This window comes from Capra hircus, chromosome 1 (genome assembly GCF_001704415.2).
Source record: "Capra hircus breed San Clemente chromosome 1, ASM170441v1, whole genome shotgun sequence".
NCBI classification, from domain to species: Eukaryota; Metazoa; Chordata; class Mammalia; order Artiodactyla; family Bovidae; genus Capra; species Capra hircus.
The window spans coordinates 151,341,221-151,411,774 of record NC_030808.1 but is presented as its reverse complement, the minus strand read 5'-3'; the positions used below and the strand labels follow the sequence as shown (position 1 = coordinate 151,411,774).

Here is a 70,554-nt window from a genome sequence, read left to right as displayed (position 1 = left end):
TGGCTCAAGTTCTAAAAATATACTCAATATTATTTAACTCAGTAATTAAAATTTCTGTCCTCCAACCTGAGAATAGTAATCAGCGAGAGAAAATATTCATGTAAATCGGTTAGATTGTATAATTGAAGGCGGGAGGAGAAGGGGACGAAACAGAGGAATGAGACGGTTGATAGACGTCACCGACTCAACCGGACTACGAGTTTTGATGAACTCTCGGATTTGGGTGATGGACAGGGAAGCCTGGTGTGCCTGCCATCCATGGGGGTTGGTAAGAAGTTGGACAAGACGAGGCAACTAAAACTTGAACAGATGCTGGGTATAATATATGTTGCACCAAAGAAAAAACAAATCTAAATAATTTCAGAGAACAGTTCCATTGAATTTTGGTAAAACTATTAATAAAATATTTTCTACTTATTATTGGTTTTAAAGAATTTTTAATAACATAGATGCTGTTCAAAATATACACATTACTAGATAAAGGTTAAAAAAACAACAAGACTGAGAAGTACATAATACATTCACAGCACTTAGTGCTAGGGCATTATTACATATGTTAATTCATTTTATCTTCAAAACAACTAGTGGGTTAGTGAATAAAAAGTATCCTCATTTTACAGACATAGGGAAACAGAGGCACACAGAAGATTAGCTGATTTCCCCTAGAAACCACATCAGTAGGTGACAAAGTCCAGAGCCTTGAACCTAGCAATCTGCGCGTGTCCAGAGTGGCTGTTTCTTAAACACCTTTGACGCAAGTATTCAAGAAGCCAACCAAATTCTTAAACAAGATCCCTTCTATGACCCAACGCTCTAGAGTAATGGAAACAAAAAACAAAACAAACATGCGCGCGACCTTAAATAAACTGAAAAGCCGTTTTTGCACCAGCCCAAAAGGAAGCTATTAAGGCAAGGCTGAAAAGGACCAATGCTCATACATGGGAAGAAAATAACAGGCAGATGAAAAACAACTGACAAAGATTAACTTCCAAACCATATATAAGGAGCTCCTACAAAGTCAATACCAGAAAAACAAACATACGCCAATCAAAAAGTGGAAAAGATCTAAAAGGCAGTTCATGCAAAGAAGCCATACGGATGGCCCAGCAAACCCACGAGCAGCGCTCAGCATCCAACTGCATTATCACGCCCTTGGTAGGCTCAGAACGGTGAGGAGTCTGGCCTACCAAGGCCGGGAGACGCAGGTGTGGATCGCCTGGCACTGGAAAATCCCCTGGAGGAGGGACTGGCAACCGCCACTCCAGTATTCTTGGGCGCTAGCAGAATTCCACAGACTTAGGGGCTGGCGGCGCTACAGTCCCATAGAGTCATCAAAGAGTCAGACACAACTACAGTGATTATTTAAAGAAATTCAAATAAAACTACAATGAGCTATCACCCAACACTGGTCAGAATGGCCATCACAAGAAGTCTACAAACAATAAATGCTGCCAGAGGGTATGCGAGGAAAAGGCGGAACGCTCTTGCACTGTCCGGTGGAAATGTAAACGGATACAGCCACCCATGAAAGACAGAATGGAGATTTCTTTTAAAAAACTACGGAATGAATCACCATATGAATGCAGTGAATCTCACTCCTGGGCATATACCCTGAGGCAAGCACAACTGGAAAACAGACGACCTGCCTGGCCCCAGTCGTTCACTGTGAAGCACTATTTAAACAAACAGCTAGAACCACCATAGATGTCCATCAACAGATGAAAGGATAAAGCAGCTGTGGGTGGGTGGTGATGTGTGGTGGGTGTGTGGTGGGTGGAGTGTGTGTTGGTGGGGGTGTGTATGATGGTGTGTGTGTGGGGGGGTGTGGTGGGTGAAGGTAGGTGTGTGAGGTGGCGTGGGTGTGGTGCGGGCGCTGTTGTGCGGGTGTGGGGGGGGATTGGGGTGTGGCGTGCTGTAGTGGTGGGGGGGTGTGTGTGGGTGTTGTGGGGCGTGATGTGTGTGGGTGAATGTGGTGTGGCGTAGCGTGTGTCTGTTGAGTGAGATAATGGAATATTACTCAGCCAATAAAAAGGAATGGCAACTGAAGTCAGTTCTAAGAGGTGCGATGAACCTAGAGCCTATTAACAGAGTTGAAAGTCAGTCAGAAAGAGAAAGATAAATGTAATTTACTAATGCATGCATACGGAATCTAGAAAGATTTGTACCATATTGAGTATTATTGTAGTGGCAGTGATGGCAGAATACCAGCATTCATAGAGAACAGATTTCTGATAAGTACCGGGGGTGGGGGGAGAGCGTGAGATGGCATGGAGAGAATAACCATGGAAACTTTCATGTACATATGTAAATAGGGAGCAATCGGCGAATTCGCTGTATGATGGCAGGGTAACTCAAACAGGGGCTTCTGTATGTCAACCTAGAGGGTGGTGGTGGGAGGGAGACGCAAGTGAGTTTCAAAAGAGGAGGGGACATAGTAATATCCTATGGCTGATTCATGTTGATGTTCAACAGAAAACAATGCAAAATTCTGTAAAGCGATTACCTTCAATTAAAAAAATAAAACAACCACTGCGCCGTTAGCCCAAGTACATAACAGTGCCCTTCCACACATATATGGCAAAACGGGCATGATGGGTTAGAAAGAGGAGCTAAGGATGCAGCCCAGAGGAAGGGAAAAAACAAAACGATTAACACGAGGCTGTACATGGGCTAGAGAACCGGAAGAAAGTGCGTTTTCTCTTAAGGTTTTTGCGATCTTCCAATTTTACTACATCTGGTGCTGAAGTCATGTCAATACATCTTTGCAAACCTGTGCGAATTGTAGCCGCACGGCTCTTCTGTACGCATGGCGATTCTCGCGCATGATAATCTAGAGTTGGGTTGGCCAGGCCCTCCTCCAGGCGGATCGTGACTCAGGATCAAACCCACATCTCATTAGCGTCTCCTGGCATTGGGCATGCAAGGCTTCTTATCAACTATGCTACGCATCTGGGAAGTCGCAATTTTTGCTATTTAGGGCAAGTATGTAAATTAATCTTTTATACACGCAAAAAATTAATAGAAAATTATTTAAAAGGTGCAAAAAAAGAACATAAAGGCCCGTGTTTGCAATAATACACATCGGGGGTTTCCCTGGTGGTCCAGATGGCTTTAAAACTCCACCTATGCCAGTAAGGTACAAGGGACACATCGTTCCACCCCTGGTAGGGAAGATCGCCGATGCTCTGCCAGGAAACAAGCCTGTGCCGCACACAACTACTGAGCTCATGCCCTAAACTGCAGTCGCAACTCCTGAGCCTGCACATTCAACTGCTGAAGCCATGTGCCCGGAGCTATGCATTCCACGACAGAACAGCCACATGCAATGAGAGACCATACAGCGAGAGATAGTCCTCGCTCGCTGGCAACTAGAGAAGCCCAAGTGCAATAACAAAGACCGTGCAAAAAGAAGAAAGCAAAAAATCAATCAAGTCAATCTGTCTCTAAAAAAATCCACCGTGAACTGACAAGTAGATGAAGTTCATGAACTATCTTTCCAAAGCAAAAAGAAATAAAACAAGATTACTTAAAAGGAAGAAAGCAAGACAAGACAGAGGAGGTGAGAAGCAAAGATACGTGTGTCTAGCAGGCTGAGTTAGCTGCGCAATCCAAGACAGAATGCGCTGCAGATGACTCAATAAATCTAATGCCAGAAGTTAAAAAGCAAACCTAGAAAGGCTCTAAACATGAGGAGGTACAGCAATCTCCAGTATAATGAAGCAAGAACAGTAATTTCAAGAACTTTCTCAAAAGCAGAGTATCCTTTTCTAATATCATATACAGTACAATATTTGCAGAACACAGGAATACTATTGCCTAGATGAGTTTCTCCTTCCTATTTTATTTTTTTAGGAAAAATATTCCAACAGCAAAACCTTTCTATCAAGGTTACTGTCCTAGCAGATTACTGAAAATCAAAAATCTATAAAATCCCCAGCTTTCTGCATACTATGAGAAAGTCTGGATAACCTGGTAAAGCTGAACCAGTTGTGGCAGAACAGTTTTTAAGCTTTTTGAGTTAAATAGAGCAAGTTTTTTACAATCATGGTAAAATGATATATAAGAGGCGTTAAGCGGGTCAAATTTTCAATAAGTAGCTTTTAGCACCATAAATATTTTCATAAATAACCAAATCTAATTGAAAAGGGTCAGTTATAAGTAGTTGGGAAATGATCGGTCTATTATCTCCAAAATGAAAAAATATTAAACTCTTAGATGCTAAAACATGACTTAAGTCTTCACGCAAAATATAAGTTTCATTTCTTCTAAGTTTCCTGATCTAAACACAAACAGGACTCATACGTAGATAAAATACAGGATTAATTTCTCGTTCTTAAAATAAATCTGAAAATTAAAGAATTTCAGGGGGCAAAAACAGGTCCCTCTTTCCTTGGGATTCAAACTCTTATGTTTTCAGTCAGGGCCTTGACGATGGGGACACGTCCTCACTCACGAGACTGACTTAAAAACCACAGGACAGAGACTCGAGTCCAGCAGCACACGGCAGACTGTGACCCCATGTCATCCACCTGACGGAGTCCAGGGACGCACAGCCACCACACAGGGCAAGGAACGGCGAAGGCGTTTCTCCTCCAAGTCGCGGCTTGGATGAAGGGAATGATCTCACCTGACTGACACTCATTTACAGGCAAAGATCTGATCGTATCAAAATTGAATACTCATGAATTCATTCACAAGGCAATATGAATTGAGACTGAAAGGCAGAAAACATATGCTGCCACTGTTAAAGAGTTAAGATGGAAGATTAAACCACAAAATTAAGTGAATATCTTTTCACATCTTTTAACTATTTTCGGTACGACACTTAACGTCAATGATTTCAACTAACTGAAGATTTAGGATAAAATTCACACAGCTAAACTAACTGGATTTAGAATAAATTCAAACTTCTAAAAGCAAAACAACAACAAAACAAAAAACCTATTAGTTCTGAGCATATGAAGACATCATCATTTAAAAAACACTGACGTCATAGAGGTTCAGGCTAACAGGGAACTAAGACTTCTGCCACCACAGTGCCGATCTACGGGTGGAGTGAGATGCTCCCTTTGTCTTTCCCCTTTACAATCAGCACAAACACCGAAAACTCAACAAAGGTGCCTCTGCCCAACACAACGAGGTGCAGAATTCAACTTACCTAGACGCCTAGAGGTGGGGGACCGGAGCAAACAGGAAAGGTGGGCCCAGGGAATACACAGTGGAGACTGCAGTCTGCCCTCCGCCCACGGCAGCTGAGCTGCGGCCCCAGAGGCTCTGGCCCCCTGCAGCAGCACCGACAGCCTCCGGTGACCGGGCGGCAGCGGCACTGGGCCAGGACCCCGTCGCCCCAGTCACAGAGGCGCCCACAACTCCAGCCCCACACACCTCCCGCCACCGCAGCAAAGCCCTCACACCTTGCAACACAAGGCCCAACAGAGACAGGCCTGCGCCCCCAGCTCTAGTCCACCCTCCCTCATCCTGTGAGAGCAGTGCCAGGGACTCGGGAAACCCTGCACGTGACCAAGGGCCCACTACCCTGATGCCCGGGCAACGATGCTAGCAACAGTGGCAGCGCAAGGCACACCACCACCAGGCAGCAGAGGGTGGGAGCTTCAGGCTCCTCAAGACAACCAGAGGCAGCACGCACAAAGGAACTTTAAAAGTTAGGCTATAGTGCCACCTAACGGACAACAGAGAAAGACTACTAACTTCCAGCCTGCTGAACCAGAATCAAGAAGCCTTCACTATTTCCAAGGCACAGGAAGAGAAACACCCTCATCAAGCACCTGGAAGAACAACAGGAAGATTGTGTCACAAAAAGGAAAGGAAAATTCTCCAGAAACTAAAGCCACTGAGTACAGGGATCTGACAGAGGATTCCAGACAGCTGTCATGAGGACACTCAAAGAGCCACAGGAAAACTCAGAGGCAGTCCAGTGAGCTCAGGAATGAAATTAACGAACAGAAGGGACACTTAACTAAAGAGACTAAAATGCAAGAAAGAAAGTTTGCGCTCATGACTCTGTCAGCGAGCAAGGACGCTTCTGAGAAAGCAGAATGGCACCAGCACCTGAGAAGGACCACCCCCTTCAGTGACCATCCCACCCGAAGGGTCAGAAGGCATCTTCTGAGGTCTTCCGGAGCCCCGCGTGGGGCTCAGCTTCTGTGACTGCGAGGAGCCCGCCGAGGTGCGCGAGGTGTGGGCAGGTTTCCCCGCAGGAAAACAGGGAGTCGTTCTCCCGATTCACCAGAAAAACACTGACCTCCGTCATCGCTGCAAGGAGGTCCCAGTGTCTCCGAAACGGAAACCTTTAAAGCCCATGCCTCTAGAATGAGAACACAAGGAGCCCCTTGTGCTGGGACTGGCGAGATACAGCCCTGAGCCTCTGCAGTGGGAGCACTGACTCTAAGCCTAGACGAGCAGAGAACTCGCCCTAGGGAGTATCAAGTAGTGAGAACCCCCACGAAGGAAAACCACCTCAATACAAGACCCCGCCATCACCCAACCGCCCAGCAGCACCCGGTGCAGGGATGCCTCATCTGAACAACACACAAAGCAAAACCACAAACCCAGTCAGCAGCAGACAGGATCACCACCCTCACTCAGCCTTGCCCCTCAGAGGAAAAACAAAGACACAAACAAACAGCACAAATCTCACCCTACATGAAGCTCACACCAACCACTGGACCAACCTTAGGCAGGCAGAAACCAAAAGAAAGAATTCACCCTCGAAGCCTGGGAAAAGGAAACCTCAAACACAGTAAGTTTAAGAAATAATCATGAAAAGGCAGACAAGTATCACACAAATGAAGGAACAAATTTAGAAACACAGAAGTCTAAACAAACGAAGTTCACTCCAGTCCCTCAGTTGTGTCCGACTCTTTGCGACCCCATGGACTGCAGCACACCAGGGCCTCCCTGTCCGTCACCAACTCCCGGACTTTACCCAAATCCATGTCATGGAGTCAGTGATGCCATCCAACCATCTCATCCTCTGTCATCCCCCTCTCCTTCTGCCTTCCATCTTTCCCAGGCATCAGGGTCTTTTCAAATGAGTCAGCTCTTCGCATCACATGGCCAAAGTACTGGAGTTTCAGCTTCAACATTAGTCCTTCCAATGATATATATGTCATATATATACATATATAAATAGATGAAGCGGAAACTACAAATCCAAAACTACAGTAAGATATCACCTCTCGCTGGTCAGAATGGCCATCGCCAAAAAGTCTACAAACAATAAATACAGCAGAGGGTGTGGAGAAAAGGGAACCCTCTTGTACTCTTGGCAGGAATGTAAATTGATATAGCCACTATGGAAGACAGTATGGAGATTCCTTTAAAAAAAAATCAGGAATAAAACCACCATTTAATCCAGCAATCCCACTCCTAGGCATATACCCTGAAGAAATCAGAATTGAAAAAGACACATGTACCTATGAGATGTTTTATATAAACCTCACAGTAAACACATGGACTGTAGCCTGTCAGGCTCCTCCGTCCATGGGATTCTCCAGGAATACTGGAGTGGGTGGCCATTCCCTTCTCCAGTGGATCTTCCCCACCCAGGGATCAAAGCAAGGTCTCCCGCATTGCAGGCAGATTCTTTACCATAGGGGACACCAAGGAAGCCCATGACATCCGTTATACGTGGAACCTAAAAACAAATGTTTCAAATTAACTGATCTGCAGAGCTGCAAGAGACGCACAGACTTAGACAATGAAGCTGTGGTTGCCACGGGGGAAGGACGGTGGAAGGCACAGGAGCCCGGGGTGGATCTGTGCACACTGCTATATCAGAAGCAGATGACCAACCACCGCACAGCACATGCAACTCTGCAATGTCATGCGGCAGCCTGGGCGGGAGGGGAGCTTAGGGGAGAATGGATGCGTGTATATGGACAGCTCAGGCCTTTGCTGTTCAGCTGAAGCGATCACAACATTGTTAATCGGCTACAACCCGATACAAGATAACAGGTTAAAAGAAAAAATAAGAGCCAACTATATATGCTGCCGCCGGGACACCTAACTCGGCTCTAAGGACAAACATAGGCTCAAAGAGAAGGGACAGAAGGCTCCAAATGACAGCCTAATCAGAGGAACGGCAGCCATACTCACATCAAGTAAAACAGCCTTCAAGCCAAAAAAGGCAACAAAAGACAAAGATGAACAGCATGTAACGACAAACCGGACGATTCATCAGGAAGACATAACAGTGATTTATACACACACACACACACACACACACACACACACACACACACCCCAACTCAGGAGCACCACAACAAAGCAAGAGCGGACCGCAAGAGAGGAGCCAGGGGACTTTAACACCCCACTTACACCAGTGGATAGATCATCACCCAGAGACAAATAAACCCACACTTGTGAACAAGAGCACACGATATACAGTGGAGAAAGGCTGTCCCTTAAATAGCGCTGGAAAAACGGAACAACAAACGAAAACATAAACAGCATGCTCTCTGACAAAAGCCTTGGCAAAATCTTCAGATATGTCTCCTCAGACGAGAGAAACAAAAATAAACAAATGGGGCGACACCAAACTAAAAAGCTTCTGCACAAAACAAGATAGCTTGGGAGAAGCTATCTGCAAGTCATGGAGCTGATAAGGGGTTAATGTCAATATATATAAAGAACTCAGATAACTCAACAGCCAAAAAACAACAACCTGCAGCATAAATGGGCAGAGGAGCTGAATTTCTCCAAAGACATACAGTTGGCTGGCAGACACATGTCAAGATTTTCACCATCATTGATTATAAGGGAAATGAAATCAAAATCACAATGAGCTATCACCTCACACTGCCAAAAGACGAGAAACAGCAAGTGCTGGAAAGCACGTGTAGAAAAGGAAACCTTTTTCATACTGTAGAAGTGGAAATTGGAGGAGTCACTATGGAAAGCACTGTGGAGATTCCTCAACAAGTTAATAACAGAACTACCATAAGATCCAGCTATTTCTGGCTATTTGGTGTGCCACACATAAGTGATTTATCCAAACAATAAAACACTAATTCAAAAAGATATACGCACCCCTCTGCTCATTTGGGGATTCCCTGGTAGCTCAGAGGTTAAAGCGTCTGCCTCCAATGCGGGAGACCTGGGTTCAATTCCTGGGTCGGGAAGATCCCCTGGAGAAGGAAATGGTAACCCACTCCAGTATTCTTGCCTGGAGAATCCCATGGATGGAGAAGCCTGGTAGGCTACAGTCCATGGGGTCGCAAAGAGTCGGACATGACTGAGCGACTTCATTTACTTACTTTCTATGCTCATTATAGCTTTATTGACAAAATTTAGCTTTATTTCCTATGCAACCTGGAACTCTGATGCTGGGAGGGATTGGGGGCAGGAGGACAAGGGGACGGCAGAGGATGAGATGGCTGGATGGCATTACCGACTCGATGGACGTGAGTCTGAGTGAACTGCGGGAGTTGGTGATGGACAGGGAGGCCTGGCGTGCTGCGATTCATGGGGTTGCAAAGAGTCGGACACGACTGAGCGACTGAACTGAACTGAACACTGCAGTGTGCACAGAAGCAGAAATACAATGCTGTACACATGAAACCTGGATGATGTTACAAACCAGGGCCAGTTCCATAAAAAATAAATTTAAGAAATGATTAAAAAAAAAGAATACTATTTTGTGCCAATATTACTTAAATAGGGCAAGAGAAAAAAATTGTTCAAGGTATCTGTCTCCAGAGTTCTCCCATTTCCAATTCTTCTACACATGGAGGTGATTTTGGTTATTCCATTAACACCCTGCAGCTTCTGAGACAGCCAACAATGGAAGAGCTGAAGTTTCCCTCTGACAACAGAGAAAATGAGGGCTGCCAAAACACCGAAAAACCTCCAAAAAGGAACTCAAAAGACGACCTGGCAGAAGTCAGGCAGAAGACGAGGCGGGATCAGTGGCCCCGGTCCTCTGTGTCACCTGTGCTGCACGGGCACACCATTACCTGGCGCTCACCTGCACAAAGGGGCCCTCTCTGCCCGCCCCTCATCTCAGTCACAGCACCTGCTCTGGCCAATGGGGCGTCTGCAGGCGTCACAGACAGAGGCTCGAAATGCGCAGCACGACTGGGCTTCTGCCTCCGCCCAGGACGCCACCCGGGGAGGAGCTGCCCTCCGACGTGGGCCCAGGGGAGACAGATGCATCCCAGTCCCCACACACCGGCCGGGAGACGCAAGGCCTGAAGCAGAGCCGCCCACAGAGCTCACACCTAGATGCGTGAAGAGAACCTGACTGAAGCACTTCCTGAGATCTTATGGTTGATTTTCACACAGCATTACTGTGTCGGTAAGCAGCTAATGGATACAGAGAACCTCAAACATGCCAAATACAAGAAAACAGAATCAAGAGGATTTTCCGTAAAACATCCAATACACTCCCAGTTTTCTGGGGACAGGTGGAAGCAAAGGGAGGCTTCCCAGGTGGCTCAGCAGTGAAGAACCCGCCTGCCAGGGAAGGAGACACGGGTTTGATCCCTGGGTCGGGAAGATCCCTGGAGAAGCAAAGGCCAACCGGCTCCAATATTCTTGCCTGGGAAGTCTCACGGACAGGGGAGCCTGGTGGGCCACAGTCCATGGGGTCGCAAAGACTAGGACATGACTTGGCCACTGAACAACGACAACAAGAGGGAAAGGTCAGTTTTCATAAATTCAGAGTGGGAAGACTGATTAATATCAATTATGGTCATCACCACCACCAACCCAATTCCCATTAAGAATCACTAGAACAGACTAACCACACATAAAGACAGAACAACAGAGAGAGGCACACAGTTTATCATCTGGTTTTTAAGTAAGTAGGTGTTTCTAAGTTATTAAACACATTTTTCTTTTCAACAGTTCAAAATGCCAACAAATGACTGTTTGCTTGATTTTTCTCAGCAAGGCTCGTCTTCATCCCCATAGGTAGTATCACATTCAGTTCTAGTTCCAAGGGAGTTCCACATCCAAAATGCTCCAAATTTATTCTATACCTCAAGATAATTACTTTTATGTTAAACTTAAGATACTTGAAGACCCCGACGAGAAACAGCAGAACTCAGAAAAATCTCTGTAGATTTTGGCAAGAGAGGTAAAAAACTATTTTTTATGATAATTTTTGCTTAAAAATGGACAGACATCCATTTTGCAGATAAACAAAATGCTACTTATATTAAATATCAAACATAATTTCCAAATAAGCAACAGAATACATTATGTAAAGCTATAATATACAAATATATATATATACAGAGGATTTTCATCAGAATAAAGAATATCAAAGTCAAAAGCAAGGAAACTTTGACCCTTTTTAAAAGGCAATGCCACTTTCACAGGAGGAAAAAGAACAACACTGATGTGAGAAATGAGCAGGAAAATATTCCAGGCAGCAAGATATTTGTTAGGATGATACATTTTCTCTTTAATATTCTTATGTGAAAAGGGGTGCTTTCTACATCTGCCTTATACTACACAGGACAAGAAACTCAAAGACGTTCTACATCTTTTATTATATTAGTAATTTTTGCTTCCCAAGCTATTAGCTCTTTAAAAACTGAGGAAAAAAGAGGATTCCCTCAAGGTTTAGTACTTTGTAGATTACACACACAAAAAAGCATTTCAGTGTAGCACAGATTTTTATCAGAATTACATTGCCAACACTCAAAATTTCACTATTAAATTCTTTTTAACATAATCATCAACAAATTCAAATTAGGATTACAATCTAAAAGAATGATTATAGATATTATTAGAGTGCACAATAAGAAATCTACATATACTCAAATTTCCACAATTTTCTTCTTTTAAAAATCTATATTCATGCATAAAAACTTCTGGAGATTTTATATCTCTACTATCTAACCATCTAATTTATATAATCAAAATAATAATTTCTTTGTCTTTTTTTCTCCAAGGATTACCTCAAGAAAAACTTATCAATCAAATCTAACTAATTTTGAGTTTTTATAAATTCTATTGGCAAAGCATTAAGCAGTAATAAAATATTTTATCTAAAAAGGTAATTGTCTAAGATTTCATGTCTTCTCGGTACAAAGCCAACTTGCAATCTCACATTGGTTACTTCCTTAAAATGAAGTGATACAAAAACTAAAAGCTTCTAATATTTTTACTTTTACAAAGGGTCACATATACCTGTTTGTTCTTATTCTGAATTTTAAATTGATAAGCATAGGTTAACTATTATAAAGGTCAAGGAATTAATCCTTTCATTGGTTAATAAAATTACTAACAGTAGTAATGGCGATACTACAAGCGTTTAACCGGCGATCCGTGTAATGACAGAAGTCATAAACAGTCTCTCACATACAGTCTCTAATAATCAAATGTCCAAAAACATAAGCTACCTCTTCAGAGCAGTTAAAGCCTTTATCTACATTGTGTTAAAAGAAAAAATCTCTGTCTTTCAAGGATCACCAAGACTTAACTACAGATTAAAACAAAGATGTACTTCCCAGCCTGGGCTGGGGAACCGACGCTCCTGTGAGTGGCCTGCGTGTCACTCACACACAACACGCATGCCAGCATAAGCACGCACGAGGGTGCGCACGCTTGTGCACACACACAAGAGAGACGAAAGAGCTGAAAATCCGACTCTAGATGGTCTAGAAATTTCACAATGCTATCAATCAGCTGCAGTCATTCCCTTTCCCAGGGGATCTTCCCAACCCAGTGATGGGGCTCAGGCCTCCTGCACTGCAGGCAGACTCTTTACCACGTGAGCTCCCAGGGAAGCCCATGTTTCTCTTACCACTCCCTCAGTTTCCCATCCTAATTTTAAGAAACAAAAACTTACCAATATCACTGGCAAACTTGTAGACATGGGTTTTTTGCAGCAGCCCTAATTGACACATACAGGTAAGGGCGTTAAGAGCTTTCACAATGACAAATTCCTCAGCATCACTAAGACCTTGTTGCAGCAGGGGTTTGAGAATTCAGGAGATCTGCCAGCCAACATAGGCAGCGACACCTGAAAAAGAGAAGCAACCATACATGATTTTTTTATACCTGAAAGTACAAATGTTATCAGTGAAAAGTGTTAGTTGCCCAGTCGTGTCCTCAACTCTTTGTGACCCCATGGACTGTAGCCTGTCAGGCTCCCCTATCCATGGAATTCTCCAGGCAAGAATACTGGAGTGGGTTACCATTCCCTTCTCCAGGGGATCTTCCCGACCAGGGATCGAACCTGGGTCTCCTGCACTGCAGGCAGATTCTTTACCACTGAGCCACCAGGGTATAAAACGAATCAAAAGCCAAATACATTAAGCAATAACCCATGGAGAGACACTGCACTTCCTACTCAGCACAATAAATAAAAAAGACCCACACCAATGCCCATCATCAAGAAATTCTGTGACACCAAGGGGAAAAAGATCCTGTAAGCTTACAGAAGGGAAAACACAGATCCCCTAAGAAGGAAGTAGAATCAGACGGGCATCTGATGATCATCTCAGCACCCATGCAGGCCAGAACACAACAGGGCAAGATCGTCGAGATTATGGAAGGAACTGTAAACCCAGACTGTTGATAAAATGAGGGTACAAAAGTGAGTCAGCGTGAGACATGCAAGAACTACACGTGGTTACCTCCCATGCAAACATTCTAAGAGAGTTTCTTGAGGATGTTTGCCAACAAAATGAGGAAAATGTAGAAACACAAAATGGTAAATACAAAGCAAGAATTCAAGGGGGGAAAAGGATAAAACCTAGTAAAGACCTAGAAATCAATCAGCCCAAATTAAAACTAAAAGTCAATCAACTTCAAAAATGTTATTAAGAAGAAAAGTGGAAGCGATTACAAGCAATAGATAAAACTAGTAAGAAAGAAGCTAGATATTATAGACAGAGTGAAGGAGGTATATTTTCTCTCTAAAAGTAAAACAAAAAACTCAAACTCCAGGATGAAAAAAAAAAAATTGTTCAAGAAAGTCTGTGTAAAAGTGAAATAAATTACAATGTACTATGTATTTAGTTGTTTGCAGAGGATAGAAAAAAGAATCCATTGACCTTGACGCTACAGACATTCTCATCAAGTGATAACAGTCATGGCATCAGAACTGTGGTGAAGCAATTTAAGCACAGCCCACTACTTGGTGCTAAAGTCAATAAAATTGACACACTCATGTAAATTATTTTGAATTTTCAGAATTAGTCTATACAAGCAGAAGAGACTTCATTATGATTACAGAACAGAATTTCAATATTACCAACCATAAAAATGCAATTGTTAGTTGAATTATCAACCAACAGAAGAAGCAGAAAGAAAGAAAAAGGTAAAAAAGGAATGAAGGAAGTGAAGGGGGAAGGAGGGAAACACAAAATCCTTTGCAGTCCAATCAGAAGGCCCATTAAGAAACAACTGAATTAAAGTTACAAAAACAACAATCTAAAAACAACCACTGCAAACACAGTGATCAACACCTCAAAACAGAGATGACAAGGGGAATCAGATTATGACATGAGTGAGGTAACTCTTCATCTGGTGCAGGAAAAAGTCAAGAGATAAAGTATAAAACTGATACTCCTGAAAAGAACAATATGAAAATTCTATATAAGGTAGCAATAGTCTCCTGAAGACACCAAACCAAAACCACACACCAGAGTGTGTGCCTCTGCAAAGTGCAACTACTGCCTTTCATACATCACTTCTTATAGTTTGAGTAGTTTGCAAAAGCATATTTCCCTTATAATTGAGAAAGAATTTTAGAATTTTTCTCTGTAGTAAAAGAAAACACACTGTCTAAAGTTCCAGTGAATTATATTCAGAAACTTTACAAACTAAAACGTGTAACAAACTAAAATATCTCAAAATATTTTGGAAAAGACTGACATTTGGAGAGCTTATTCTACCAGATACTAACGTTGCTTATAAATATATAATAATTAAAATATAATATATAAATAAATTATACTTTAATATATAAAGAGTATAATATTGAGAAGAGAAGTGAAAAAAATAATCAGTGGAATAGGATAGCTAGAAAAGGGACCCTAAACAATATATGCATGCAACAGACGATAATAGAAGCTTCACAAATAAATGGAAAATAAAGGAAATGTTTAGTAAGTAGTGTTGGGAAAACTGAAAAATGTAGTGAAAAATGTAGTGTTACATTCCTGAAAAAAATTTAGATTTCACCTCATACCACAGCCCCAAATAAAGATTAATTAAGCAGTTCATGCTATGCTGTGCTTAGTCACTCAGTCGTATCCGACTCTCTGTAACCCCTTGGACTGCAGCCCGCCAGACTCCTCTGTCCATGGGATTCTCCAGCTAAGAATACTAGAATGGGTCGCCATGCCCTCCTCCAGGGGATCTTCCCAACTCAGAGATCGAATCCAGGCCTCCTGCACTGCAGGCCGGATTCTTACGTCTATGTAAAAAAAATAAAGCTTTAATACAAAAAAAAAAAGGACATGCACCCAACATATAATTAACCTAATTCTGGAATGGAAAAAGATTTAAGTGCAAAAGTTAAAAAAAAAATCAAGAATGAAAAGATCAAATAAGTTGACAACACTAAAATTATTTTAAACGACATAAAAAATAATAGTCAAGTTACTTGAGAAATGGTTATTTGCCATAGAAGTGATAAAATGTTGTTTTTAATGTAGATATAAAAGGCTCAAAAGATTATAAGAAAAGCATAACACCATCAAAAAATGGGGGCCAAAATAATACATTAAAAATTCATAGTAAGAAACATGAACGAGTAATCAACATGAGGAATTTTTTTCACCTTCAATGATAAGGAAATAAACATACATCAAAACAAGTCATCACTTTAAGCTACCAACGAAGACTGACTGAAGCCTACTCCACACTGGAAGGCTGTGCAGTACTACTCAACAATGCCCACCAGCGTAGACAGTGATACTATCTCTCTGAAAAGCTTACAAAATGTGTCAAGTTCTAAAAATATACTCATATTACTTAACTCAGTAATTAAAATTTCTGACTCCCAACCTGAGAAAATAATCAGAAGAAAACATTCATGTAAATGGTTAGATGTATAATTGAAGGCAGGAGGAGAAGGGGACAACAGAGGATGAGATGGTTGGATGACATCACTGACTCAACGGACATGAGTTTGAGTGAACTCCGGGAGTTGGTGATGGACAGGGAGGCCTGGCGTGCTGCCATCCATGGGGTTGAAAAGAGTCGGACAAGACTGAGCAACTAAACCGAACACGTGTATAATGTATGTTGACCAAAGTAAAAACAATCTAAATATTCAAAAGAACAGTTCATTAAATTTTGGTAAAACTATAATAAAATATTTCTACTTATCAAATTATGGTTTTTAAGAATTTTTAATAACATGAGAAAATGTTCGGAATACACACATTACTAGATAAAGGTTTAAAAAGTAACAAGACTGAGAAGTAATATAATACATACAGAGCACTTAGGTGCTAGGCATTATTACATATGTTAATTCATTTTATCTTCGAAACAACTAGTGGGTTAGTATATTAGTATCCTCATTTTACAGACAGGGAAACAGAGGCACACAGAAGATTAGCTGATTTCCCCTAGAACCACAATCAGTAGGTGACAAAGCCAGAGCTTGAACCTAGCAATCTGGTGTCCAGAGTGGCTGCTCTTAAACACTTGATGCAAGTGTTCAAGAGCAACCAAATCAAAGCAAGATCCTTCTATGACCCACCTCCTAGAGTAATGGAAACAAAAACAAAAACAAACATGCGGGACTTAAATAAACTTGAAAGCTTTTGCACAGCAAAGGAAGCTATAAGCAAGGTGAAAAGACAATGCTCAGAATGGGAGAAAATAACAGCAGATGAAACAACTGACAAAGGATTAACTTCCAAACCATATAAGGAGCTCATACAAGTCAATACCAGGAAAACAAACAATCCAATCAAAAAGTGGGAAAAGATCTAAACAGACAGTTCTGCAAAGAAGCCATACAGATGGCCAGCAAACACACGAGCAGACGCTCAGCATCACTGATTATCACCCCTGGAGGCTCAGACGGTAAGGAATCTGCCTGCAAGGCGGGAGACCCAGGTTTGATCCCTGGACTGGAAAATCCCCTGGAGGAGGGACTGGCAACCCACTCCAGTATTCTTGCCTAGAGAATTCCACAGACTTAGGGGTCTGGCGGGCTACAGTCCATAGAGTCACAAAGAGCCAGACACAACGAAGTGATTATTAAAGAAATTCAAATCAAAACTACAATGAGCTATCACCCCACACTGGTCAGAATGGCCATCACCAAGAAGTCTACAAACAATAAATGCTGGAGAGGGTGTGGAGAAAAGGGAACGCTCTTGCACTGTCGGTGGGAATGTAAACGGATACAGCCACCACGGAAGACACAATGGAGATTTCTTTAAAAAACTAGAATAAAACCACCACAGGATGTAAGAATCTCACTCCTGGGCGTATACCCTGAGGAAACACAACTGAAAAAAGACACGTGTACCCCAGTGTTCACTGAAGCACTATTTACAACAGCTAGAACAATGTAGATGTCCATCGACAGATGAATGGATAAAGCAGCTGTGGGGTGTGTATGTGTGTTTGTGTGTGTGTGTGAGAGAGAGATAATGGAATATTACTCAGCCATAAAAAGGAATGCAATTGAGTCAGTTCTAATAAGGTGGATGAACCTAGAGCCTATTGTACAGAGTGAAGTGTCAGAAAGAGAAAGATAAATGTAATTTACTAATGCATGCATAAGGAATCTAGAAAGATGGTACCAATGAGTTTATTTGTAGGGCAGTGACGGAGAAACAGACATAGAGAACAGATTTATGGCGGGGGGGAGAGGATGAGATGCATGTAGAGAATAACATGGAAACTTTCATTACCATATGTAAATAGGGAGCCAATGGGAATTCGCTGTATGATGCAGGGAACTCAAACAGGGGCTCTGTGTCAACCTAGAGGGGTGGGTGGGGAGGGAGACGGGAGTGAGGTTCAAGAGGGAGGGGACATATGTATACCTATGGCTGATTCATGTTGATGTTCAACAGAAAACAACAAAATTCTGTTAAGCAATTACCCTTCAATTAAAAAAATAAAACAACAGTGCCGCTCTTAGCGAGTACATAACAGTGCCTCACAGCATATATGGCAGAATGGGATGATGGGTGGAAAGAGGAGGCAAGGATAACCCAGAGGAAGGGAAAAAACAAAACATTAACGGAGGCTGTACATGGGCTGGAGAACTGGAAGGAAGCTGTTTTCTTTAAGGTGTTTAGATCTTCCAATTTTTCCACATCTGTGCTAAGTCATGTCAGACTCTTTGCAACCCTGTGGATTGTAGGCCGCCAGGCTCTTCTGTCCATGGGGATTCTCCAGGCACGAATACTGGAGTGGGTTGCCAGGCCCTCCTCCAGGGGATCGTGACTCAGGGATCAAACCCACATCTCTTACGTCTCCTGCATGGCAGGCAGCTTCTTTGCAACTAGTACCATCTGGGAAGTCCAATTTTTCTATAGCAAGTATGTATTAACTTTTATACACAAAAAATAAATGAAAATTACTTTAAAAGTGAAAAAAGAACATAAAGGCCGTGTTTCAAAATACACATGGGGGTTTCCCCGGTGGTCCAGAGGTTAAAACTCCACCTTGCAGTAAGTACAAGGGACACAGCTTCCACCCCTGGTAGCGGAAGATCCCGCATGCTCTGCAGCAACCAAGCCCGTGCGCCACAACTACTGAGCTCATGCCCTAAAGCCTGCAAGTCACAACTCCTGAGCCTGCACACTGCAACTGCTGAAGCCATGCGCCTGGAGCTTGCATTCCATGACAGAAGCAGCCACGGCAATGAGAGGCCCACAATCCAAGACAAGAGTAGTCCTCGCTCGCTGCAACTAGAGAAGCTCAAGTGCAACAATAAAGACCGTGCAAAAAATAAGAAGCCAAAAAAATCAATCAATCAATCAATCAATCTTGTTTTTAAAAAAATCCACATAAATTGACCAGTAGATGAAGTTTCATCTTTGGAAAAGAACTATCTTTTCCAAAGAAAAGAAATAAAAACAAGATTACTTAAAAGGAGGGAGCAACACAGACAGACGGAGGTGAGAAGCAAAGGATACTGTGTCTAGGAGCTGAGTTAGCTGGAGTCCAAGACGGAAGGCTGAAATGAATCCATAAACTAATGCAGAAGTTAAAAACAAACTAGAAAGGTCTGAAAAGAGGAGGTACAGTAATCTCCAGTTATAACGAAGCAAGAACAGTAATTTCAAGACTTTTCAAAAGCAGGAAGTATCCTTTTCTCACATCATTATACAGTAATATTTGCAGAAACAGGAATACTATTGCTAGATGAGTTTCTTTCCTATTTTAATTCTTTAGGAAAAATATCCAACAGCAAACCTGTTATCAGTTACTTTCCCAGATTACTGAAAACCAAAATCTATAAACTCCACAGCTTCTGCTACATGAGAAAGTCTGGATACCTGTAAAGCTGACCAGTGTGCAGAACAGTTTTTAAGCTTTTTGAGTTAATAGACAAGTTTTACAACAATGTGTAAAATGATATATAAAGGGTTCGTGGGTAATTGTAACAATATAGCTTTAGCACATAATATTTCATAAATAACCAAATCTAAAATTGAAAAGGTCAGTATAAGCAGGTGGAAAACAATCAGTTATTACTCCAAAATGAAAAATATTAAATCTTAGTGTAAAACATGACTTTATCTATGCAAAATAAGTTCATTTCTTTCTAATTCTGAATCTAAATACAATGGGAATCATACATAGATAAAATACAAATTATTTCTCTTCTTTAAATAAATCTGAAAATTAAGAATTGCAACATTCTGAAAAAATAGTGGGAAAAGAGTCGACTAATTTTTCACAAATTTTTGGTTTTACAAGAAGCGAAGTCTGTAAGCTTCCTTTTTAATTAGACTGATTTTCAATCATAATTATACTGTTATTTCCTGATTGTAAAAGTGATGCATGTTTACTATAGAAAATTTGACAAATACGGAAAAATGAAAAGAACCCAATTACCTGTAATTCCAGCCCCAGAAATCATCACTGTTCACATCTTAGTATCTTCAGCCTTTTTAATAAGATATCATTTGTTATTATTACCTATACTCAACTGAGTTCAGTCACTTTAGTAATACTTCATGGTCCTTTCCCAGGTCATTAAATATTCTTTCAGAACACACTTTCTAATGACCACACGGAATCCCTTTGCATGTGCGTCTCAATCTCTTGATCAGCTAAGATATTCCCATCACCCAAAAGCATGAAGACAGACAGAAATACCAGGAATTCATTTCCTTATTAATGAAATTTGGTAGTACTGTCACCTTTCAGACTGCATGGAAATTACCTGTTTAAGAAGATAATTCAAATCTTAAAGATCAATGTAAAAACAAACAAAAACGTACCAACTATACTATCAAAAAAAGCTCCAAGCAGATGCCAATCATTTTGACCATTCAGGAAAGTGATCATGTGGGACAGCAAAACGTCATTGGCTTTCTGGCGTCCAAAGAACACACACAGCCGTGTTATCCCATTTTCCATTAAGGTCTGTTTCACGATATTTTCAGGGTCACTCAGCAAAGTGACAACTTTCTGCTGGACCATTTCATGTAAGGCCTGGAGCTCTAAAAGAGGAAAACAAAGAAAAATGTGATCAATTTTCTTTCCTCCAAACACACAGAGCCAGTCTTTCTCACTCCTTGGAGGAAATAGGATGATTACAGAAGCCGCCACTGAAACTAAGCTTTCCGTTAAGCTTTCCCACTACGCAAAGCATTGAAGGCTAGCTGGGAAAATGAAACATGGATTGAAAAACACTGTAACAGCAGACGGTACAAGCATGGCCACTGCCTCACTATTTACGAGCTCCATTTATGAGGCTCAGAGGAAAAAATGACGGGGAAGCACCAGAGAGATACTGTCCAATAAGATCGACCTAAGGATGTAAAGCTGCTTTAGAGTGGTCAGGATATAATCTGATGGTGCAGGTGTTGGTTAGCTACAGTTCAGAAAGCCAGAAAACACACTGCAAGTCTGGACAAGACTGTCTAGGTTGGGCATAACTTTCCTTCCAAGGAGTAAGTGTCTTAATTTCATGGCTGTAGTCACCATCTGCAGTGATTTTGGAGTTCCAAAAAATAAAGTCTGCCACTGTTTCCACTGTTTCCCCATCTGAAAAGTAGATTTCTCTAGTTTTCCTGAACTAGAAATATCTTAGAAAACATCTTAGTATACTATTTGACTTACAAATATTCAACATAATAAACATTAACTATGTTTATTATGTTAAAGCCTGTTAAAAAGCCGTATGGATATAGAGAAACGTGAGCCAGGGATAGACCTTATAGAGTTCACCGTTACAGTGTTCCTTTATGATAAAAGGTATGTGCCGAGGTCCAGCCTCAGCAGAGTCCAGGGATATCCTCAGGATGGACGACATCGGCAAGTGAAGAAAGATAGAGAAAGAGATAAGGAAAGAACGACACAGGGGGAACAAGCTTCTTCAGTGAGCGAGGCCCGTTTACTTTATTTTCCTCGGGGCTTTTATACCCTGAGTTATACATACAGCAAGGTGAAAAATGCAGAGTCGACTCAACCTTCCATCAGTAATAACTTTTATCGATATCAGGTTCCTTCCTGAAAGAGTCTTATTTTTTGCACATTATCTTCTGGCCTGGACACCTGTTGATATTTTATGACCTCTTTTTGATAAAGGTTGGTCAGCCAGAACAGTAATTTTCCCTAAAAGTGTTTCTTCTTAAATTCCTAGCCCGCCGACACCCTTAAAGTACAGAGTTACATTTTTATGGAGCAAAGATTCAGCAGGTTACAGCAAAGAAAGAACTTCTTAACTCAAAGTCTAATGTTGCTAATGAAAGGCTATTACTTATTTCTAGTACATGCTGACTACATGCACTCCCAGGAACACAATGGATAAGGAATGTGAGAGCTTGGCTGCAAGCATAGGCTCAACAATGTTGCAAGAGTCTCGATAAACCTGCCAAGTAAGCTAGAATGCTAACCGGGGGTTTGAATTGAAACACTCTTATCTTGTCCAGGAGACTTATTAACTAAAGCCCTAAGTAAACTCTTTCCAGGGGAAGGTGGTCGGGGATAGCCCCCTGTTAATGTCCAACGAGTTGGTGAAAGACATAAAGTAGTAAGAGAGACAGATTCTGGTTTTGGGGTAGATGCTCGAGCAGGTCCAGTGAGTCCGACGAGTCCTGAGGCCTTGCTTATCAGGACTCTTCCGCATGACCTTGTCATGGGTGGGATCTCCCGGGCTGGCTCCTGGCAGGTATGGGTTTTGATACAAGAATCATAGGTAGTATGAAACAAACAGTTTATGACAGACTATATGTCAGAATATACTCACATAAGTAGGAAAGGTTTAGATTCCTTAGCTATGGTGTTGTCAATGTTTTTCCTTTTATCCTATAATTATTTTATAATTCAGCTAGCTTTGCTGTTGACACAAGTCAATTCTGGCTGAAAAACTACTGAGCTTAGAATCTGTGGTGACAGGTTGGTCATTTTCGGGTGAGATAACAATGCATAAGAAAGAGTAAAATGGAACAGTCAAACAAAGGAATCCTTCCCTCTGTACATCTGGTAAACTTTCATTTACATTAGAATTATAAGAGATTCTGCTGCAAGTTCACATTCTAAATAGCAGCAATTCATTCTAAATAACAGAAAGCTTGGAAGAGGAGGCCACACCACCTGTGTCATAATTTCCGCTGGGAAGTGTCACTTCATCTATTTCTTCACTATTTGGGTCGTTTTTCATGTTGAGATTTTTCAACTGTACTAATTCCAGGAATCTCAAAGCTGTTTCTGCCAGCAGAGCTATGTTTTCTATAAAAGGGAGAAAATTTATGATAATTATAACCATAAATTTGTACAATGCTTATAACTTGTCTTCCCTAAATCTTAATACACCTAAGTAATAATCATAAAACTAAAGAAAAGCAAGACTTTCCAATTTAGCACTTAACCTAATCTGACTTTTACTGACTAATCTCATCATCTACAACTAGACCCAAACTACCAGTTTTAATCATGAAACATAAACTTCTTCTAAAAATACAGAACTGTACAACATGGTAACTACAGTTAACACTGCTGTATGGCATATATGAAATTTCTGGAGTAAATCCTAAGAGTTCTCATTATAAGGAAACAGAAATTTTTCATTGCTTTGTATTATATCTTTGTAAGATGATGGGTGCTAACTAAACTTACTATAGTAATCACTTCACAATGTATGTAATCCAAGCCATTATGCTCTACATCTTAAAACTATACAGTGAGGTATGTCAATGACATCTCAATAAAACTGGAAAAAATGCCAAATAACCAAAATACAGCACTCAAATCATTTGACGAAAAAAAAAACAAAAAACAGCTTAATTCTTCCACAAAGACCTATCTTTTCAACAGCATCATACTGAGTAAGAGACACGCAGCAGGCTACCAGAGAAACACATTTCACATTGAATTAAAAAGCTGACCTTTAGGATCACCCCAGTCCTGGCTCACACCTTGACCCTGACACTCACCAGATGACTGGTCAGCCAACCTGAGTCTCAGTTTCCTCAGTAACCGAGTCAGGACCACCTCAGAGGACCACTACCCACACGCATCACCCCTTAAGGGCCTGCTTTACAGTGATCCGTGGGTTCCAGCTGAACCAGTGTGACGCTGTCTGCCATGCTGCGGCAGCGGTCCGCCTCCTCTCTCTCTCTGATCATCTCTAAGAGTATTCCCCACTCCTGGCTGCTGTGGAAACACCTGCTCCTTAGCGCTGCTGCCACACCTGCTGCTAACTCTGTCTGCTCTGGGCTTACGCCTTCCTCCTCCTCCCATTCTTGCATATTCCTGCCTCTGCCCTTCCCCTCTCACTCCCATGCTTAATATGTGACCATACCCTCAAAGACACACTCTTTCTCTTCTCAGCAGCCAGTGGCACTGAACAGAAACTACCTAATTCTATTCATTCTAAGACTCACGTTTTCTTCACTTTTTAACATCTCTGAAACAGAGATGCATCCCACCACAACTGATGTTTTTTTGTCTATCCAATACAGTGATTCCCTTCATCGTGGAGTCCCACCCCCTATGCTTGCTAGGTTCAACACTTTTCTGAATAAAACATAAATGTACCTCTTGCAAGCAAGTTAGTGATACCTTGTATCGCCTACTCACCCTAAATTAGACAGGAGAACTCTATACCATTCTCTGATGATTCCAGATGAATACTACCATGTTAATGAAAATATCTTTATTAAGAACAGCCTCTTCTTTTCCTGGGCAATTAAGTCTAAAAAGATCTATTACTTATCTCTCCATTTATGCTCATAAACCACAACACACTTGTCAGTTCACTTTACACAAGATACAAATCTATACCAGCATCTCTTGAGTTTAAAAAAACTACAACAAAGGAAAACTTTAATTGACTTTTAAACATTTATCATTATTGACACGAGTGGTTTAATACACTTAGCCATACAAGTTCAAAGTGAGGGATGGGGTGTGGAGGGAGACGGGAGAGGGGTTAGGATGGGCAGACACACGTATCAGCTCAGTTCAGTCACTCAGTCGAGTCCGACTCTTTGCGATCCCATGAATCGCAGCACGCCAGGCCTCCCTGTCCATCACCAACTCCTGGAGTTCACTCAGACTCGCATCCATTGAGTCAGTGATGCCATCCAGCCATCTCATCCTCAGTAGTCCCCTTCTCCTCCTGTCCCCAATCCCTCCCAGCATCAGAGTCTTTTCCAATGAGTCAACTCTTCACATGAGGTGGCCAAAGTACAGGAGTTTCAGCTTCAGCATCATTCCTTCCAAAGAAATCCCAGGGCTGATCTCCTTCAGAATGGACTGGTTGGATCTCCTTGCAGTCCAAGGGACTCTCAAGAGTCTTCTCCAACACCACAGTTCAAAAGCATCAATTCTTTGGCGCTCAGCCTTCTTCACAGTCCAACTCTCACATCCATACGTGACTACTAGAAAAACCATAGCCTTGACTAGACGGACCTTAGTCAGCAAAGTAATGTCTCTGCTTTTGAATATACTATCTAGGTTGGTCGTAAGTTTTCTTCCAAGGAGTAAGCGTCTTTTAATTTCATGGCTACAGTCACCATCTGCAGTGATTTTGGAGCACCCCAAAATAAAGTCTGACACTGTTTCCACTGTTTCCCCATCTATTTCCCATGAAGTGATGGGACCAGATGCCATGATCTTCGTTTTCTGAAGCCAACTTTTTCACTCTCCACTTTCACTTTCATCAAGAGGCTTTTTAGTTCCTCTTCACTTTCTGCTGTAAGGGTGGTGTCATCTGCATATCTGAGGTTATTGATATTTCTCCCAGCAATCTTGATTCCAGTTTGTGCTTCTTCCAGTCCAGTGTTTCTCATGATGTACTCTGCATAGAAGTTAAATAAGCAGGGTGACAACATACAGCCTTGACAGACTCCTTTTCCTATTTGGAACCAGTCTGTTGTTCCATGTCCAGTTCTAACTGTTGCTTCCTGACCTGCATACAGGTTTCTCAAGAGGCAGGTCAAGTGGTCTGGTATTCCCATCTCTTTCAGAATCTTCCGCAGTTGATTGTGATCCACACAGTCAAAGGCTTTGGCATAGTCATTAAAGCAGAAATAGATGTTTTTCTGGAACTCTCTTGCTTTTTCCATGATCCAGCGGATACTGGCAATTTGATCTCTGGTTCCTCTGCCTTTTCTAAAACCAGCTTGAAAATCTGGAAGGTCACGGTTCACATATTGCTGAAGCCTGGCTTGGACAATTTTGAGCATTACTTTACTAGCGTGTGAGATGAGTGCAATTGTGTGGTAGATTGACCATTCTTTGGCATTGCCTTTCTTTGGGATTGGAATGAAAACTGACCTTTTCCAGTTCTGTGGCCACTGCTGAGTTTTCCAAATTTGCTGGCATACTGAATGCAACAGTCTTATAGCATCATCTTTCAGGATTTGAAATAGCTCAATTGGAATCCCATCACCTCCACTAGCTTTGTTCGTAGTCATGCTTTCTAAGGCCCACTGGACTTCACATTCCAGGATGTCTGGCTCTAGATGAGTGATCACCCCATCATGATTATCTGGGTCGTGAAGATCTTTTTTGTACAGTTCTTCTGTGTATTCTTGCCACCTCTTCTTAATATCTTCTGCTTCTGTTAGGTCCATACCATTTCTGTCCTTTATTGAGCCCATCTTTGCATGAAATGTTCCCTTAGCATCTCTAATTTTCTTGAAGAGATCTCTAGTCTTTCCCACTCTGTTCTTTTCCTCTATTTCTTTGTATTGATCGCTGAGGAAGGCTTTCTTATCTCTTCTTGCTATTCTTGGAACGCTGCATTCAGATGCTTGTATCTTTCCTTTTCTCCTTTGCTTTTCGCCTCTCTTCTTTTCACAGCTATTTGTAAGGCCTCCCCAGACAGCCATTTTGCTTTTTTGCATTTCTTTTCTATGGGAATGGTCTTGATCCCTGTCTCCTGTACAGTGTCACCAACCTCATTCCATAGTTCATCAGGCACTTTATCTATCAGATCTAGGCCCTTAAATCTATTTCTCACTTCCACTGTATAATCATAAGGGATTTGAATTTAGGTCATACCTGAATGGTCTAGCAGTTTCCCCTACTTTCTTCAATTTAAGTCTGAATTTGGTAATAAGGATTTCATGATCTGAGCCACAGTCAGCTCCTGGTCTTTAATATTAACAGTAAATAATATTAAATATGTTCTATTTATATTACTAAATAATATTAATAAAAATTGAATATTAAATTAAATTACAGTATCATAATCCATGGCTGGCTGAAATCCACAGACACAGAACCATGGATGGAGGGCCAACTATAAATTATAAGAGGATTTTCAACCGCGTGGAGGGTCAGTATTCCTAAGCCCAACATTGTTCAAGGGTCAATTGTATTTCTCTTTACCAAGTGAATTATAAACATGCTTTGTTCCAAATAATAAACCTGGATATGTCTTTAAAGAAATCCTGAATTTCTTCAGCCTATAATTTACACCTATACAGCTACGGAAATCAGAAACTGTTAATAGGCAGATGGATAAATATTTTTTAAAAAACCAACAAGCACTGATCACCCTGTGGATGTGTGTAGCCATAAAGACAGAGTCCAAAGGTCATTTCTCATAGTCTAGTAAAATAACAAGTATATCATGAAATAATGAACTAATAATAAGGAAGTGTCTTTCAAAGAAAGAGACATTATCATCACTACACATAAGTCACATACTATTTACAAAAACTTTAGAATTCCTAATTTCCATCAGATTATATTTTAGAAATAAATCATGGAATTATGTGAATATTTCAATGACATTTTCCATGCAGAAATAAGCGTTCAAAATTAATTTGGGGAGCTAAAAATAGAAATCTGTATCACTTGATTTTATGAGAATTATAAATATTTATAAAAACAGGTAGATGTTTTACTGTAACACACCCACTTCACCACAAAGAAGCCACACTTCCTTAGCATCATAGTAACTGAGTTCAGTTCAGTCACTCAGTCGTGTCTGACTCTTTGCGACCCCATGAATCGCCACACGCCAGGCCTCCCTGTCCATCACCAACTCCCTGAGTTCACTCAGACTCACGTCCATTGAGTCCGTGATGCCATCCAGCCATCTCATCCTGTCATCTCCTTCTCCTCCTGCCCCCAATCCCTCCCAGCATCAGAGTCTTTTCCAGTGAGTCAACTCTTCGCATGAGGTGGCCAAAGTACAGGAGTTTCAGCTTTAGCATCAGTCCTTCCAAAGAAATCCCAGGGCTGATCTCCTTCAGAATGGACTGGTTGGATCTCCTTGCAGTCCAAGGGACTCTCAAGAGTCTTCTCTAACCCCACAGTTCAACAGAATCAATTCTTCGGCGCTCAGCCTTCATCACAGTCCAACTCTCACATTCATACATGACTACTGGAAAAACCATAGCCTTGACTAGACGGACCTTTGTTGACAAAGCAATGTCTCTGCTTTTGAATATGCTATCTAGGTTGGTCATAACTTTTTTTCCAAGGAGTAAGCGTCTTGTAATTTCATGGCTGCAATCACCATCTGCAGTGATTCTGGAGCCCAACAAAATACAGTCTGACACTGTTTCCACTGTTTCCCCATCTATTTCCCATCGTAACTGAAAGCACCTTCAAATGCAGTAACCTAACAGGCTAGGTCCTTTCAACACCAAACTACTCAGCAAAATTAATTTTTTTCAACAGCAATAGACTATTATACCCTAATACTAATATTCAAGCAAACATATCTGTTCAGAGAAACTTCAGAAAGGCCTAAAGGCACTAGATCAGAAGCACATACTTGTAAACATCGTACTCCAAATTAAATGTTAATACTCCCAGTAAAATCATAAAATTCTGTCCTATATATTTTTACTTAATAATTCTGATCAGTTCAAAGAATGAGAGTATACACAAAGCTTGAGTTTCAGGAACAGATCAGCTATAAATATTACCAAAATGTACACAAATAATTCAAGGACCAAAGTTCAAGGTTATCTTTGGAATTTCCAAAATATCAGAGAAAAAGGAGGTATTACGGTCACTAACTTCAGGATGTCAGTGGTCATTTACTGGGACAATAAGCTCTTACCAGCATAGGCTAGCCTGACGATTGTGGCGTCATCCTGGGCCAAGTGGGCTATGCCTGGCAGGATGTACTCTGGGTAAATGTTGACATCGTTGCGAGGAACCTCCTTCACCAGAGCAAGAACTTTAGTCAACGTCCTCAAGGCTTCGGCCCTTACTCTGGGAACAGAGTCATTGCTGAAATGCAAAAGATAAGGTGTAATACGATCCAAAAGAATTTCTACACTTTTAATCCTGGGGCCAAATGGAGAATAAGTTCCAAAGCGGCAAGCTTGGAGTCACAGTATTTCAGGGTCTGCAGGCAGGATGTTATAACTGACACCAAGATAACCAGCCCATTCTCCTTGGGCTCTCCATCTGCTTTCTCCAGCAGATCGTGTCCATAGAGATTGTGAATGATGTTGTCCAAATCCTTCCTTATAACCAGAATATGCTCATCTGCAGAAAGAAATGTTTCTTTGGCAAACTGGGCCATATAGGGCTGAAGAAAAGTATAGAATATTTCAGGAAAGGCATTGCCACGTTGCTACTTTAAGTAATCTTCTGCCTCTAAACGTTTATCTGGTTCACGGTGAATCATCTGAGTTACCTACACCAAGGGGACAATGGGAGTAAAACACAGATTTGAGAAAAGCAAATTAAATCAGACCAAAGCTACAACACCAATTTACACGTGATTTAAAGGGATTCTGAGGTCATACTGACTCTTTCCAATCTTCACTTTTCAAACTACTTTCAGAACCTGACTAGTGAGTAAAATGTGACTCTCCCATCACCCTATAAAGCAAGAGGAAATCACTAGTAATGTACTCTAGATGGTCCATACACATAAAGAGGACCAAGTCTTTAAAAGCACTCAAATTCATTCCTTCTACAGCTAAGAAAAGGTCGGCTCAAATTCATAAAGTTACTTAGCCAACACAACATGATAATGAGCACCACCCTGAGAACAGACAGGTATGCCAGCTCTTAAACCCAGTGTACTGTTAACTGGATGTCAGCTAAACTGGCTTCCTCTGGAGCATCTTACTTTTTAATATTTGACATTTTTAAAAGAAATCAAAATGCAGGGTTCCCTACCTTACTAAAGAATATTTTAAATATACCATAATCTTTCAATGGCTCAGAGTAATCATCAGATGCATCAGTTATGTAGTAAATGCTGTAAAAAAAGTCCCCTCAAACAGCAGTGTGGATATATACCGCTAACATGACCTCCCAGAATTCCTCACATCTGATCTGCTATAGTAACGGGTGATTCAACAGCCCCCCTGCCAGAACTGCCCTCAGAGTCAAGGAACGTCTACAAAGCCAGCTGCTTCTATATGAAATGCCCCTATACTGCTGTACTACACTCAAGCTGATTCTCCTGTCTCCTCATTTTACATATTTATCCTCTTCATTACTTACCAGCAAGCTCTATCTTGGACAACCTCTCTAACGCCCAAGCACCTCCTTATTTCCTTCCAAATCTGTCCAAAGCAGAGTTAGGATTCTAATGGAAAGGTGTGTGTGTGTATGTGTGTGTGTTTGTAATATAAAGTCAAATGAGCTCTGTGTCTAAGAAGGCGGGAAAGTTATACATTTCTGCCTAACAAACTAAAAACGATAGGAGGCTTCTATTAGTCTATGGGGCTTTAGTGCTTGTGCCAAATTCAGAACATTCCAGAGAACTAATACTGACGGGAGAATATAATTCTATTTAAAACACTATGGTAAATATTTGCAGCACAGTTACCAATTCTCTGATACTGCGATCTTCAATTTTACTCAGCACCTGCTCAGGGAAAAACTGCCCATTTCTATAGGCCAAAAGTTGAGAGAGATCAAACAGAGGCACGCCTTCTGTAAAAAGCTCAGCGATCACACAACCTGGAAAACAACAGGAAATAATTCCATTAAAACTGAAAGGCAACATATCCTTAATACAAATCAAGAATTCAGAGAATTCATGAGACTCAAGATACATAACTTCTTTAATGTAACATACAACTACAATCGAGCAAGGCAGAGAAAATCTCTACCGGCGAATCATAGGTTTACAAAAGTATGAAGTCAAAAAAGGCCTACTTAATTTTTCTCCTTAAAAATATTAAATCAAATTACTTCCTTGTTCTCTAGTTTAAAACAAATGTACTACACATGCATTATATATACACATATATTAAGAGATACAAGGATAGATTGAAAGTCATAATAGTTTTTATTATGCATTTATAGACATTAAGTTCATAAGAAACTACTGAGAAGTCATATCTGACAACTCGCTCACTAACCATTAAACAAAGAGTTATCAGGTGCCTTCCACACACTCGACTTTAACAGTGCAGGAAATAGATAAAATCTCTGCCCTCAGGAAGCTCTTATTCTAGAAGAGAGAAAGTAAACCAGCACACACACACAATTATAAAATGGGAAGTGCTAAGAAGCGTGGTTGTAAGATTAAAGGGGGAAAAGAGATACCCTTCATAGCGCACTTAAATAATCTTCAAACAAGAAATAAAGTATCTACATTCCCAAAAAGACAGAGCAGTTTCACTGAACCATCATCTAACACACATTTAACAAGTTTTAAGAAGATTTTTGAACAACCTGAGCCACAGCTTTGCATGTGCCAGTCCCTCTGCCTGGGGTGTGACTCCATCGAGAATCTTCATGGTTTACACCTAAACCTCTTTCAGGTTTTGAATCAAATGTCATCTTAGCAGTGTGGCATTTTGTGACTGCCCAGTTGAAAACTGCAAGCCCCCCAACACAACTACCCCACCCGCAACACGTAGCACAATCCTCTCCCAACAGCACCAAACACCACATTTTATATTTTATGCATGTATTTCTTTACTGTCCATATACCCACTAGAATGTAAACTCCATAGGGACTTCTGTCTATTTTGTTCACTAAAAAATCTCTAGCAACTAAGACAGTTCCTGATATATAATAAAAACTCAATAAATTTCTTAATTTCTATCCATATAGTATCAAGTTTTATAATTAAAAAAAAAAACTAAAAATGGCTATTAAGAACACTAAAGCAAAAAGAAAACAGAACTGAACAATACCATCAACTAGATCTAACGGATATCAAAGGAACACTCACTCCATCTAACAGAATACAAAATTCTTCTCAAGTACATGTGGCACACTCTCAGATGAAACCATATGCTGGACCATAAAACAAGCTTCAAGAGTTTTAAAGGACTGAAATCATAGAAATTATATCCTTCAAACCACAACGGAATGAAATAAACCAGTTATAGAAATCTGAAAAATTCACAAATATGTAGAATGAAACAACATATTCATAAATAACCAATGATCAAAGAAAACTTACAAAATACTTTGAGATGAATGAAAATGAAAGCAATATACAAAAATGTATGGGATGCAACTAAAGCGCAATTGGAGAAAATGTAAATGATAACCTAACTTGCAAAAGAAGAGCTCAAAACAATAAGTTAATCTTAACCTTGAGAAACAAACTAAAACCAAAGGGAAAAGAAGGAAAGGAAAACCAGAAATTGGAGAGATAATTTATGCAATAAGGTATAAAATACACTAGAGAACGTTACCAAAACCGAAAGCTTGTGCACTGCAAATCTCAACACAACTGACAAAACTTTTAGTGAGATGACTCAAACTACTAACATCAGGTAGGAAAAAGGGGACATGACTACCAACCTCACAGAAATAAAAAGGATTTTAAGGGAATAATTTAAACAAATGTATGTCTGCCAAAAATTAAGACAAACTAAATGAAACGGACAGATTCCTAAAAAGATAAAGATTACCAAAGGTGACTTCAAAGAAAATCTGAATAGACCTTAAGGAGTGATGGAATTAGTAATTAAAAATCTCCCACAAAGAGAAACCTAAGCCAGCTAAACAAGTGAATTCTGCCAAACATTAAAATAATGAACAGCCATCCTTGACAAATCCTAAAGAAACACAGAGGAGAAGAAACACTTTCCAAGTTATTCTATCAGGCCAATCTTACCCTAGTAGCAAACTAGACAAAAGGATCATAATTAAAGAAAACTATACATTAATATCCCTGATATAAAAATCATCCAAAGAATATCAGCAAACTGCAGGTAGGCACTGAAGAGTCCATAGTAGTAGTAGTGAATTTGCTCAGTCGTATCCGACTCTTTGCAACCCCATGGACTGTAGCCCACCAGGCTCCTCCGCCCATGGGATTTTCCAGGCAAGAGTACTGGAGTGGGGTGCCATTGCCTTCTCCAGAAGAGTCCATACCAACAATAATAAACAAGTTAGGGGAAAGAGAGGATACTTGAGCACATAGAATGCTGAAGGCGTATGGTGGAAGGTGCTGGAATTGGAAGATCATCATTTGGCAACCATCACAGTAAAGACCAAAGAAGACAAGAATGATTAACAGATGCCAAATCAAAGAGGAAATCGTGACAACTGGCAGGATACTAGCATGGTGTTAAAAGTTTCTTCCCACAGGTTGCTTTACTAATTGCAAGGGATTAAAAACAAAACCAAAAAGTAACTACAGAAAGGAGAAAGTGGGCAAGCATTTGACATGATCAAAATAAACATCACCAATACATATCATTTGCTCCAGATACCAGAGTATGAAGACATCATCACCTACACAGAGGGCCTGAGAATGAATTAGCTGAATCTAATCACAAGCCTTACATGAACAGTGCAAAGAAACAGAGGAAAACAATAGAATGGGAAAGACTAGAGACCTCTTCAAGAAAACTGGGGATACCAAGGAAATATGTCATGCAAAGACAGGTACAATAAAGGACAGAAACAGTAGGAACCTAACAGAAGCAGAAGAGATTAAGAAGAGGCGGCAAGAATACAAAGAACTATACAAAAAAGGTCTTAATGACCCAGAGAACTATGATGGCGTGATCACTCATCTAGAGTCAGATATCCTCAACTGTGAAGTCACGTGGACCTTAGGAAGCATCACTATGAACAAAGCCAGTGGAGGTGATGCAATTCCAGCTGAGCTATTTCAAGTCCTAAGAGATGATGCTGTGAAAGTACTGCACTCAATATGCCAGCAAAGTTGGAAAACTCAGCAGTGGCCACAGGACTGGAAAAGGTCAGTTTTCATTCCAATCAAAGAAGGGCATTGCCAAAGAATGTTCAAACCACCGAACCATGGCACTCATTTCACATGCCAGCAAGGTAATGCTCAAAATCCCTCAACTTATGCTTCAGCAATACGTGAGCCAAGAATTTCCAGATGTACAAGCTAGATTTAGAAAAGGCAGAGGAACCAGAGATCAAATTACCAACATCCACTGGATCACAGAGAAAGCAAGGAAATTCCCAAAAAACAGCTGTTTCACTGACTACACAAAAGCCTTTGACTGTGTGGATCACAAAAACAGGAAAAATTCTTCAAGAGATACCAGACCACCTTACCTGTGTCCTGAGAAACCTGTATACAGATCAAGAAAAAACAGTTAGAATCAAACATGAAACATTGGACTGGTTCAAAATTGGGAAAGAAGTACATCAAGGTGGTATATTGTCACCATGCATATTTACTTTCTATGCAAAGTACATCTTGGGAAGTGCTGGGCTGAATGAACCACAGGGTGGAATCAAGATTGCCAGGAGAAATATCAACAACCTCAGATATGCAAATGATACAACTCTAAGGGCAGAAAGTGAGGAGGAACTAAAGGGCCTCTTCATGAGGGTGAAAGAGAGTGAAAAAACCGTCTTAAAACTCAACACTCAAAAAGCTAAGATCACAGCATTCAATCCCAACACTTCATGGCAAACAGGTGGGGAAAAAGTGGAACCAGTGACAGATTTTCTTGGGCTCCAAAATCACTGTGGACAGTGACTGCAGCCATGAAATTCAAAGATGCTTGCTCCTTGGAAGAAAAGCTGCAACAAACCTAGACAATACATAAACAAGCAAATACTACTTTGCCCACAAAGGTGTGTATAGTCAAAGCTATGGTTTTTCCAGTAGTCAATGTGGATGTGACAGCTGGACCATAAAGGCTGGGTGCCAAAGAACTGATGCTTTTGATTTGTGGTGCTGTCCCTTGCACAGTAAGGAGATCAAACCAGTCAATCCTAAAGGAAAAATCAACCCTGAATATTCATTGGAAGGACTGATGCTGAGGCTGAAGCTCCAATACTTTGGCTACCTGATGGGAAGAGACAAATCACTGCTAAAGACCCTGTTTCTAGCAAAGATTGAAGGAAACAGGAGAACAGGGCAGCAGAGGATGAGATGGTTGGATGGCATCACCAACTCAATGGACATGAGTCACTCCATGGGGTCTCAAAGAGTCAACCACAACTCAGCATCTGAACCATAATCACCTTTCAGGTCTCAGCGTAAATATCATCCTTCCAATCAAGATTCCTTTCCTGATTCTGCCTCTCTACCCATCACCACCAAAGACTCATTTAAGTATCCATAGATTCCTGGAACAGTACCCTAAGCATATCACCACCACTGCAAAAAGCAGGGCACTGAAATCTCATCAATATCAATCTCTTCACTTAAAGGGCAAGCACCTTGAAAACAGAAACGTAACTATTCATCTCTCTCACTTAAGACAGTGCCTGACCCATACAGAAGAATTCAAATATTCCTTAAACATCTGAATAAGCTGACCACTCTCTGCATTTTCTAGCTACTTAAAACACATCCAATGAAATAATGCATCTGTCTGAAGAGTAGGTGGATTTACCAAAAAGTTAATTTCTGTATTCAACAGTTAAAATAAATGCACATTCATTCCCACCTTAGCAAAGTCGACCAACTCAAATACCTGCTGAAAAGATATCCATTGCTCGCTTCAATTCTCCTCTTGTTCTCTGATTGCTGTTTAAGTCTACAAGTGGAGTCGAAGGATCTCTCATATATTCTAACTCTGTGGCAAACAATCCACCATCGACAAAACGTTCAGGAGCAATGTAACAAGTTCTCCTCCGTGAAGTGTCAAACAAATAGTTGAAATCTGCTGGGTTGTCCTCTGGAAGGTAAGTGGGCTTGAAACTGGCAAAATCCGTTAGAAGAACCCAGTTCCAACTGGTGACCATTACTTTCTCCGTCTTGATGTCCCCATGACGGACGCCGGACTTGTGCGCTTGGTCCACAGCTGAGGATCTGGAAAGCGATCCAGCGCTTCTCAATGTTATTTAAGAACGGAAGGGTGCTGATGCGGTTGTAGAGGCTGTCTCGCACGTACTGCCTGAAGAGCATGGCTGCCTTCTCAGATGCTTTTTCAGCAGCTTTCTGGAAAGGCAGACAGTTCTGGGCAGAATGAAGCCTGATTTTCAGTTCCTCCAGCTCTTGTTCATAGCTCCTGAGAGGCAACGTGGGATCCTGAATTGCAAAGACCTTCACAACCACCGGGCCTTCTCCGTGCTTCGCTCGAGCAACTTTAAAGAACCGAGCACTCCCCAGACTCTTAATCATATTCAAAGTCATGGATGTCTGAGAAATAACTCTCCACAGAAAGGATCTGGGAGGGAGCAATGCCAGCAAGCTGGTTTCCCATGACGGCAGCAGGCACCCGAGACAGCAGGTTAGGATACAACAGGTACTTTCTGAAGAAAAGAAAGAAAAAAAGGAAGCAATGAAACATCATTTTTTATGTGGCATCCTTCTACAAGGTAGATGTATCATATTCCTCTCCCACCCCACAGGGCTGTATTTAACAACTTCTTGGCAGCCTCTAAATTTCAGACATATTTATCTTAAAAGATCTTGTTATTTGGTCGTCCTTTCCGGGATATTACAGGAAAATAGGCCCCATCAATATAAGTTGAAATGTCACAACGTGTATTTTCTGATACTGATACTTGAAAAATTTAACCAATCTTTACTACGTGTTCAGTATTGTGCTTGGGGCTGAAAGAGGCACCAAAGTGCTATGTGACACAGTTATCTGTCCAAGAAGAATCTGTAGTCTTCAATACAAAACGCAAGCACACCTTAAATCTAACTAAGATCGCGAAATACAAACAGGTTAGGCTTGGTTTCCCTGGTGGCTCAGATGGTAAAGAATCTGCCTGCAATGCAGGAGACCTGTGTTCAGTCCCTGGGTCGGAAGATCCCCTGGAGAAGGAAATGGCAACACATTCCAGTACTCTTACTTGGAAAATCTCATGGACAGAGGAGCCTGGTAGGCTACACAGTCCACGGGATCGCAGAGTCACACACCACTGAGTGACTAAAAAATTAACCAATCGTGGACCCGTCCAGCCTTAACTCCAGCGTGCCTTCCCACTCAGCTAACTGAAGGCAGAAGAGCTGCTTGGTTTACAACAACACGGAAGAACCCATGGCAGAGATGTTAAGGGAAAGTAAATCAAAATACCCTATTTGCCAAAACACAGCCCAAGGTTCTCCTAGTTCGGATCTTACAGGAACTCAAAATACCCTCCTTGCCAATCACAGCCCAAGGTTCTCAAAGCTCAGATCTTGCAGGAAAGCAAAGCACACAAGCACGCACGGCTGTGCACACACGCAAACCTTTACCCCGGGGCAGTGGGAAGTGTCACAAGCCGACGGCTCGCTGCCTCACAAGGAGCTCACGGCGGGTCCCTTCGGGGTCTGGGCGGCGAAGGGAGCCAGCAAACGGGAGAAGCCCCCTCAGAGGGAGGACGGAGGTGCCGCGGAAGGCATCCGGGACCCCAGCCCGCTCTCGGGGCCGCGGTTGACGAGAGCCCAGCGGCTGACGAGAGCCCAGCGGCTGACGAGAGCCCAGCGGCTGACGAGAGCCCAGCGCCCGAGGAGCTGGCCCGCCAGCCCCGTCGCCTCAGAGGCCACGCGTTCCCGGGCCTCGCCGTCCTCTCAGGCGGGCCTGAACCGTCAGGGTCCTCCGACTCCCCCAGGGCCTCAGCACCAGCGGGAGACGGAGCCTGGAGGACTGGCCGGCTTCCGGGGCCCGAGGAAACCCCGCTCCTCCCGCGACGGCCGGCTGACGCCTTGCAGTCCCAGCTCCCGGGAGAAGCCGCCGGCTCGGACCCCACTTCCTGTGGCGGAGAGGAAGTGACGTCGCAGCGAGGCTGGAGGAGGAGGAGCGCGGGGGCGGGTCTGGTTGCTAGGAAACCAGGGAGGGGCGTGGCCTCGCGCAAGGAGCCTGAAGAAAGTAAACAGGGGGGCGTCCCTGGTGGCTCCGCTGCTAAAGAGGCCCGCTGCAGTGCGGGACTGGCAACCCACTCCAGTGTTTTTGCCTGGAGAATCCCAGGGACAGGGGGAGCGTGGTGGGCTGCCGTCTATGGGGTTGCACAGAGTCGGACACGACTGAAGCGACTTAGCGGCAGCAGCAGCAGCGGTGCGGGAGACCTGGGTTCCATCCCTGGGTTGGGAAGAGCCCCTGGAAAAGGAAACAGTTACCCACTCCAGGATTCTTGCCTGGACAATCCCATGGACGAGGAGCCTTGTGGCTGTGGGTAACCCCAGGATTCTGACCTGGAGAATTCCATGACTGTATAGTCCATGGGGTCGCAAAGAGTTAGACACCACTGAGACATTATGCACACTTGTTATGCCACAGTTTGGGGATTTATTTATTAAAACACACTGTTATTTAATTGATATAACTTCTTAGACTATTACCCAAATTATAACTGAGAAGCAGTTGCCCTTGTTGTTGTATTATTTGTATTTTTACATTTATGTGTTTGGTAGGTTGGGCTTTCCTGGTGGCCCAGTGGTAAAGAATCCACCTGCCAATGCAGGAGATGCGGGTTCCATCCCTGGGTCAGGGAGATTCCCTTGGAGAAGGAAACAGCAAGCCCACTGCAGTGTTCTTGCCTGGGAAGTTCCTTAGGCAGAGGAGCCTCGTGGGCTGCAGTCTATGGGCTTGCAAAGGAGTCAGAGAGGACTAAGTGATTAAAATAGCAAACAGCAACAATAATTTGATCGGTTAGTCTTCACCTGCTGACTTCCAGACCTTATATATATACATACTGTTTTCCTTGTAATTATTTTTGTGGAAATGGTTATCATTACCATCCTGGTCATATTATTAGATAACAAACATTTGTATGCGTACTACCTGCTGGTCCTTGAAGATGGGGATATATCTATGTATAAACCGGGGCTCTGTTTTCTAGCATGGGATAATCTGCAGTTAGGTGAGAGCGGTTATGCTCCTTGTGCTTTGAGACCATCAAAGGGACAAATGGCTAACTGAACCCAATCGTGGTGTTGAGGGTGCTTAAAGTGTATTTTTGAGGAGATTTTGTTACCCATGTTGTTCTGATAAGATTGTTTTTTCTCATTCTTGGTGGACAAGAGCCATACATAGCCCGAGTAAAAATATCCTTTTAGAGGAGCAAAAACTACAAGTGTATTTTTGGCAAATTGGTTTTAATGGGGGTTCCTTATGGCTCGCTCAGCTGGTAAAGAATTCGCCTGCAATGTGGGAGACCTGAGTTCGATCCCTGGGTTGGGAAGATCCGTTGGAGAAGGGAATTGCTACCCACTCCAGTATTCTGGCCAGGAGAATTCCATGGATTGTATAGTCCATGGAGTCACAGAGTTGGACATGACTGAGTGACTTTCACTCACTTATTCCCCATCTAGGTCTTATTCTCCAGCTAGGTCTTCTACACAATCCCTAAACTCTGAGGCTTTCTCACATCCTGCACAGCCTGTTCAAACGGCCTTCACCCAAGTACACCAGAGCAGAGAACTTTCAGAGAATTCACAGGCTTATTTAGGAAAATTACGAGGAGATCCAACCAGTCCATTCTGAAGGAGATCAGCCCTGGGTGTTCTTTGGAAGGACTGATGCTAAAGCTGAAACTCCAATACTTTGGCCACCTCATGCAAAGAGTTGACTCATTGGAAAAGACCCTGATGCTGGGAGGGATTGGGGGCAGGAGGAGAAGGGGGCGACAGAGGATGAGATGGCTAGATGGCATCACCAACTCGGTGGAAATGAGTTTGAGTGAACTCCGGGAGTTGGTGATGGACAGGGAGGCCTGGCGTGCTGCAATTCATGGTGTCACAAAGAGTCAGACACGACTGAGCGACTGAACTGAACTGAAGTTGAATTTTTTAAGAGCTTTCTAGAGATATAATTTACAGACTTTAAATTTCACCTAATTAAAATACGCACATCAGTGGGGTTTTTGTGTATTTACAGAGTTGTGCAATCAGCCCTATAATCTAACTTTAGAACTCCCTCAAAATGAAACCATGTAACTCTAGCCATCGTTCCCCATTCTGCCCATTGTTCCTCCCCTTCCCAGCCCTGCTGCTGCTGCTGCTAAGTTGCTTCAGTCGTGTCCGACTCTGTGCGACCCCATAGACGGCAGCCCACCAGGCTCCCCCATCCCTGGGATTCTCCAGGCAACAACACTGGAGTGGGTTGCCATTTCCTTCTCCAATGCATGAAAGTGAAAAGTGAAAGTGAAGTTGCTCAGTCGTGTCCGACTCTTAGCGATCCCATGGACTGCAGCCTACCAGGCTCCTCCGTCCATGGCATTTTCCAGGCAAGAGTACTGGAGTGGGATGCCATTGCCTTCTCCTTCCTACCCCTAAGCAACTGCTAATCTGTTGATACTTTGCTTCTCGCCTATTCTGGACATTTCCTATAAATGGTATACAGCATGTGGGTCTTTGTGACTGGCTTCTTTTACTTCACAGGTTTCTGAGGATTATACCTGTTGGAGTTGTATTTCATTTCCTTTTACTGCTCAATATTCTACTGTATGAATATATCACATGAATTGATAAACATCTGGGTTGTTTCTACTTTTTTGGTTCTTATAAATAATGCTGCTATGAAATTTGTGCATAAGGCTTTTTGAGGTCATATGCTTTCACTTCTCTTGAGTAAACACCTAGGAGTATGGAGTCACACAGTAACTCTATGTTGAAAGAATTTCAGTTCCATCACTCAGTCATATCCAACTCTTTGTGACCCCATGGACCACAGCACGCCAGGCCTCCCTGTCCATCACCAACTCCTGGAGTTTACTCAAACTTGAGCTGGTGATGCCATCCAACCATCTCATCCTCTATCATCCCCTTCTCTTCCTGCCCTCAATCTTTCCCAGCATCAGGGTCTTTTCAATGAGTCAGTTCTTCCCACCAGGTGGCCAAAGTATTGGAGTTTCAGCTTCAACATCAGTCCTTCCAATGAACACCTAGGATGATTTCCTTTAGGATGCACTGGTTGGATCTCCTTGCAGTCCAAGGGATTCTCAAAAGCCTTCTCCAACACCACAGTTCAAAAGCATCAATTCTTCTGTGCTCAGCTTTCTTTATGGTTCAACTGTCACATGCATACGTGACCACTGGAAAAACCATAGCCTTGATTAGATGGACCTTTGTTGGTAAAGTAATGTCTCTGCTTTTGAATATGCTGTCTAGGTGGGTCATAACTTTCCTTCTAAGGAGTAAGTGTCTTTTAATTTCATGCCTGTAGTCACCATCTGCAGTGATTTCAGAGCCCCCCAAAATAAAATTTGTCACTGTTTCCCAACTATTTGCCATGAAGTGATGGGACCAGATGCCATGATCTTCGTTTTCTGAATGTGGACCTTTAAGTCAACTTTTTGACTCTCCTCTTTCACTTTCATCAAGAGGCCCTTTAGTTCTTCTTCACTTTCTGCCATAAGGGTGGTGTCATCCGCATCTCTGAGGTTATTGGTATTTCTCCTAGCAATCTTGATTCCAGCTTGCGCTTCATCCAGTCTGGTATTTCCATGATGTATTCTGCATATAAGTTAAATAAACAGGATGACAGTATACAGCCTTGACACATTCCTTTCCCAATTTGGAACCAGTCTGTTGTTCTATGCCCAGTTCTAACTGTTGCTTCTTGACCTGCATACAGATTTCTCAGGAGGCAGGTAAGGTGGTATCCCACCTCTTGTAAAATTTTCCACAGTTTGTTGTGATCCACACAGTCAAAGGCTTTGGCATAGTTAATAAAGCAGAAGCAGATGTTTTTTCTGGAACTCTCTTGCTTTTTCTATGATCCAATGGATGTTGGCAATTTGATCTCTGGTTCCTCTGACTGTTCTAAATCCAGCTTGAACATCTGGAATTCTCAGATCACGTACTGTGGAAACCTCACTTGGCGGATTTTGAGCATTATTTTACCAGCATGTGCAGATGACACCACCCTTATGGCAGAAAGTGAAGAGGAACTAAAAAGCCTCTTGATGAAAGTGAAAGTGGAGAGTGAAAAAGTTGGCTTAAAGCATAACATTCAGAAAACGAAGATCATGGCATCTGGTCCCATCACGTCCTGGGAAATAGATGGGGAAACAGTGGAAACAGTGTCAGACTTTATCTTTTTGGGCTCCAAAGTCACTGAAGATGGTGGTTGCAGCCGTGAAATTAAAAGACGATTACGCCTTGGAAGAAAAGTTATGACCAACCTAGATAGCATATTAAAAAGCAAGGACATTACTTTGCCAACTAAGGTCTAGTCAAGGCTACGGTTTTTCCAGTAGTCATGTATGGATGTGAGAGTTGGACTGTGAAGAAGGCTGAGCACCGAAGAAGTGATGCTTTTGAACTGTGGTGTTGGAGAAGACTCTTGAGAGTCCTTTGGACTGCAAGGAGATCCAACCAGTCCATTCTGAAGGCGATCAGCCCTGGGATTTCTTTGGAAGGAATGATGCTAAAGTTGAAACTCCAGTACTTTGGCCACCTCATGCGGAGAGCTGACTCACTGGAAAAGACTCTGATGCTGGGAGGGATTGGCGGCAGGAGGAGAAGGGAACGACAGAGGATGAGATGGCTGGATGGTATCACGGACTCGATGGATGTGAGTCTGAGTGAACTCCGGGAGTTGGTGATGGACAGGGAGACCTGGCGTGCTGCGATTGATGGGGTCGCAAAGAGTTGGACGAGACTGAGCGACTGAGCTGAACTGAACTGAGATGAGTGCAATTGTGCAGTAGTTTGAGCATTCTTTGGCAATGCCTTTCTTTGAGATTGGAATGAAAACTGACCTTTTCCAGTCCTGTGGCCATTGCTGAATTTTCCATATTTGCTGGCATATTGAGTGCTGCACTTTCACAGCATCATCTCTTAGGGCTTGAAATAGCTCAACTGGAATTCCATCACCTCCACTAGCTTTGTTCATAGAGATGCTTCCCAAGGCCCACTTGACTTCACACTCTCGGATGTCTAGCTCTATGTGAGCAATCACACCACCATGACTATCTGGGTCATTAAGATCTTTTTTGTATAGTTCTGTGTATTCTTACCACCTCTTCTTGTAATAACCTATAATGGAAATAAATATATATGTGTGTGCTACTGCTGCTAAGTCACTTCAGTTGTGTCTGACTCTGTGTGACCCCATAGATGGCAGCCCACCAGGCTCTCCTGTCCCTGAGATTCTCCAGGCAAGACACTGGAGTGGGTTGCCATTTCCTTCTCCAATGCATGAGAGTGAAAAGTGAAAGTGAAGTTACTCAGTCGTGTCCGACTCTTAGTGACCCCCATGGACTGCAGCCCACCAGGCTCTTCCATCCATGGGATTTTCCCGGCAAGAGTACTGGAGTGGGGTGCCATTGCCTTCTCTGATATATATGTGTATATATATACACATATATATGTCTGAATCACTTTGTTGTACATGTGAAACTAACACAAGATTGTATACTAGCTATACTTCAATTAAAAAAGAAAAGCAAAGTTAAAAAATTAGAACACATATGTTATTTAGCAGGTAATATTCTAAGATTCGGAGAAGGCAATGGCACCCCACTCCAGTACTCTTGCCTGGAAAATCCCATAGACGGAGGAGGCTGGAAGGCTGCAGTCCATGGGGTCGTTGAGGGTTGGACACGACTGAGCGACTTGACTTTCACTTTTCACTTTCCTGCATTGGAGAAGGAAATGGCAACCCACTCCAGTGTTGTCGCCTGGAGAATCCCAGGGATGGGGGAGCCTGATGGGCTGCCGTCTATGGGGTCGCACAGAGTCAGACACGACTGAAGCGACGCAGCAGCAGCATTCTAAGATTATGTTTCCATTTCAGACTCTGATTACCATGTATGCAAGTGCTTTAAACATCTCTCCAATAGAGAATTCATGGTATAAAAATACGATGAATCAGTCTCAACTTAGATTACTACTGTATTTTCTCCAGATCTATTTTTTCCCCATGACCACATATTGTAAAACAACTTATGAAATATTTTTTAATGCTTTCTGTACTCACCTTTTGGTTTTCTTTTCTTTCTTTCTTTTCTTTTTTTTTCCTGTTCTTAAATAACAATGTGGCTACACATGGAGTTGTTTTGTTGTTATTTTTTTTAAGGAAAGATAAAAAGACTAGCTCTCACCAAGTCTTTTTCTGAGTAAATTAAAAAATAACGTGTGCTTGCCTCTGATGGAGTAAAAAGAAGAAACAGCCAGCAAACACTCCTCTATGCTCTGGCCAACAGCTACGTTTTGGCAGTGACACACACAAAAAAGATGTTTCTAGAAAGTTCAGTTCAGTTCAGTTGCTCAGTCGTGTCCAGCTCTTTTTGACCCCTTGAACTGAAGCACACGAGGCCTCCCTGTCCATCACCAGCTCTGGAGTTTACCCAAACTCATGTCCATTGAGTCGGTGATGCCATCCAACCATCTCATCCTCCGTCATTCCCTTCTCCTCCTTCCTTCAATCTTTCCCAGCATCAGGGTCTTTTCAAATGAGTCAGCTCTTCACATCAGGTGGCCAAAATATTAGAGTTTCAGCCTCAACATCAGTCCTTCCAATGAACACCCAGGACTGATCTCCTTTAGGATGGACTGATTGGATCTCCTTGCAGTCCAAAGGACTCTCAAGAGTCTTCTCCAACACCACAGTTCAGAAGCATCAATTCTTCAGTGCTCAGCTTTCTTTATAGTCCAACTCTCACTTCCGTACATGACCACTGGAAAAACCATAGCCTTGACTAGACGGACCTTTGTTGGTAAAGTAATGTCTGCTTTTGAATATGCTGTCTAAGTGGGTCATAACTTTTGTTCCAAGGAGTAAGTGTCTTTTAATTTCATGCCTGCAATCACCATCTGCAGTGGCTATACTCTAGAAACTATACTTTCCAGCTCGGCCCCACCCCTTGTGTGTAAGTGGGGCCATTTGACTAACATTGTGAGAAGTACAAGTGGAAATTATGTTTCGCTTCTAGGGTCAAGACAGTTAAGAGGAGAAGGATCTTCTGTACTCTCTCTTTCCTTCAGCCTAGATGAACTTCAAGGCCTTGGGTAATGCCAGAGTCATAAAATAGTAGAAGCCTGTGTCCCTGAGTTACCACCTGGAGAAAGACCCCTGTTAAATAGCAACACACGCCCAGGACGTGTACATGAATAGAAACAAATAGCCATGTATAAAGCCAGTGAAACACTGCCGTTTCCCGTCACACACACACGTACCTTCCTCACCTCCTCCTGTTCATACCCTGCCCAGGCTGCTTGTGCCTCCCCAGTGCACACTTCTAGGAGGTGTCTGCGTGGACTCTGTGAGCCTTGCCTCATAAGGGAAAGGAGTAAAGAGAATCCCCAATGAAACCGACACCTTGCCGTTAATAGTGAATCTTTTTGGTATTTCCCTGGTGGTCCCAGGATTAGGAATCCACCTTCCAATGCAGGGGACGCAGGTCTGATTCCTGGTGTGGATCCCACTTGCTGTGGCAATAATAAACCCACATGCCACGGCTATTCAGCCTTCACACTCTAGAGCCCAAGGGCCACAAGGAAGATCCCACAGGCCACAGCTAAGACCTGAAGCAACCAAATAAATAAATATTTGTGTAGGCAACTGCCAGCTAACAGATATAAAAGGAATCAGTTCAGTTCAGTCGCTCAGTCGTGTCTGACTCTTTGCGACCCCATGGACTGCAGCACGCCAGGCCTCCCTGTCCATCACCGACTCCCGGAGCTTACTCAAACTCATGTCCATTGAGTCAGTGATGCCATCCAACCATCTCGTCCTCTGTCGTCCCCTTCTCCTCCCACCTTCAATCGTTCCCAGCATCAGGGTCTTTTCCAATGAGTCAGCTCTTCACATCAGGTGACCAAAGTATTGGAGTTTCAGCTTCAACATCAGTCCTTCCAATGAATATTCAGGAGTGATCTCCTTTAGGATTGACTGGTTGGATCTCCTTGCAGTCCAAGGGACCCTCAAGAGTCTTCTCCAACACCACAGTTCAAAAACATCAGTTCTTCGGTGCTCAGCTTTCTTTATAGTCCAACTCTCGCATCCATACATGACTACTGGAAAACCCATAGCTTTGACTAGATGAACCTTTGTTGGCAAAGTAATGTCTCTGCTTTTTAATATGCTGTTTTTGGTTATAACTGAATTTGTAAACTGAAGTATAATAACTGGTTCCCACAAGGAACATTAGTGTATTCTAAAACCATTTGTTGAAAGGCTCTGGGGCAGCAAGATAGACTTATGGTGCCCAGAGAATACTCGCAGGTGACTTGTTACATTAGAAAGAAAGGGGGGATGAATCTTTCACGGTGGAAACTCTGGTAGTAAGTCTTTTATCCATGTGTTCAAACTTGGTATCACTAATAGCACACAGTATCAACCAGCAAAGCTTTCTCACCAAGAATATTTAACCTGAATCTGATTCAGCCCTTAGACCTCACTGTTCAATACAGTAGCCACTAGACACATTTGATACACTTGAAATGTGACTTGACTCGAAATGTGACTCCTCCATATTGAGATGTGCTCCAAGTGTGAAAGACACACAGCATTTAGAGACCGATACCAAAAAGGAAAATTTTAAGTCTCATGGATACCTTTTCAATATTTATTGTATTTTGAAGTCATATTTCAGAAATAAAGGATTAAATAAAAATCTTGTATATTGTATTCAGTTCAGTTCTGCCGGGGTCCAGCCCCGGTGGATCCAGGGAATTCGAAGGGTGGACGGAGTCGGTGAGGAAAACTTATTTATTTATTAATATAAGATTAGATTAGGAAGAAATAGTGTAGTAGGAAGATTAAGTGGAGAGAAGAGGCTGATTAACTTGGGTTACGTGGAAAACCAATAAAGTTCCAGACAAGGAGCTTGCACCATCTACCTTAGGCCGCAGGCGCCCCTTTGAATATTGGAGAGTGCCCCGCCTTGGGCTCTCTCTCCTAAGGATCTTAAAAGCCGGGACAAGTAAGTAGACATAGTGAACCTCCACGCCCCCGATGGGAATTCAGCCTGAACTTAGAGTAAAGAGGAGACACCGGGCGGGAGGGGGGGGAACCAGTCCAGCAACTGGCTCTCCTTCTATTGTCCTTCAAGGCCTTTTATACTTTTGATTATACATAGAGATCAGGGGGTAATACAAAATTATGTAGCCTCAGCAGCCCAGACTCTTTCTGTATATCTTTTTGTATACAAAAGGTCTCAGGTGATTTACATTATCTTCTGGCCAAGAGGCTTGTTAACACTTTTTGGCTCTCAACACTTTTTGGCTCTCTTCCCTAATGAATGTTAATTTCGTTTCCCCTAAGTGTTTTTCTTTAATCTGCATCTCCTTAAAGCACTAAAGTTACATCTCTATAGAACAAAGGCACAGTGGGTTATAACAAAGAAGGTACTTAACTCAAAGATCTAATGTTGCTAATACCAGGTCTACTACTTGTTTTTCTATATACCAACTATATCTAAACATAAAGGATATGAAGCAAGTATGGCAGCAAGTATTGGCTCAACAAATGAAACCTTTAATCAGTCCTATTCTAAAGATTTTGACTCTTCGAAAGCCCCTGCATTCCTAGGATGTTTTAAGCTTCCTGTGCCTCCTGCGGTCAGGAGGCCTCAATCATATGGGCAGCTGTATGAGTCCTGCAGGCAGGCTAGAAAGCCATCAGAGGGGTTTTTGGGTTGAAACACTCTTTCAAATGCAGAAGACTAAAGTCCTGAATTGCCTTTTTCCAGAGAATGTCAGAAGAGTGGAAAAGCAGACAGATTCTTATTTTTTGGGGGTGGATGCTCAGGAAATTCCAGGGGGAAAACCTGAGGTCTGATTAGCCTTGCCATCAGAGCTCTGCCGCATGACCTTGTAACGGGTGGAATTCCTCACGCTGGCTCCTGGCACAGTTCAGTCACTCAGTCATGTCCAACTCTTTGCGACACTATGAATCGCCGCACGCCAGGCCTCTCTGTTCATCACCATTTCCCGGAGTTCACTCAGACTCACATCCATCGAGTCCGTGATGCCATCCAGCCATCTCATCCTCTGTCGTCCCCTTCTCCTCCTGCCCCCAATCCCTCCCAGCATCAGAGTCTTTTCCAATGAGTCAACTCTTCTCATGAGGTGGCCAAAGTACTGGAGTTTCAGCTTCAGCATCATTCCTTCCAAAGAAATCCCAGGGCTGATCTCCTTCAGAATGGACTGGTTGGATCTCCTTGCAGTCCAAGGGACTCTCAAGAGTCTTCTCCAACACCACAGTTCAAAGCATCAATTCTTCGGCGCTCAGCCTTCTTCACAGTCCAACTCTCACATCCATACATGACCACAGGAAAAACCATAGCCTTGACTAGACGGACCTTAGTTGGCAAAGTAATGTCTCTGCTTTTGAATATGCTATCTAGGTTGGTCATAACTTTTCTTCCAAGGAGTAATCGTCTTGTAATTTCATGGCTGCAGTCACCATCTGCAGTGATTTTGGAGCCCCCCAAAATAAAATCTGACCCTGTTTCCACTGTTTCCCCATCTATTTCCCATGAAGTGATGGGACCAGATGCCATGATCTTCGTTTTCTGAATGTTGAGCTTTAAGCCAACTTTTTCACTCTCCTCTTTCACTTTCATCAAGAGGCTTTTTAGTTCCTCTTCACTTTCTGTCATATGGCTGGTGTTATCTGCATACCTGAGGTTATTGATATTTCTCCCGGCAATCTTGATTCCAGCTTGTGTTTCTTCCAGTCCAGCGTTTCTCATGATGTACTCTGCATAGAAGTTAAATAAGCAAGGTGACAACATACAGGCTTGACAGACTCCTTTTCCTATTTGGAACCAGTCTGTTATTCCATGTCCAGTTCTAACTGTTGCTTCCTGACCTGCATACAGGTTTCTCAGAAGGCAGGTAGGGTGGTCTGGTGTTCCCATCTAATTCAGAATTTTCTACAGTTTGTTGTGACACACAGTCAAAGGCTTTGGCATAGTCAATAAAGCAGAAATACATGTTTTTCTGGAACTCTCTTGCTTTTTCGATGATCCAGTGGATGTTGGCAATTTGATCTCTGGTTCCTCTGCCTTTTCTAAAACCAGCTTGAACATCAGGAAGGTCACGGTTCACGTATTGCTGAAGCCTGGCTTGGAGAATTTTGAGCATTGCTTTACTAGCATGTGAGATGAGTGTAGTTGTGTGGTAGTTTTAGCATTCTTTGGCATTGCCTTTCTTTGGGATTGGAATGAAAACTGACCTTTTCCAGTCCTGTGGCCACTGCTGAGTTTTCCAAATTTGCTGGCATATTGAGTGCAGCACTTTCACAGCATCATCCTTCAGGATTTGAAATAGCTCAACTGGAATTCCATCACCTCCACTAGCTTTGTTCGTAGTCATGCTTTCTAAGGCCCATTTGACTTCACATTCCAGGGTGTCTGGCTCTAGGTGAGTGATCACACCATCATGATTATCTTGGTCGTGAAGATCTTTTTTGTATAGTTCTTCTGTGCATTCTTGCCACCTCTTCTTAATATCTTCTGCTTTCGTTAGGTCCATACCATTTCTGGCCTTTATTGAGCCCATCTTTGCCTGAAATGTTCCCTTGGTATCTCTAATTTCCTGAAGAGATCTCGAGTCTTTCCCATTCTGTTCTTTTCCTCTATTTCTTTACATTGATCGCTGAGGAAGGCTTTCTTATCTCTCCTTGCTATTCTTTGGAACTCTGCATTCAGATGCTTATATCTTTCCTTTTCTCCTTTGCTTTTTGCCTCTCTTCTTTTCATAGCTATTTGTAAGGCCTCCTCAGACAGCCATTTTGCTTTTTTGCATTTCTTTTCCATGGGGATGGTCTTGATCCCTGTCTCCTGTACAATGTCACGAACCTCCATCCATAGTTCATCAGGCACTCGTGTCTAGCAGATCTAGTCCCTTAAATCTATTTCTCACTTCCACTGTATAATCATAAGAAATTTGACTTAGGACATACATGAATGATCTAGTGGTTTTCCCTGCTTTCTTCAATTTAAGTCTGAATTTGGCAATAAGGAGTTCATGATCTGAGCCACAGTCAGCTCCCGGTCTTGTTTTTGTTGACAGTATAGAGCTTCTCCATCTTTGGCTGCAAAGAATATAATCAATCTGATTTCGGTGTTGACCATCTGGTGATGTCCATGTGTAGAATCTTCTCTTGTGTTGTTGGAAGAGGGTGTTTGCCATGACCAATGTGTTCTCTTGGCAAAACTCTATTAGCCTTTGCCCTGCTTCATTCCGCATTCCAAGGCCAAATTTGCCTGTTACTCCAGGTGTTTCTTGACTTCCTACTTTTGCATTCCAGTCCCCTATAATGAAAAGGACATCTTTTTTGGGTGTTAGTTCTAAAAGATCTTGGAGTCTTCATAGAACCATTCCGCTTCAGCTTCTTCAGCGTTGCTGGTTGGGGCATAGACTTGGATTACTGTGATATTGAATGGTTTGCCTTGGAAATGAACAGAGATCATTCTGTCATTTTTGAGATTGCATCCAAGTACTGCATTTCAGACTCTTTTGTTGACTATGATGGCTACTCCATTTCTTCTAAGGGATTCCTGCCCACAGTAGTAGATATAATGGTCATCTGAGTTAAATTCACCCATTCCAGTCCATTTCAGTTCACTGATTCCTATAATGTCGGCATTCACCTTTGCCATCTCCTGTTTGACCACTTCCAATTTGCCTTGATTCATGGACCTGACATTCCAGGTTCCTATGCAATATTGCTCTTTATAGCATCGGACCTTGCTTCTATCACCAGTCACATCCACAGCTGGGTATTGTTTTTGCTTTGGCTCCATCCCTTCATTCTTTCTGGAGTTATTTATCCACTGATCTCCAGTAGCATATTGGGCACCTACCAAGCTGGGGAGTTCCTCTTTCAGTATCCTATCATTTTGCCTTTTCATACTGTTCATGGGGTTCTCAAGGCAAGAATACTGAAGTGGTTTTCCATTCCCTTCTCCAGTGGACCACATTCCTTCAGACCTCTCCACCATGACCCGCCCCTCTTGGGTGGCCCCACATTTCATGGCTTAGTTTCATTGAGTTAGACAAGGCTGTGGTCTGTGTGATTAGATTGACTAGTGTTCTGTGATTATGGCTTGTGTGTCTGCCCTCTGATGCCTCTCGCAACACCTACAATCTTACTTGGGTTTCTTTTACCTTGGCGTGGGGTATCTCTTCACGGCTGCTCTAGCAAAGCACAGCCGCTGCTCCTTACCTTGGAGGAGGGGTATCTCCTTACCGCTGTTCCTGACCTTCAACATGGGATAGTTCCTCCAGGGCCTCCTGCGCCTTGTGCAGCCACCGCTCCTTGCGTTGTTCCTCCCGGCTGCTGGCCCTGGCCTTGGGCGTGGTTGGCTCCTTCCAGCTGCCGGCCCCTGGCCTTGGGCTCAGGGTGGCTCCTCCCAGCCTCCACTGGCCTCGGACATGGGGTGTCTCCTTCCAGCCGCCACTGGCCTCGGATGCGGGGTAGCTCCTCTCGGCCGCCACTGACCTTGGACGAGGGTTATCTCCTCACGGCCGGCCCTCTTGACCTTGAAAGTGGAGTAGCTCCTCTTGGCCCTCCTGCACCACGCAGCCGCTGTTCCTTGGACATGGGGTAGCTCCTCCTGGCTGCCGCCCCTAACCTCGGGTGAGGGGTAGCTCCTCTCAGCCATGCTTCTGCTGTGCGGTCGGTGGCAGCTGGCATTTGTATAGAGAAGGGGAAAAAATATAACACTAGTTTGTTTCCTCCTGCTGCTTAAGAGAGAGATTAAAAAAAAGGTCTGAGATTTGCAGCCTATTTCCTCCCTTTGGAGACCCCTGGCTTTCCTGCCTGTTGCCCTCTCACTGGAGTCTCAAGACTAGGGGGCTGAGTTGAGCCGGAGCCAGCCCCTTGCCTGAGGAGCACCGTCACCCTCTCTGGGGACACGGACAGCTCACTCTGGCTGGAGACAAAGTCCAGGCAAGGCTGGTGGAAGGCTGCCCTCTCCCCCAGAGCCTGGTGATTTTCCAGCAGCTCTCCTGCCTTGTGCAGGGCTGGAAGGCAGCCTTCCTGGTGGGCTGGGGACGAGGGCTAGGATATGGATGGACTGATAGAGCGTCAGCCTGAGGCAGGGTGGTGGGGGAGTGGGTGGCGCTCATCCCTGCTCCATCGTCATCCCAGGCAAGTCACCAAGGGGACCATCTCCAGACGCCCAGAACCAAAGAGGAGAGAAACTCTGTTTGGGGGCAATGTGTGCTGCAGGTTTGCTTCCCCCTAGAAGCAGTTGTAGGGAAGGAGGAAACAGACAGAACAGGCTCCATCTTGAAAGCAGGACTCTGTCTTGGGCCAGACTGTGAACTTTGAGCTATTTGCCCAGTATCTATGGAAACGATTACCAACAGGAAAACCAGACCCCCTTCCCCCGCCAGAAGGAAGAGCTCCAGGGCTTGTACCTAGACTCTCCATTGCCTAAAAGAATATCCTAATTGTGTAACCAAATAGACTCATACATTCTATTATGCTTATTGGGGCATGACCACAGGCCTATTGATAATTGTCCACTGTTAACTACCTAGGCTTAAGGCATATGAATCATGGGTTAAATTTGTATCTTTCTTTTCCTTTGTTCAGACTAGTTTCAGGGAATTTGGTGAGGCAGGTTTGTGCACACACACTTAAGGTATATAAGGTTTTCAAAACAACAGGTTGGGGTCCTTGGCTAAGAGAAGACTCTGCCTTGGGCCCACCGGTATAATAAACTGGACTCCACTATCTGCATCGTCCTTCTGAGGGAGTTTGTTTCCCAGAACGTGTGGCTACAACAGTGGAGCGTAAAAACCGTCTAGTTTTCTGTGTCTCTTCCCACTGCGTTCCTTGCAGACCGTTCAATGCCTTCCCCCGGGGTTTCATTTTCCCTCGCCCTCCCTGTTGTCTGAAATGGCCCAGAGCTCCTTAAGCTGTAGCCTGAGGTCATCGCTGAAAGAATAAGACCCTCTCTGCACACTTACAGTGGAGATACGACCTCACAGCACGGGGGTGCTGGCCGGGGTGAGCCCCACCAGGGGGCCCTGAGGTCTGGTGTTTGGAGAGGTCGCCAGAGGCAAGCTTGGGTGCCTTGGGGCTCCCTTGGGGGTCAGCTCCCCCAAGGGAGGGCTGCGGGGAGGTGAGAAGGGGGGGCTACAGAGATGGCCGCTGGGCTAGCTAAGCTGGCCTGGTACGTCCTGTGTTCACAGTCAACCCAGAGGAGCATCCCACGTCCGCACAATCAGTCTCCCCAGCCAGGGGTACCTCTGTCTGGAAACGCCACCGGAGAGGTCCCCAGGTCTTACTCTGAGGTCTGCAAATCAGCTGTGCATTGCATTCTCTACAAACTGAGGGTTACTGATGAGAGAGACGCCCGTGATCTCACGGTCTGGTCCCCAGGGCAAGTGCAGGGCTTGGGACGCAGGTGGCTGGTGGGCAGTGGCTGAACCAAGGCAGAGAGAGGAATGCTTCACTTGTTCTGGAAACTTCTTCAATCTGTGACAACCCTTAACGACCCCCAGAGAAGAAACCATTGTCCTCCTCAGAATTATGTTCTGCAATCTTTGAATGAGCAATGCTTCCTTTTTTGGGTGGATCGTGGCTCAGAATATTTACCTTACCATGTCCCCAGGAGGGGGATAAATTTGTTCTGAGTCATTCCTGTCAGACGCATCCCTGTGCCTGCAGGAATATGTCCAAGGTGACCTTGAACTTCCAGCAACAGCTTTCATTGTTGACCTGTTTTCCCACTCGGGGTCTGTTTAAATTGCACTTATGTAGACTGGATTCCCCGGTTCAAAGCGACTCTTTCTCTAGCGTCTAGTGTGTGCATGCTCCGTTGTGCCAAACTTGTTAGCCCATGGACTGTAGCCCGTCAGGCTCCTCTGTCCATGGAATTCTCCAGGCAAGAGTACTGGGGTGAATAGCCATTTCCTTCTCCAGGGGAATCTTCCAGACCCAGGGGGGAAACCTGCGTTTCCTGCTTTGGCAGGCAGATTCTTTAGCACGTGCACCACCTGGGAAGCCCTGAGATTCTTTTCATTATCTGTTTATCTGCCCGTGTCACATCTTGGTTGCAGTGTGCAGGATCTTTAATTGTGCCATGCGAACCCTTAGTTGGGACAAGTGGATTCTAGTTCCCTGACCCGGGATCGAACCCAGGCCCTCTGCATTGGGAGCTTGGAGTCTTAGCCAGTGGACCCCCAAGGAAGTCCCACTATGACTGTCTTTATGAATTGTGTCCAGAAGGGGAGAGACCATTTCAAACTATGTAGCGTGAAAAGAGGGCGCTATCCACTGTGTTTTCCTGGCCCTTTATTGTGTGTCTTTTCTCTCTTGTCAAATTGTAAGTTTCTTAACAGCAGAGACCTTTCACAAATTCTGTCTTTCCTGTCGGGGTTTTACCAATGCGTGGTGTTGGAGAAGACTCTTGAGAGTCCCTTGGACTGCAAGGAGATCCAACCAGTCCATTCTGAAGGAGGTCAGCCCTGGGATATCTTTGGAAGGAATGAAGCTAAAGCTGAAACTCCAGTACTTTGGCCACCTCATGCAAAGAGTTGACTCATTGGAAAAGACTTTGATGCTGGGAGGGATTGGGGGCAGGAGGAGAAGGGGATGACCGAGGATGAGATGGCTGGATGGCATCATAGACTCGATGGACGTGAGTCTGAGTGAACTCCGGGAGTTGGTGATGGACAGGGAGGCCTGGTGTGCTGCGATTCATGGAGTTGCAAAGAGTCGGACATGACTGAGCGACTGTACTGAAATGAACTGTGAGGTTAGCTACATATTTGAGATGAGTGATACTTGTCGTAGACAGTAATAAAAATTCTCTTCGAGGCAGTGGGCTGAAGCTGGCTTCTGCCTTCTTCTGAGACACCACATCTCCTGCTTGGTAGGCGGGTTCCTTATCACTGAGCGCCAGGGAAGCCCTCTTCTGTGAAACAGCCAATAAATATCCAGGAATTTAGGGGATCTGGTTGCTAAGCTGTTGATGCCTTGACATTGGCCATGGTAGGAATATTTGCACCATAGAAACTGGCAAAGGCTGCAAATCAGGATTTTGAGTTTCCTCTCAAAGAAACGGTTTACGGACTTCCCTGGTGGCGCAGTGGATAAGAATCTGCCTGCCGTGCAGCGGACTTGCGTTCGATCCTTGAAGATCCCACGTGCCAAAGGGCAATTAAGCCTGTGCTCCCCAACTACTAAGCCTGAGAGCCAAAACTACCGAAGCTCTCAAGCGTGGAGCCTGCGCTCCACAAGAGAAGCCACCTGCACTGAGAAGCCGGTGCACTGCAACGAAGCGTAGCCCCTGCTCACCGCGACTAGAGAAAGCTAACACACAGCAACGAAGACCCAGAGCAGTCAAAGATAAACAGAGATGGTTTACCAGCACGTGACCTTCTGAAAGTGAGAAAAACTTCTTGTCATTTATTCCTGGAGAAAAATGAGGAAGACACATGGGACACCCACCCCCCCGACCCTACCTCATTTCTTCAGAGGATAAAATTCAACTATGCTTTATTTCAGAGAAGGCAATGCAACCCACTCCAGTACTCTTGCCTGGAAAATCCCATGGACGGAGGAGCCTGGTAGGCTGCAGTCCATGGGGTCTCTAAGAGTCAGACACGACCAAGCAACTTCACTTTCCCGTTTCACTTTCATGCATTGGAGAAGGAAATGACAACACACTCCAGTGTTCTTGCCTGGAGAATCCCAGGGATGGGGGAGCCTGGTGGGCTGCCGTCTATGGGGTCGCACAGAGTCGGACACAACTGAAGCGACTTAGCAGCAGCAGTAGCATGCTGTATTTGCTTTCTGGAATATGTTTTTTTCCCCCCTTAATATCTGGGTTAAAGATGGGCAACTGAAAATACTCATAATATTCCTAGGCACATGTGCTGTGGAAATGTAAATAACCCCTCCCCTACCCTTTCTCATGTACGCTTGAAATTTTGCTGAGAGAACACAATTCTTTGCAAATGCTCAGAATGTTAAACCGCAGGTCTTACCATCATCATTTTAGACACTTGTTTACTTTAAAGAAACTGTAGGGCAGGAATGTGAGATTCAGCTAATATCAGAAAGTCTGGTTTTCTGAAAATAACTTGCATTTGGGAAGATGATAAAGACTGTTGATCTCAATGGCTTGGCTGAATTTCTTAGTACAGTTTTAACTTTGCCAATCCCGAAACCAGATGAAGTTGTTTCTTAAGGCATAAGTCATTTTCAGGGTGTTTCTTGGGTTCTGAAATTTCAGCGTGCCCACACTAAACCATCCCTTCAGAGAGAACCACTGTCCCTTGAGAATTGCCAAGGCCTCACGCAGCTGTCTGACAGATACGTGAGACACTGCAAGACTGAAGTCTTTTTCTTTTCCAAAATATATTTAACTTCAGTAAACCTTAAGCCAAGTCTCTTGCAGATGGCAGACAGCTTAATTGCTGTGGTAAACTCGTCTGAAGTTTTTGGGAGAACTTTGGGTGCTATAATTATCCATCAAACCCAGAGAAAAAAGATTTCAATCCACACAAAAGGCAGGCACATGGACTAGCCTCTCGACTTGGAGGCTGAAGTTTTATCCAAGGCTGTTCCTATTTCCCCTTCCCTTTTCAGGCTTTCTTGAATGGCTGGCAAGTGCAGAATGTATTATGGGAACAGCGTTAGAGACCTGGAGGCTTCCGTCATGGTCCAATGGTTAAGAATCCAGCTTCAGTACAAGGGACTCAAGTTCAATCCCTGGTTGCGGAATTTAGATCCCACCTGCCTTGAAGCAGTTAAGCCTTCATTCCGCAGCTAGGGAGAAGCCTGCATGCCACAACTAAGACCTGATGTAGTCAATAAATAAATAAAATTTTTAATGGATTTCCTTTTTTTAAAAAAAATTGAGAGGCCCAAGATAAAGAAGGCTGAGCACCAAAGAATTGATGCCTTTGAATTGTGGTGCTATAGAAGACTCTTGAGAGTGTCTTGGACTGCAAGGAATCAAACCAGTCAATCCTAAAGGAAACGAACCCTGAATATTCAGTGGAAGGACTGATGCTAAATTTGAAGCTCCAATCCTTTGGCCACTTGATGAGAAGATCCTGATGCTGGGAAAGACTGATGGCAGGAGGAGAGGAAGCGACAGAGGATGAGAAGATGTTTGGATGGCATCATAAACTCAATGGACGTGAGTTTGAGCAAACTCCGGGAGATAGTGAAAGACAGGGAAGCCTAGTGTGCTGCAGTCCATGGTGTCACAAAGAGTCAGACAAGACTGAGCTACTGAACAGCAACAAGATAAGCTAGCTTTGCTGTTTCTGCCCCTACTCTGTTTGTCTTTCCTGAATAGCTGAGGTGGTGAAGGACAATATCAGTGGACAGTATTCATGCACTAACTTCATTCATTTACTTATTTTTAAATTTCACAGGCACTCTGTGCCTCTGGGCTTCCCTGGTGGCTCAGCTGGTGAAGAATCCGCCTGCAGTGCGGGAGGCCTGGGTTTGATCCCTGGGTTGGGAAGATCCCTTGCAGAAAGGAATGGCTACCCACTCCAGTATCCTTGCCTGGAGAATTCCATGGACAGAGGAGCCTGGCTGACTACTGTTCATGGGATCTCAAAGAGTCATATGCGGCTGAGAGACTCACACTTTCACTTTCTGTGCCTCTAGGCACATTGTGGGTCCCTGGTAACATGAGCTGTAAACTGCAGGAGACACGACTTTTTCTGTGAGTGCCATCCACTTGCCAGGCACCGCCCAGGTTTTGGTCTCTGTATCAATAAAGGATATTTTATAAAGTAATGACTTCTGAGTCCACATAGAAATTATAATTGGTGGATTGTAAGAGAAATATTCAGCTTGAAAGCTGCAGTTTCTCACCATACCCAAGATTCCTGCCATCTTCACGGCAAAAATAGAAACCGAACCCACTGGACAGTGACTTGCTTTACTTCGACAACCAAAGGTTATGGAGTTTGGCTCCTTTTAAAAATAAACTGTGTTTATAAGCACCTGGGAACAGCCCTAGCATGAGTGGTCAATCCATGTTTGTACGCGAATTTGTTTTAACCATCTCCCGTCATGTTTGTCACCGTGAGTATTGATGAAAGTCTGGGCGTTCTCAGCCTCTCTTGGCCTCTAGGGGCCAAGGATCTGAGGGAAGCATGAGGTCTTGCACGCCTCGGCACACTTCATCTCCCTCTTCCTCACCTCTCATCTGGGTGGCTCTGTCAAAGCTGTTGTTTAACCAGATGGCCTTCGTTCCATTAAATACTTTCAGGTACTTTTCTCTCGCGGGCGCAGTCTCAGCTGAGACAATTTCTTCCTACAACATACGTTGGTGGTTGCTGCTGATCTGCTTGCCTTCCTTTTCCTTTTTCCAGGAAAACTGAAGATATCAAGTCCCTTTGCGGGGGAGGGGGGCGGGAAGGGAAAAATTAAAAAAAAAAACTTTCCCTGTATGAGCAGGAAAGGCTGTATTGTCATTAGGAAGTTTTGGGCTGTGAGCCCTGGAGAATCCTAGTGAAAATGGCTTAAATGTGAAAACAACTGCGTTGTAAAGCCCGGAGGCAGTGCTTCGGAGTTGAGTGGCTCAGGGGTGTCATCAAGGACCGGCATCCCTTCCCTCTTGGGACTGACGGCTTCTTAGCTTTGTCCTCCTCTGGTCAAAAGATGGCGCTGCTGCTCCAGCCATCATGTCAGCACAGCCTGTTTCAGAGGCAGACACACTTCTCTTCATATGACCTTATGGAGGAGGAAAAGTTTTCTCAGTACCTCGGCTGCTCCCCAGGTTCCTTCCAGCTCACCCGCACCATCAGCCAATCCTTGACCCCTCACTCGGGCACTCGGTCCCCTGAATGCTGTACATGGACTAGGACGGGGTGGGGTGGGGGGAGGAAACATTTCTCAGTCTCATCTCGGTTCTGATTCGAGCTGAGGCTTGGAGTCCTCCACAGGGGCTTGAAGACATCCTTCCTCTGTGCCTTGGGCATTCTAAGCCTTCCAGACATCTTTCTGGATTTTTCTAAAGGCTCTGAGTCCCAACCATAAAGGTGTGGGGACAGATTTTTCACTTCCTCCTGTTGCTGACCTCCTGATTACATGATACAGGAGCTGAGTTTCTGAGATTATCTTTTTTTTTTAACTTATTTATTTTCAGCCGCATCTTAGTTCCGTCGCCAGGGATTGAACCTTGGCCCACCACAGTGACAGCCCTGAGTCTCAACCCCTGGACCACCAAGAAATTCCCTCAACAACACTTTCAGCTTCATGATCTCTTCCCCATGGCGTCGTCACAACAAGGGAAGCGCCTTGATGATCTGAACTTAGAAAATCCTCCTTCTCAGTGAGAACAGGCTTCCCAAGGGACAGGCTTGCTGAGCTGCAGACAGGTAAGCCACTCAACACTCAGTTAATTTGTGTGAAGCGTGTAGACGATTCCTTGGCAAGTAGGGAGCCCTCAGCAGGAAGCACTTGCTGATGTTATGATTTTTATGATGACAATCACTGAGCTTCATTCAGATCACCACCTGTCCTGCCCCAAGGTCCCGACGAGAAGCGCCCTCCTTGGTTTCCCCACGGGGCCAGGAGTCTGTGGGGCCAAGCCCATGACCACCCCTACCTCCAGATCCTGCTCCATGTGCCAGGGACCCTAAAATTCCCACCCCTGGGGTCCCAAGTCTGCTTCTCCCCAAGGTGTGTACACCTGCCACCCCCCTCCCCCCCAGGATGAACAGGCAGCCGGGTGTTGCCCCCGCTCAGGCCCAGGGAGGAGGCTGTGGAATGGCTGCTTCTGAGACAAATGAGGGACAACCACAGTGCCCGTGAGATTTCTTAGGAGCAGACAGAGCTGGTTGTAGGGATGAGAGGAGGGAAGAGCGAGGGGGTGGCTCTGGAGGGTGGGTAGGGTCCAGCTCTGCACCCCTCCATGGGATTCCGGAACTCCGGGACAGGGAGCCCTGCAGACTCAAGAGCAGCTTTCCAGGTTTGTTACAAGGTCTCTCTGGGCTTCCCAGGTGGAACTCGTGGTAATGAGCCTGCAGGAGACCTATAGAGATGTGGGTTCGATCCCTGGCTCGGGAAGATCCCCGGGAGGAGGGCATGGCAACCCACTCCCATCGTCTTGACTAGAGAATGCCATGGACAGAGGAGCCTGGCGGGCTACAGTCCTTAGGGTTGCAGAGAGTCAGACGTGACTGACTTAGCACAGCACATAAAGTCTGTCTATCAGTTTTATTGTTGTTCAGTCACCAAGTCGTGTCTGACTCTTCATGACCCCATGGACTGCAGCTGGCTAGGCTTCCGTGTCCTTTACCATCTCCCGGAAGATTGACATCTTCCCTATCTGTCAACATCCCTTTCATGGATCACAGCCTTGTCGTGGCGAAGGGACTTCTGTAACTCAGTGAAGCCATGCAGGGCCACCCAAGACTGACGGGTCATGGTGGAGAGTTCTGACAAAACGTGGTCCACTGGAGACGGGAATGGCAACCCACCCCAGTGTACTAGCCCTGAGAACTCCATGAACTGTACAAAAGGGCAAAAAGGTGGAAGCTAGGACCCAAATGAACCCTTTTTCCACTTGATTTATCTCTTTAAAATAATTAGTTGTGTGGTTTGTAGGGCTCTATTTGTATTCTTACCCTGGCCCCCCTGCCCCACTCCTCGCCATTCCCAATGGGAATGGTGTTCCTGAGATGCCCTTATGGCGCCTTAACCATCGATGGGGACATTGTAATTTATGTTATCTCGTTCAGTCGCTCCTGTTAATGCTCTCGCTCAATCGAGTGTTCTGAAGCTAATACATCACTAATTCCATGGGTGTCATTTAAATTTTCTTTCCTGGAAGAAAAATGATCCAGGTGCTGCACACACAGGGCCAATGTCCGCCCGACGCTGGGAACCCTTGCCCTCGGCAGACCCGAGTCTTGAGGAACACTGCCCCTTTGTTACCCTAATGGATCCACTCTGCTGCTGCTGCTGCTGCTGAGTCGCTTCAGTCGTGTCCGACTCTGTGCAACCCCATAGACGGCAGCCCACCAGGCTCCCCCGTCCCTGGGATTCTCCAGGCAAGAATACTGGTTGCTGCTGCTGCTAAGTCACTTCAGTCGTGTCCAACTCTGTGCGACCCCATAGACGGCAGCCCACCAGGCTCTCCCGTCCCTGGGATTCTCCAGGCAAGAACACTGGAGTGGGTTGCCATTTCCTTCTCCAATGCATGAAAGTGAAAAGTGAAAGGGAAGTCGCTCAGTCGTGTCCGACTCTTAGCGACCCCATGGACTGCAGCCTACCAGGCTCCTCCGTCCATGGGATTTTCCAGGCAAGAGTACTAGAGTACTGTGGAGTAGGGTGCCGTTGCCTTCTCCTATCCACTCTGGCCTCTGCAGTTCTCCACTGCCTCCTGGCTGCCCCAGCAAACGCCACTTCCCAGCAAATACTGGATGCTTGGCAAGCAAACTGAGGTAGGGATGTTCATGTTCAGGGCTGGGCCAGGTTCGGCCACAGATGGAAAGCTATAGGACACGGCTCCTGCTCTCCGAGCAGTGAGTAGAGCTGAGGAAGAAATGCAGAACGAGAGAGCATGTGCTTTTAGGAAGTTTGCTTCTCAACAGTTTTATTACAACAATTGAGTAGGTACCCTGGGTGTTCATTGGAAGGACTGATGTTGGAGCTGAAACTCCAATACTTTGGTCACCTGATTCAAAGAGCTGACTCATTGGAAAAGACCCTGATGCTGGGAAAGACTGAAGGTGAGGGGAGAAGGGGATGACAGAGGATGAGATGGTTGGATGGCATCACCGACTCAATGGACATGAGTTCGGGTGGACTCCTGGAGTTGGTGATGGACAGGGAGGTCTGGAGTGCTGCTGTTCATGGGGTCACAAGGAGTCGGACATGACTGAGTGACTGCACTGAACTGAACTGAATATATTCACGTGACTCAAAGTTACTAAGCCACAGATGACTCTTTCCTTGACACGAATCCTCCAGCCACCCGGATCTCTTCTCCATAGGCAATCAAGCTTACTCATTCCTTCCAATGATATTTCATGTATGTATATTATATATATATATATATATATATATATATATATATATATATTATTGGGGCTTCCCTGGTAGCTCAGCTGGTAAAGAATCTGCCTGCAATGCAGAAGACCCCAGTTTGATTTCTGGGTCAGGAAGACCCCCTGGAGAAGGGATAGGCTACCCACTGCAGTATTCTTGGACTTCTCTGGCTGCTCAGATGGTAAAGAATCCGCCTGCAATGCAGGAGACTCGGGTTCAATCCCTGGGTTGGGAGGATCCTTTGGAGGAGGGCATGGCAACCCACTTCAGTATTCTTGCCTGGAGAATCCCCATGGACAGAGGAGCCTGGCGGGCTACAGTCCAAGAAATTGCAAAAGAGTCAGACACAGCTGAGCAACTAAGCAAGCGCAGCACAGCACAAGAATTATCACTGTTGTTTGTCGCTCAGTCGTGTCTGACTCTTTTGCAAGCTTCTGGACTGTAGCCCATCAGGCTCCTCTGCCCATGGGATTTTCCAGGCAAGAATACTGGAGTGGGTTGACATTTCCTTCTCCAGGGGCTCTTCCTGACCCAGGGGTCAAACCTGCGACTCCTACATTGGCAGATTCTTTACCACTAAGCTATCAGGAAAGTGGTATGAGTATTTCATGTATGCAAAAGTCAATATATATATATGTATTATTATAATACATAATAACACATATGTATATAATAATACATATTATGTATACATATGTATATATACATATTATGTATGTATATAATAAACACACATTTCTTCTCCTTTTTGCATATTATGTAATTTAAAAAATATACTATTTTTAAGCATTGAAGTCTAGTTGTTATAGTTCCAATTAGCGTAATAGAGGCTCTGAGAAATCCTGCAGTGAGAGAGCCTGTGTATGCAACATTTTCTTGCTGTTCAGTTACTGCACCATTTCCTAATGATGCTTGGTCGTTACGATCCTCCTCCTCCTCCTCCTTCACCACAGAACATGTGTCAACTCCGTGTAGAACTGGTATCCTGAAGAACCCAGACTGGGAAATGTTGGCCCAGAGGTCCTGAAGGTTTTGACAGCACAGTTTGGAAGCGGTGAGAAGAGTCCAAAGAGGATTTTCGGAAAAGTTGGAATTTAAGTCTAAACAACTCTGTTCTTTTTTTTTTTGTTTTTAATAGGTAAGCAGTGGATTTATTTAGAAAGATACACATTCCACAGACACAATGAGGTCCGTCTTGAAAGGTGAGAGCGGCTCTGGGAGAAGCACGCTCCAGAGACGGGGTGGGGTGGGCTGTCTCACACAGCTTTCTCAAGCTCACCTTCAGACAGAGAGATTCTCTGGGGGGAAGCTTGTATCTGCCGTGCACAGCAGACTCTTCTTCATCCCCTACCCACCACCTTCCCACCCGCCCCCAGCCTGGTCCTCCCCACCTCGGTCAATAGCAACTGTATTTATCCAGCTGCTTGAACCGAAAACCAGATTTGTTCATGACCCCTCTCTTTTCTGTACATTCCGCGCACAATTCATCAGCAAGACTTTTCAACTCTGCCTCCAAAACACATGAGGAATCCAGCCGCTTCTCACCACCTTCGCCCTCACGCACCTGACCCGTGATAGTTAACACTTCATCCCTCAAGTATTCCTAGAGCACTGATCTCCAGAGTGGGGAGGAGAGGAAGCCATTAAATCTTTTATCTATATTTTCTCATTTCCTATCTTTCTATTTAAAAATGTACACAGTGTTCATTTTCTAATGTACATAATGTATGACTAAAGCAGAGCATGCTTATAATTTACAAACAGTGTGTGTGTGTGTGTGTGTGTGTGTGTGTGTATGTAGAGGGAGGGGTGGAGAATCTGGGTTATTTTTGCATGCAATCTATCACACACAGGAAGTAAAATCCAACCCTTCTTCTGAGGATAGCTAGAAATGAAGACAACAGGACAAATACTTGAAGGCTTTGGAGAGTTAACAGAGCAGTGGAAAATTTTAGGACCCAGATCTAGGAGAGGAATAAAAAGGTGAGCAGGCATTTGTGACCTCTTTCCCCCAGGTGTCCTTTTTTTTCTTTTCCCCAGAAGAAGAAAGAAGCTGACTGAGCTGTTGATAGACAGTGTAGACAGAAGGATGTGGGTATTTGGGGCTTGTGAGGAGCTGAAAGCTTTGGACACCAGAGCGTTTGGTCTGGGAAAACCACTCCTAGAGCTTCGGTCTAGGAGTAAGGGGTGACAGATTCACTTCAGTAACTGAAGCCCAGCCTTGAATTGTTTCAATATCAGTTTGGAACAAGGAGCTTATGCACACAGCTGCCTCCTGTAAGTAGATGCAATTTCTCTCTAGACCAAGAAAACATCCTCTGAGATCTCTATTGTTTCTATACACAATGTCTGGCATCAAATCAAAACAACCTGTGTACAAGGAGACAAAACAATGGTACTGAAAAAAAAAAACAGCAAGAAAGAGAATTAAGAAGTAAAGGAAAATACCTATGGGAAATCCAAAATAGTGGACTTGAAAAAACTATGCTTGATATCTTCAAGGAAATGAATACGAAATGAGAATTTTGGTGGAGAAATAGAAACTATAAGGCAGAATTGAAAGAAAATCTTGAAAATGGAAAATCCAAGCTTTCTTTCTTTCTTTTTAAAACTTTTTGGCTGCACCAGGAGGCATGTGGAATCTCAGTTCCCCAACCAGTGGCCAAACCCTGCAGTGGAAGTGCAGAGCCTGACCACTAGACCACCAGGGAAGTTTCAAGACCCTAAGTTTTCATTCACAGGTTTGACACAGCGGAGGAGAAAATTAATGAACTGGAACAAGAGAAAAACAGGTAGAAGGAAGCGCAAAGGGAAGAAAGCAGAAAAGAGTCAGACACATAAGGATGCAGAGAAAGGTCAAGCATGCATGGATCTGAAGTCCCAGGGGAGAAGGGAGGAAATGAGGCAGAAGTGACTTTTGAAGAGATAACGGCAAAAAAAAAAAAAAAAAAAAAGTCCAAGATAGCTATCAGATCACATGCTCCAGAAGGACTCTGAGCCCTAAGCAAGATAAAGATGAAGAAAACCATATCTAAGTGCATCAGAGTGAAAGTGTTGGCCACCAAGACAAGGGGAAACCTCAGAAGAATCAAATCCACGTTCCCTACAACGGCCAACAAACGTTACATGACCTGGCCTGTCTGTTCACCCTCGTCTCTTAACATCTGCACCTCATATACACCACAGAACTGATGATTTCAAACTGTGGTGCTGGAGAAGACTCCTGCGAGTCCCTTGGACTGCAAGGAGATCCAACCAGTCAGTCCTAAACGAGACCAACCCTGACTATTCATTGAAAGGACTGATGCTGAAGCTGAAGCTCCAATACTTTGGCCACCTGATGTGAAAAGCTGACTCACTGGAAAAGACCCTGATGCTGGGAAAGATTGACGGCAATGGGAGAAGGGGGTGACAGAGGATGAGATGGTTGAATGGCATCACTGACTCAATGGACATGAGTTGAGCAAGCTTCAGGAGCTGGTGAAGGACAGGGAAGCCTGGTGGGCTGCAGTCTGTGGGGTTGCAAAGAGCTGGACACAACTGAGCAACTGAACAACAGCAAGCCTTTTTTGGTGTGTGTTTCACATTTGATTATCATGACACCAATTTATAACAATAAAAATAGATAAATCAAATCAAGGTCAGTTACTTCTTCAAGTGCAGCTGTTACACATTTTGCAACTCACTGGTTCTTTTACTCATTTTTGTTTTAATTGAAGGGAAATTGCTTTATAGTGTTTCAGGGAAGCAAGGGAGACGCAGATGCAGAGAACAGACTTGCGGACACAGTGGGGGAAGGAGAAGCGGGATAAATGGGGAGAGGAGCACTGACATGCACACGTTATTCCGTGTAAAACAGACGGCTGGTGGGAAGCTGCCGTGTCCTGCAGGGAGCCCAGCCTGGCGCTCTGTGAAATCTGTGAGGGGTGGGTTCCTGGGAGGAGAGGGTGGCTCAAGAAGGAGGGGAAATATGTATAGTTATGGCTGATTTGTGTTGTACTGCAGAAACCAACACTCTAGCCTTTTGTCGCCCAGTTTCACTGAGTTACAGCTGTCAGGCAGCACTGGATTAGTCCAAGGCGTACAGCATGATAATGTGATGTATGTATGTATTGCTAAATAATCACCAAAATAAGCTAACATTCACCACTTCATATGCTTACAAATTTCTTCCTCTTGTGATGATAACTTTTAAGGTTTCTTCTCTTAGAAACTTTCAAATATATAATGCAGTATTGGTTACTGTGCTATACCATACCATAGTCACCATGCTCTATGTTACATCCCACAACTTATTCATCTTACACCTGGAATTGAGTACCTTTTGACCCTCTCTACCCATTTTACCCACCCTGTACCTCTGGCCACCACAGACCTGTTTGCTATATCCATGATTTTTTTTTTTTTAAGATTCTGCATATAAGTGAATTCATACAGTATTTGTCTCTCTGATTTATTTCATTTAGCATAATGTCCTCAAGGCCCACCCATCCATGATGCTACAAAGGGCAAGATTTCCTTCCTTTTTTATGGCTGAATAATATTCTTGTGTGTGTGTTTATGTATGTATCTCACATATTCTTTTTTTAAAAAAACTTTTTATTTTGTTTTGGGGGTATAGCCGATTAACAAACAATACTGTCATAGTTTCAGGTGAACAGTGAAGGGACTCAGTCATACACATACAGGTACCCATTCTCCCCCAAACTCCCCTCCCATCCAGGCTCCCACCTAACACTGAGCAGAAATCCATGTATTCGTTTATCCACCTAGGGATGCTCAGGTTGCTTCCATCTCTAGGCTAGTATATATATATCCACTGAACACAGGATGCTAATATCTTTTTGAGACAGTGATTTGGTTTCCTCTGGATAAATACCCAGAAGTGGGACAGCCAGATCACATGATCATTGTATTTTTAATTTTTTGAGAAACTGCCATATTGTTTTCCACTGTGGTTGGACCAACTCACAGTCCCACCAACAGCCACCAGGCTTCCCTCTACCCCGCATGCTCACTAGTACCTATCTTTCCTCGTCTCATTGATGACTGCCATCCTAGCAGGTGTGAGGTCACTCCAGCCTGCTGGACTGCTGGTCCCTGAACACAGCAAGCTTGCTCTCGAGTCAGGACTTCTGTTCCCTCTGCCTAGCAAGTTCTTGGATATTTGTGTTGGCTTCTTCCCCCTCATCACTCAGGTCTTGGCTCAAACATCGCCTCCTAAAAATCCCTTGGCTCCTGGCCCATAGTTCTCTGTCTACTCCCATGATGTTGTTTTTTTCACTATCCGAGGCATTATTATGTGTATATTTATGTATTATTTGGTCCCTGTCATGAGAATGACAGCCATGGAAGCAGGGCCTTGTCTTGTTCTCTCCTGTACTGGATATACTTAGCACTTAGCACAGTTCCTGGCCCAGAATCAGCCCCAATAAATATTGCTAGATGCAAGAGAAAAGAATGAATGGGTGAGGGCTTGGTGGATGCTGTAGGCATGTGGAAGAATTCTAAGTCTTCTGGCAAACGAGCATTTCGTTCTGATGAATTCATCAGAAGATGCTTCCTACAGGGTTGGACGGCCTCTTCATCAGGTGTATGCTAAATCGTTTCAGTCGTGTCCGAATCTTTGTGCAGACTAGTTCGCCAGGCTTCTCGTCAGGGATTCTCCAGACGCGAATACTGGAGTGGGTGTCGTGCCCTTTTCCAGGAGATCTTCCCTGACCCAGGGGTGGACCCGGTGTCTCTCACCTCTCCTGCACTTGCAGGCAGATTCTTTACCACTAGTGCCACCTGGGAGGACCCTCTTCATCAGGCGCAGACAGTCCTAGTTTACCAAGGAAAATAGCCTTTTACAGGCAGTAGAAGGCTGTCGCTCTCCCCTCTGTGAAATGAAACAATGTAACACAATTTCTCAGAGGCTTCTGGGTACATCAGGTTCCTTTTCAGTAAGCCATCATTTGCTCTGGCTGGGATTATGTGTTTTGTGATTTTTGAGTGTCACTTAGAAACTTTACGACAGCCAATTAATCTTTTGTAAAAGACCTGGTAAATACAACTGAGACTCCTCCCCGCCCCCCCACCCCGCCCCCACCTCCCAACTCCAGAGAACATTGAGATGAAGCCTGAAAGAGATTTAAAGGATTTAAGAGAGATTTTAAAAACTTTTTTTAAAGCAGGCTTTTTCTTTATTGAACAGCTAAAGGCAAAACCATCTGTTGCCATAGTGAGTGTCTTTGGAGGGGATAAAGACGCCAGCAATGAGTAAAAACGGCCTAAAATGCCCACCAAGATCCTGCGTCCTGGTTCCTTGTCTCACTGTCTTCTGGAGCTGCCTTTAGACAACCGAGGAGTAAATGACTCCAAGTGTTTGCTGGTGTTGCTGAGTGAGTTCAGAGCTTGCGTCTCTCTCAGGGTTCACAGCACTAATATCTGATTTGTTTGATGTCAGTTTCCTGGAGACAGAGATGGGAGGCCTCGGGTGCAAGGGCCAAATTTCCTCTTGGGATGACTTTTGACCTGTCCTTTTCCTTGAGGTCCTTGACACACAATACCTCCCTGTGTCATGCTGGGTCAGCTCACACCAGGAATAATTAAGCAGAGCTTTGCTGCCGGAAAACCCAAGGCCAATTTGGGGCTGTCATGGGCCATGACGGCCTCCAGTCAATGACTCCGGTTCCTGCCCCACCCCACCCCCACCCATGCATGGGGATTTGCCTGATTTCTGAGACCTACCTTAGGAACAGCCACGCGATCGTGCAGCTCTAGAATCTGACTTTCTGCAGCTCTAGAATCTGACTTTCGAGAATCTGCACACCGAACGGTGGGTTACAAGTTAGAATCCGTGCTCTGCCCTGTGCTGCGTCCCCACGAGGCTCTCTCTTCATAAGTACGATTAAGCTGAAACCCCAGTCTGCCATCTGTGTCTCTTTCGAACTCCCTTGCAGGTTTCAGATGGAGCCCAGTTTTGTAGTAAGGATCGTGTTCACTCTTCACGTCAATGTGCGGGAGATTCAGCGGCAGCTTAATGTCAGAGACAAATTCCCCAGCCCTGGCTTGGGTGTGTGGAGAAAGTCTCCAGATGGTTCTCTGAGGTTTTTCACCCCAGTTACTTGGGGGGTAGGGGTGGGGGCATCCCCTGAGCGGTCAGCCATGGACACTGCCATCACAGGTGGAGATTGCTGGGTGTCACTGACAGCCCCGCTCCCAAGCATAATGACCGGCAGGCCCCAGTGCAAGAGAGCTGGCATTTCTGCTACTGATGGAAACCAGATGTGAAGGGGACCCGTGTAATCACAAGAAAGCTGGTTAATGGTGGAGTGGGGAGGGGAGGCCCTGCCACTGAGCACAGGATTGGGGGAGGGCAGGCTCTGTCTTCCTCCTGTCTTTGAATGACGTCTCTTTCATCAGAGCTTTGAAATGCTGACACTGGCCTGCAGCCGCTTGTTCAAGGAATCACACTGGCAATTTTTGCATGTTTGACGCTTTCTTACTCGGAAGAAGGGGACAGGCTGGCAGAATCAGAGGATGCTTTTGCTTTAGAAATGAGGGTTTCGGGACTTTGTGACACAGGTCCTGTGTCGACCTGAATGCCATCGGGGACACGTCTTTCCAGCCCGCAGGGTGTCCAGCCCGCAGGGTGTCCAGCCCGCAGGCAGGCAGGCCCCGGCCCCTCGGGCAAGAAAGGGAAACTGCACACTCATGTTTCTTGCTTCAGTTGGAACCTGGTAAGGCTTGTCTGAGTTGCCACAAAGTTCACTTCCACTTCTGGCCCGCCTGTTTCTCTCACTTCCCCAATATCTTGTTAAAACCGCAGGAAAAAGAACACATTGCTTCTTGCCTAAGGTCATCTTTGGAAGAAGCACATTTGACTTTTAGAGGCATCAGACTTCCTGGCCTCGATGGAGAAACACAATTACTTGGTGAACTTTTGAGCTGAATGATCCCGGCAGAGGGACAGTACACAGGAGCCTAAAAAGGCAGAAAGGCCATGGGGAGGGGAGCGGGGAGCGAGGCGGAAACCAGGGCGAGTCCAGCTGCCCGAGTGTTTACCAAGACGGAGGCAGGTTAGGGCGCCAGGTCCTGCCGCGTCTTACTGCTGCAGACACAGGACCAACTGACCCGCGATGGCAGATCTTCCTTCTTTTTTGGGGGGGCATAGTCGTGTCAGGGGCCAAGTTCTGACCTGACTTTTAAGAACCTCTGTTTCACAGCCCAAGGCCTCTGCGGGGAGTAGGGGGGCAGCCTAAGCGTGCTCCGATACTCGGCAGGATCCCACTGCCCGTCTTGTGCAGCCCTTGTGGTCCACCTCGGTTTGCGGCCTCAGTTTCCGGGCCTCCATCGCGTCACCCGTCCCTCCACGGCTATACTCATGCTCCACCTGCCTGGGCGTGTGGTGTGTTCTGGACACCCCTGATCTCTACAGCCGGCTGTCACAGTGTCCAGACACCCTCATGACCCTCCACACCCAGCAGTGCCACCCACGCATGTCGGCACCATCCAAAGGGCACTCCTCCTTAGGACTCTAGCTCAGTTCCCTAGCCACCGGAGTGAGCGTGGTCCACCCTCCTCCAAAAGAGCGCTTTCAAGCCATCCTTGATCTGGAGTCCAGGTGCTGCACAGTCGTCCAGGGACCAGCTTGGTTTTCACCTCAATTTAACCACTTGGTACTCTGTCAGAGGAAGTACAAACAATAGA

At 44.1% G+C, this 70,554-nt stretch overlaps 1 pseudogene; it reads right to left on the bottom strand.

The window, feature by feature from the left end:
• LOC102181077 lies at positions 12,786–37,368 on the bottom strand (annotated as a pseudogene).